Source organism: Telopea speciosissima, unplaced genomic scaffold (assembly GCF_018873765.1).
Source record: "Telopea speciosissima isolate NSW1024214 ecotype Mountain lineage unplaced genomic scaffold, Tspe_v1 Tspe_v1.0162, whole genome shotgun sequence".
Lineage (NCBI taxonomy): Eukaryota > Viridiplantae > Streptophyta > Magnoliopsida > Proteales > Proteaceae > Telopea > Telopea speciosissima.
In genome coordinates, this window is record NW_025317498.1 from 1 (window position 1) to 72,089 (window position 72,089).

At 42.3% G+C, this 72,089-nt stretch overlaps 1 protein-coding gene across 5 annotated transcripts; it reads right to left on the reverse strand.

The window, feature by feature from the left end:
• Window positions 1-13,334: 13,334 nt before the first annotated feature.
• LOC122647792 lies at window positions 13,335-35,062 on the reverse strand. 5 transcript variants are annotated; one of them, XM_043841108.1, is made up of 16 exons: window positions 34,944-35,062; window positions 28,677-29,073; window positions 28,415-28,592; window positions 28,146-28,285; window positions 27,735-28,068; window positions 26,835-27,632; window positions 26,650-26,750; window positions 26,276-26,420; window positions 25,540-25,608; window positions 25,399-25,444; window positions 24,919-25,298; window positions 24,757-24,836; window positions 24,492-24,627; window positions 21,996-22,200; window positions 21,573-21,655; window positions 13,335-13,738 (listed from the first exon to the last, which is right to left on the reverse strand). In XM_043841108.1, exons 1-16 carry the CDS (start codon window positions 35,044-35,046, stop codon window positions 13,604-13,606), a joined length of 3,330 nt encoding a protein of 1,109 aa, XP_043697043.1. In that variant the 5' UTR covers window positions 35,047-35,062; the 3' UTR covers window positions 13,335-13,603. The 5 variants fall into 5 exon arrangements, 3 of the variants coding, with proteins under 3 accessions (XP_043697043.1, XP_043697041.1, XP_043697040.1); XM_043841106.1 differs by having other exon boundaries at window positions 26,835-27,424; window positions 27,455-28,068; XM_043841105.1 differs by having other exon boundaries at window positions 26,835-28,068.
• Window positions 35,063-72,089: the final 37,027 nt, after the last annotated feature.

Here is a 72,089-nt window from a genome sequence, read left to right on the forward strand (position 1 = left end):
ATATTGTGTAATCCCCCAAGTTCTCTATTTCCTCTCTTCTTCTCCCTCTCGATCTCTCTTCTTCTTCTTTTCTTTATTTTATCATTAACAGAATAAAATATGTTACCATATGAATCCTTACTAAGATCAAGTTCTGAAAACAAGGGGGAAAATGTCAGACCATGTCCCTCGAAGCCAAACAATTGCAAGGATCCATCAGCATGACTAGTAAAAGTTATTAAAGAACCAATCTGGAAACAACAAAAATACCAAAATAGTGAGAATAGCAAGAGATACTACAGATGATGAGAACAATCAAGAGACCACGAATGTCAAGAACACCAGAATAGCCAAATTCCATGGCCATATACAATCAAGAGTTAGGGAGGAGAGGCTTCACTTATCTCCATCAAGTATGAACTGCATTTCATCTGTACAAGGTGGGTGACCCAACCAGAAAGAAACCAAAATTCAAATCGGCTGAACCTCGAACCAATTCACATGACCTTCTAGGACCGAGGCTTTATAACTACTATTGAGGAGAAGAGGCCCATTTTAAGCACCCTAAGTACAGCATATAACACAGAAAAAAAACTAAACCATTGCCATTAGTAGGATTTTATAGTCATCATCCAATAAATTTCAATGCCATCGCACCAAGCGAAGACCCTCTAAAACAGATGAAGGTAATTAAACAATAAAAATTAGAAGAGAAGAAGAAGAGAAAATTTTTAGGAGTCACACCTCAAAGCCATAGTTATGCTTGTTATGTTATAAAATATGATGAGATAGAGCCTATAAACATCAGACCAATAGTTGCCTAGAAAGTATCATGAGAAGCTGCAAACCCCAGCCATGTGGTTGATTCTGCTAGACCCCCTGCACAGGGTCCACTTCAAAATGACCCTATTAGATAAGGGACTGGTCCTCATTGTCTTGTCCTCACTCCTCACCTGGTTCTTCTGTAAAATTCAAGCAAGGGCTCTCTGACAATGTGTTTTCTTATTCCCATAATTTTTATTCTACTTGTGAGTTGTGACTTACAACGTAGTCCATTAAGCAATAACTATCTTGTACAGTATGCTTATGTAAAATATTAGGCTTTTTTTTTTTTTGTAAAAAGGTCCTTTATCATTTATTATAATTCTAAACGTTCCAACTGGTAGTCATATGAAGCCCATTTAGGCTGACTTGATCACCTTCACTAGTGCAGTGCATTTTATCACTCTTTGAATGCATAGTATCCTTCATTATTATTTATCCAGTTTCAAGGTCATCATTCTACATATCAGTAGATGTCTACATCATTCAGGATTTAGTATTACCATAACATCTATATTAAAAGAGGGAAGAAGTGAAAACTAACTTCCTGAACATAATAAAAAGAAATTACTGCTTATAACTGAAGTACAAACTCTAAGCTAAATAACCTTACAACTATTATATTTCTATATAATACCTAACAATTGCTATTAAAATTCACTTGTACAATGCAAGTGCACTTTAACTGGTTCACTGTAGGACTATGGTTTTCCCAAACAATGTCTCCATAAAAAGTGAATTCAAACACCAGATTGACCTATAACTGCTATTAGTTAGGGTAAAATAGGATTGTAACTGCTCAGTTTCAGCAAACCACTTGACTTGTCAATAACTATGAAAAAGAATATAGAAAGCTTCTAGACTATCTAACCTGCAACAAGCCAAACTTGTGACCACTCTCTACTTTTAGAATTTATGCCTAAACCAGCCAAACTTTGACTCAAATTACAATTTTAGCAACTCCAGTGAGTGCTTCATAAACAAAAAAGAAGCTTGAAAATAGAACTAGAGTTTTAACTCCTAAGTACATAAAAAGTACCCAAAATTGATACTCTGCAAAGTAGATGGACAGCTTATCAGTAAATTGGCCATAACTAACCCAAAATCATTCAAAGTCACATGATCTTGGACTAGTCTAACAAGTAAACTTTTAAACCTAAGCAATTCACACTAAAAGGTTAAGTTTGGCCGTCTAAAATAACATCCAAGAAAGTGATGGAAGTAACATATATAAATATAATGACTTCAAAAAAATTACAGAGGCATATTCACACAGGGACAACATCCATTGAATCGAAAATGGAATTCAAAAAGAAGAAACACCATTATTTGAACCTTAAGATGCTCCCGCATCATTGTGCATATACAGTATTGATATATTACACCACCCGATCTCATTTCAACCATCTAGTTTTGACCTGCAACACTATTGGTTTTACCCAGCCAGTCCCCTTCCAGTTCAAGCCCCCTCTCACATTCACTAACTATCACTTAAAAGGATAGTATGGAGTAGGGCTGCAAGTTTGGCCCTGTCGGCCCGAACCTGCCCGAGCCTGCCCTGAGCCCGAACAGGGCCTGGGCTAAGATTTCTGGCCTGGAGGGCGGGTTAGGGCCAGAAATTCCTGGCCCTGAGTCAAGGTCGGGTCGGGTCAAGGTTGAGACCTCGGGCTCAGCCCGACCCTGATTTTGACCCTGATTTTTTACCCTGATTTTGGCACTAAAGAAATTTCTTTATTTATTAAAAAATAGAAGCTATTACTTACATAAACAAGTGCTTGGCGCACTTGGTAGTTTGCGTTGTGAAAAATCCAATTGCTACCACAAGGTCTTGGGTTCAAGCCTCCTCTCTCACATCTTCTCTAGACTTGTTATTTTAATTTAATTATTGCAGGGCCAGGGCCATTAGGCCAAGCCCGACCCAATCAGGGCCAATTAGGGCGGGCTTGGGCTGGGCTTGGCCCGTTAGGGTCAAGGTATTTAGGCCCTGAGTCAGGGTCAGGGCGGGCCTGGGCCCAGCTAAGGGGACTCAAGGTTGGGCTAAGGTTTTAAAAAGCCCGGCCCAATCCAACCCTGTTGTAGCCCTAGTATGGAGTATGGACCCACCTTTCAATCCAACTTTCTATAATAATGCCATCATTCTTTAGCAAGTGTTCCTTAGCTCATATGCAGGATGAATTTTAGTTAGTCTCAATTGGTAGCAAGATGGTATCTTGGGCTGTAATTCTTGTTGGAAGTATACTAGAAATCTAGTACTAGAATATCTTAATAGGATGTGGAATCTGTTAGAATAATGTACTCCAGAATACCGTGGGGGTATTCTGGTCTTTTTGGGGTATTATTTATGTTATTTAGTGTATTAAGCTTATATCGGCTATGTGGGTTTAGTCCCACATCGCCTAGCTTAATCTTATTTGTAACTTCCCTCTATTATAAATAGAGGGGCCTTTCTATCATTAATACAAGTCATTCTAAGCCTTTCTTTTATTTTATTTCTTCTCTCTAGCCCACGATTCTGCCAACATGGTATCAAAGCTGGTCTGATCTAGGTTAGAGAGAAGGAAAAACCCTATTTTACCCCTTCTTCTCCTCCAATCGATCTCTCCTTCTTCTCCTTTTCCGGGCTTTTCTTTTTTTTGTTTTTCTTTTTCTTAAACCTTGTTTAGGGGCAGCACTAATGAGGTAACTACAGAATATCGATGATTTAGTTGCTGCCCCCCTTTCTCTTCTATCGATTTTTATTAAAAAACCCTGCTGGAGTCCTTCTCTGCGATATTGGAGCTGTCCATAATTTTTTGGAGAACTGATCTTCCACCATTGGAGCTCCCTATGCACCCTTCTCCAGCCCCTTTCTACCCTATTCTATTACTCTAACTTCCTTTTTTCTTTCTCTCCATCTTTTATTGAGTATTTCAGCCCCAACCCTGATTTTTATCGATTTTAGGGTTTCCCTTTTCTGATGTAGCTGAATTTTTGGGGGTGATTCCCTACTACTACAAGCCCTACTCGGCCTAAGTTTGGACCCATTCTGATGGCTGGATTTGTTTCTACAGCAAAATCTCCTTAACCTTCTAATTTGGTTACCTACCCAAAACCCTGACTCCAATCGAATTGAAGGTTACAGGACTTAGCTTTTGCTGATTTTTGGAGGGCTGATTACTCCCACTTCAAGGACCAATCAACCTCAAGATTGCACCTATCCAACCTTTTTTTGAAGACCCCTACCCCAATCGATCTCAGCTTTTCAGGTTTTTTCAAAACCCTGATAAAAATCGATTAGGGGTAGGGATGTTTGCTGTTGTTCTAGTGCTTTGGAGGTGGTTCTACCATTAAATGAGCACTCTCCTACATCAATACATGGCTTGAAGGAGGTCTATTTTTCCTGCAATGGTTGCTACCCTTTGTTTCTGCGATTTTTTGGAAGCTCTCCCCTTTGAAGATCAAGTCTCAATCTTACTGGAGATTGATTGTTCACCTTGGAGGTTCCAGTCTAGCAGCCTTAATGAGCATCTATTGCAAGTCTACATCAACAATTACAGCCCCATTTTCCTATGTCGATCCCAATTTCAGGGTTTCCCAAAACCCTGACTAAAATCGATTTTAGGGTTAGGGTTGTCCTGTCAAGCTAATTTTTTGAGGAGAGTCTTATACATATCAGAGGAGTATTCAACATGAATTTCAGCATCATTCATCAGCTCTTTTCTGGAAAAAATTCAGGTTCACACTTATGGCTCGATTTCTTCAATTATCAACCTATTTTTTTATTAGTTCCTATGTGGCTGGCTGCTTCAACTACCTATGGATATGCCTGGTTCTTTATCTTCTATTTGATGGTTATTTTGAGCTTCACTACTTACATGGCTGGTGTTATTGATTGGCCTCTGTACGCATGACTGGTTGATGTGTTATTGCTACTTTTATGTGGAATATTGCTACCCTATGATTGTGTCTGTGTTTCCTATTATTGGAGATTGAATTACTTTCGTTATGGAAGACTCGAATCTGCTACCCTGGAGATCAGCTAATTTGGGAGTACTACAATGTGTTCCACGATTATTGGTTGCACCTATGAACCTATTCAGTTATGTGAAGCCTTTCGGGTTCTTATCCAGCTTACTTTGGAGCTTGGTCCTAGCATTGTTCACTATTTAAAGATCTGATCCACCTTTTTGTTGAAGCTTTTTCACTGCATTACTGTTCGGATATCTTCGTCAGTCCTATTTCGCATGTAGGAGTTTATACATTGGAGTTTTGCACACTTGTTCTACCTTGTTTGAAGATTGCTCAAGCCTTGAAGCATGGTGTTTTTTCTTCCTTCACATCAGATCTGTATACTTCTCAGATTTGAATATTAGAGTTAGGAGTTTCTCCCCTGCAGGGGTTTCCATCAAAAGTGTTTGTTTGATCGATGGAAGATGGTTGGAACTATATATGTTGCATAATTTACTCCTACTTCATTATCCCACTGCTGTTTTTTTCCTTCACCACCTCCCAAAACATACCTTTGGCATTCCCCATAACCACCTTGGAAGTTACTGGTATTCTCTACCTTACCATTACTTCTTTTTCCATTACCCTTGGCAGCCATTGCAGAATTCTGGAATGTTAGGTTTTGCCCTATCATCCATGTGCACTATACGTGGGGGGCGGAATATATACAGTATACCTGCAGCCATTGTAGAGAGCAGAACATGCAGGGATACTTGGTGCAAAACATAGAAGGTCAGAAATTTCATCATTGCCAATGGGTATCTACTTAGTTATTGGATTAAAATTTGTCATATGGGGGAGGTTGGCCTTAAAGTTTGAAGATATTCCATATGAGGTTCTACAGTTTGGTTGTTTGTTTGTTTCCGCTGCTTGATCTTTACTGTTGCTTGACTCATTTGCCGGCTACCCTAATTACTTATCTTCAGGATTATAATTCAGAGATTCATCACTGGACAGCAATAGAAGATTGGTGAAAGCTGCCTTTTTGGAAAACATTCCAATCCTGTTTTGCTGATCAAGTCTGTCCAAGTTTGAAGGTCTTTTTTTCAAGTTCTTGAAGATCTATTTGGGAGCTGCATTCATTTTGGAGCTGGATTCTGTTACAATTTATTTTTTCCATTTTATTCAAGTTGGGCATTAGTACCTTGTATGCACCAACTTGAGGGGGAATGTTAGCATTGTTATGGAGAGAGTTTTTCTTTAAGAGTTTTTTTCTTTAGTTCAAGCTGGATCTTCTTCCTTTAGTATTTGTATAATCCAGCTTGAGGGGGAGTGTTAGAAAAATGTACTCCAGAATACCGTGGGGATATTCTGATTTTTTTGGGGTATTATTTATGTTATTTAGTGTATTAAGCTTATATCAGCTATGTGGGTTTAGTCCCACATCGCCTAGCTTAATCTTATTTGTAACTTCCCTCCATTATAAATAGAGGGGCCTTTCTCTCATTAATACAAGTCATTCTAAGCCATTCTTTTATTTTATTTCTTCTCTCTAGCCCACGATTCTACCAACAGAATCCTTTCAATCAAAAGTTATCTTCAGCTTCCTAACTTCTATCATCACTGTTTTTTGTTTTTCTGGGGGTGCAGTGTTAGTACTTGTCATTGTATCTAAAAGCTCAGATGTTGCAGCATATTGTGCAAACACACTTTAACAAGGAGAAAATGGATATTGGCCTTGGAGATCTAAGGTTGAGCTTAAATGTTTACAGAGGATGAAAATTCAAAAATTGATCAGTTAAAAGGATACTGGCAGGATGCAAAGCAACTTTATACTTCATAGTTGCTAAGGATTTGCATGCAGACAACAAAAACATAATTATGTATGGGGAAGATTATCAAAGATGTATAACAGTATAAGCAACAGAAAGTACCTTTCTTCTCTGTAGAAGCTGTCAAATCACTGATATTTTCTATGCTTTTAGTAGAATTTTTTGTTGCAGAAACCATTGGCCACACAGAAAGATCCTGTATTTGTTCATTCGTAGTTTCTCTTGTTGCAACTGCATCTGCAAAGTCTTCCCCACGATGCTCTTTTGAGCTTATTACTTGGGCTGGATTTCTACTAGATATCTCTACTTTGGTTATGTTACCATTAAATGTGTTATCGCAGAAGATAGAGACAATCATGCTTGAAAATGTCAGGATGCCGTTCCTAAATCAATTGATATGACTCAATGTGAATCAAACCAACAGCTCAATTCAATATTTCCCGAGATCATTTAAACAGTTTAAAGATGCAAAAAGAATTGTCTACAAAACTCAGTACAACCTTAGATGCGAAGTGCTGAACTCTACTCTTGAAAACAACTGAATGATGCAACCTAACACAAAACAACATAATAGTTCAAAGAAGTCAAGTCCTGCTGCATCAGAAGCTATGAAATTACCTACTCTGAAAAGGGAGTCTGTTTAGGAAATGGAAACACATTAAAAGGGTATCAAAGTTTTTTAGCTCTTGATTTGCTAGTGAAAGTTAATAAGAATGCTTCAGCAATATTTCACCTTTAAGTACTTTTAGGATGAGCCAATTCATTATAAATCAATTCTATGTCAATTCAACATTCATTACCCAATATATGGTTCAACTACATGAATCTTGTTGCACCATCGAATACTAATTTGAGCTTTGTCTTCTGGAAAGCATTATCCTTGTTCTAGCATCCCCAACAAGAGTAACTTAAATCAGAAATATTAGTCCTGAAGGATTAAATGCCATAATTGTGAGGCCTCATGTTCAATAGTATTGCACCGGAAGAAAAAAAAAATTGTTCAATAGTAATTTTAAGGGGTAAAGAAAAGAACAGATTTTTTGTTCCTCCAAAGTTTTTCAAGAGAGCGATGTTTCAAGGAATATTCTTTTTTTTTTTTTTTTTTGTGGGGGGAGGGGGGGTGTGTATGGAGGCTACCATAGGCATATAAGGAAGAGAGATTTGGTACTCAAATATGAAAAATTCTTTTGGCTCAGTTGACACATGGGAGCTTAGAAGTTCAACTTTACCACTAACTTCTTGAAGAATGCTAGTCCAACAAAATGGACAAGATACCGTCATACTGGTAATAAAAAGAAATAATACTAAAATTCAGCTGGGACAAAGCAGAATCTACACCCTTTCTTTGGAAACATTATTTTCTCCACCCCTACCCTTTCAATCATAGGGGAACACAAACCTTTTAAATACCTAAGGCTCTTAGGTTCTCAGATGCATGAACCACATTACTTGATTGCACATCAGCATTAGCATATTCTATCACATTTCATAAACTTCTCTCAGGCCACAGCCCAAACAATAAGTTTGTAGGTAATCAAAGTATCCTGTAAACTCCACTTCCTAATTTGTATATCACCTCCTCTTCATTTAATATATTCTTATCACTTAGCCCAAGGGAACATTGAACTGGAAGAATAAAAGAAAATGGAAGTACCAACATAGAATGCCTGAATCAAAATTTCATGTGAAAAATGCAGATAAGTAAAAGCAATATATGAGAACCAATGAATTATTTTCTGATATTGTTCCTGATATGTGGATCCACTACATCATCATTGTCAATAGCTAATGCATAAAAATCAGAATCATCAAAATCATCCTGGAAAGACAAACTGCTGTAGGTCCTGCAAAATGAAATTCGAGGTGAAGTGTTGGATGATAACTCTGCTCCAGACAGATTCAAAGCCTCGCCTTTTCCAAAAGAGTACATCTTCATAAGATTGAAGGCATGTTTCAATAAAGAAAAAAAAAGAAGCTAAGAAAGCTAGAAAATAGTCTGTTGAGAATTTTTTGAGCTCACTTCGTCAATAGTAGCATTAAGAAGAGTGATCAACACAATACCTTCTAAATGGTAATGCTGCCTTGAACCTATTCGAATTTCAATGGAGTTCTAGCGGTACCAACTTGAGAAGAACAAATCTTGTGCTTTAGGGGAAAAAGATAGAGGCAAGATGTGGCTGTTGGATACTACTTGGCTCCTACCAAGCTTAGCTGTAGGTATGCTGGCCGGAGCACTTTCAGAGTGCAAATTGCTCCGAGAAGAAGGCATAATTCTCACCAGGGAAACACTCTCATCACTGCAAACCCAGATAAGATTGAAGCTTTTAAAGATAAGACAATTAAAACCCTGGAGAATTACGAATTACACAGAACAAATTTGAACTTAGAAACAGCAATAAATTATTTCAAGCTGAAGGGAGAATCAAAACAAGCGATTCTCATCAAATTCAACAAAAAAAAATTCAGTAACTAACTCCAAAATGAGAGTGAAGGAAAATATGAAAACCAGAGCATTCACTCACTGTTCTACTTTTCCTGCTGCTATTTTGCGATCTTCAATGAGGGTGAAGGAAAAGGAACGGATTTCTTTTCTGAACGTCCAAAATCCAAAACAACATGAAGAATGCTGCCACAGAGTTCTTCGTAGTACTCGCCGGCCACTTCAAGGGACAGCTCCGTCGGAAACAACAGAAAGTGGTTGGGTTGGATCATGGTCGGGGAGTGAGACGAGAGAGATGTTGGGTTGATGTTTTAGAGAAGATGGTTGCCCAATTACATATTAATCCTTTGATAAAAAATCTAATTACAATTTTTTGTTTTTTTGGATTTTATAACGGTGAATGTGATTTCACTCAACTACCATCGTAATTTCATTTCCAAGTCTCCTAAAGTGTAGTTTTAAGAGGGTACTTCATGTCTTGTTATGTTCAGATAAATAACAGACCCTTGTTATGTTAATAATTCTCCATAAATAAATTATTATTATTTTTAAGTTCACTGACTTACCATTTTGATTCTTTGCAAAAAGCACACAACCTTAGTTTGGTCTCTCTGTTTGAAGCTGAGATAACTTGGAAAGAACTGATGTTTTGGTACACCTATTATTGTCAAATGGCCACTTGAGGCCAAGGCTCTAATACCCGAATTTTTATCACCTCCAATTCGCTTGCCACTCCAATTCCCTCCAATCCCTCACATAGGAGCAGAAATGACCACCCTACCCCACCTTGGGCAGTGTGTTCGGGCAGTGGGTAAGGTGGTCATTTCTGCTCCTATGTGAGGGATTGGAGGGAATTGGAGCGGGCAGGAATTGGAGGTGATAACGATTGTCTAATACCCCTTCCCCTCTCCCCCTTTGCATGCTTCTTTCTAACTTTTAAGTGTTTTTATCGAGTCAAAGAATGACCCCACCTCTGCTATGGATTTGGATTCTCTACTTCCAAGCTGCCCCTACTTCTGTGTGCCCCACATACAGCAAGGCAGAAAAGACTGCCTTAATCCAGCTCGAGCAAGGTGTTTGGGCGCACACGGTAGTACAGGCAGCTCGGCAATAGAGGAGCCCAACGCCCTCTATTGCCGAGTTGCCCTAACTTACCTATTGCTCAGACACAGTAGGGTGTGAAATGACCGCCTTACCCCCATTCGGGCAAGGCACTTGGGCAGGCGGCCATTGCATGCTTTACTGTATCTGTGCGGATCCGACTCCTCTACTTCCACCTATCTGGTACTGTCGTGCGCCCCCACACACAAGCGTGGTGGAAAGTATCGCCTTACCTCCGCTCGGGCAGGGGTAAGGTGGTACATTCTGCCTTGCTTGTGTGGGGGGGCGCACGGCAGTATCGGGCAGGTGGAAATAGAGGAGTCAAATTGGTGTTTGCACAATAGGACACAGTATGGGCAACTCGGCAGTAGAAGGACCCGGCCCCATAAGGAATACCATCTCTCCCATCACATTTGTTTAATCAACCCTCTTTATTTTTAAACTAACACCATTGAAAGTAGTGGAGGCAATGGAGGAGATGAAACAACAGACCATGAACAAGTTAACCATAGACGATATGTTAAGTTAGTGAAAAATCATCCTCATCTCCTTGGTAATAGAGGGAATAAGCAGTCACCATTTAGATCATGGTGGACGACTCATAAATTTACGTTGGCTTTAATGAAAGGGTGTCAAAATGGAATTGAAACTGAAATCGATTGTTTACGATTGAATCGAACCGTATTATAGATAACTCTACTATAGATACTGATTCGGTTTTGATTTAATAGGTCTCCCCGGTTTGATTTTGATTTGCATTGTAAAATAGATGGTTTTAAAGCGAGTAGAGATTGGAAAACACAATTAGAAAATGGTACCTTTCACTTGAATATTAACCCACGCATCAGTTGGGTTAATAAAATAATGATTATTAATATAAAATAAGTAAAATATCTTAGGATCAAGGGAGAGGGATGGGTATGCTAGCAGAATACTGAATGCTACCACCTTATGTCTCTCTCTTCCGGTTCCCCCCTCCCTCTCCCTTACCCCTCAAAGGGAGGAAGAGAGGCATGGTGCTAACATATGGTATACCACTAGCATACCAAGCCTTTTCCCTATGATTAATTATAGAATATATAGAACAAAACTAGCTCAACCTTTGAGTTCCACCTCCACTCCTGCTGTCCAGAGATTTTCCATTACATTTCCCTGTTGATGGTGTCTATGTTTTCGAAGTTCACTAATAGTACAAGGGAAAATGATATACACGCGAGTTTTGTGTAATCAATCTTCCCATGTTGGTGTTTGTTGATCGTCTAATGGGATGATCATTATCCTCTCCTGTTCCCTACCTGGTACAGTTGTCCGGTTCCTCTCATAGGGGGTGAAAATGATGACCTAACCCCTACCTAAACACACTGCCCCGAGTGTGGGTAAGTTGTCATTTCCACCCCCCTATCAGAGGAACCAAACAGCCAGATGGGGCAGGGAACCTGACAGGAAAAAAATTCAAAGGCATTTCAATTGTTCAATCCTTCGCTGCGGCATCACTCGCGATTACGACTTATGATTGAAAGACAATTTAACAATTATGGACTTATGACCAAACAAGGGCATACATAGTCCCTAGTGTATTCAAACCTCTATCTTTTCTTTCTTTTTTCCTTTTATTTCCGCAAGTTTCTTATCCATTTTTATTTGATCACGGCAGGAAAGCAAGTCAAAATTCAAAAACTTACATTGGGTTTAGGGACAGTCAGGCTCGAACTAATGACTTCCACCATGTCAAGGTGACACTACCACTGAGTTATACCCCTTTCCGGCCCCCCATCGAAAAATAGAACTGACTAATCCTAAGGCAAAGGGTGGAGAAACTCAACGCCACTATTCTTGAACAACTTGGAGCTGAGCATTCATTTCTCACTATTACGGATACAAAAATAATGGAAAAAATGGGATTCAAGTGTCAATTGTTCCTATCGGAAATCGGATTGACTATCGCTTGCACACAATTAATGATTTTTAGTTTGGGGAAATTCAGTCCAGTTTCGTAAGTTCGGGCTAGAATTTGACTGTTAGAAACTCCTTGGGTTTTGTGAAACCTTAAATCAATTTCATATAATGACTACAACAAGATAGAATTAAGAAAAAGGGTAAAATGGTGTGTACCTTGCACCCAGGTATGTTGGAGAAGATCTAGTAGAATTTCCCGCAAAGAACCCAAATAAAAACCTTGGTTTGGGTCTTCTCCTTGTTTCACGTGTACCTCTCAAATTCTTGGTGGGAAGAACAGAGAATGAGATCAAATGACTACAGGGACCTCAACCTTGTATTTATAATACAAAACCTTAATCTTTGTCCACCATCACAATGAAAAGGACTAGTATACCCCCATTAACCTTAAAATGGTACCAAACTGGGTTTTATGTCCATGGACATACACCAATAGTTAGGATATAATTAACTAAGCCCACATGAAATCTAACATTGACAGCCCTATGTTTAAATATATAAGCACCAAAATTTCATTTTCTAGGAGTAAATCAAACTACCAACCAAAATGAATTTGCTACTTAATTATTAAGATGACCTTCGAGACTTGGAATCCAACTGACCACTCTTAATAATCCACAATGGCTCAAGGTGCCAATTGACGAAGCTGGTAAGGGCAGTGGTTAATTTTTGCCATGTTTTGAGCTAAAATCTCACCTTCAATACGGGTGGTGCAAGGTTTAGGGGCTAGGGAAAGAGGAGTAACATTTCAATAATGGTTCCAATATTGTATGAAAAAACTGGATTTCTTTTATAGATTTTTTTTCCCGCCGGGTAAAAATACACAAATTTTGCAGTTCTCTCGCATATGTTATTACCTCTGGCAAACAACCACTAGCTCGGTTGGTTGGTGGTTTGCTAGTTGAGTGCATGCCCCCCCTGCGATGTCAAGGGATCACCTCTCCTAGATTGATACTGTTCCAAAAACACAACCTGAACCCCCTCTAGCGGTAGTCGTAGATTGTTGGCTTGTCTTAGCTTTCTCCCTTTAACTTGTTAGCCTATGGACCCTTCAGTAAGATAGAACCCTCCACACCCAACCGCGCCCCCCCAAAAATAAAAAAATTATCTCTGCGTTCACATGGCCAAGGGGCTCTTGGATGTAAAAGGGATTAATGAAAGAAAAATACCATCAAACCTCACGACATCTACTGTAACAAACCAAGTGATTTCTATACATTTCCTTCTTTTTTTTTTTCCTTCCTTTCTTGAAATAGAGTGGAATAACACAATTTTCATTTCTCAGCCAGAAACTCTCTTGGTTAGCCTGATACAGTCAGTCCAAACCAAGGAGGAAAAAATGATTGGTAATTACAGGAAGCATGTAAAGATGCAACACAGAAACTCCTTCCAAAGCAAACCGTGAACCTGGAAAGACTATGTACAATGGGAACTATAAACTGTGTCTTGATTAGCATGAGGAGCCTGCCTTGAGAACCTCCATCCACACCTTAGTGCAACCAAATACACTAGTAAAAATCAAGTGGCCATACTAAAAATATTCCATCTAGTTCATATTGAGCTGTCCAAACTTTTGCTTATCTTCGTGCAACTGCTTAATGGCACCATCAAGCTCTGGAAATGTCGATAACAGCAGCAGTTCAAGAAGGTCAAATGCCAACTGCTTCAGACAAACTGTTGACTGCAAACAAGAAAACAAAAAAAGGGAAAATAAGACAACAGTAAGAAAATTCAAACGAGAAATGAACAAGAGAACATAGAGTTGTGCCAGTTGCATGAGAAATAAATACCGGCAACCAAAAGCAGAATTCAGAGATAATCATTAACATACCAACTAAAATATGGTAAATCTTGCCATATTTGGGCTGAGGTACATACTCTGAACTGAGGCATCGGCAGAAAGAATCAACTCAACAAAGCTATATCCCAACCACGCAGGAACAAAGCACAAATTTCCCCAAAAAGAATTCAAAAAACAAATAGTGGACATATAAATGGCGTCTAAACCATCCATAGCCTAACAATGATCATGATCGAGCGCCATGGATTTTGAGGTAGGATAAAATGTAACCATTCGCCCCATCCTCACCTATTTCTTCCCCGGAAATAGTCAAGAACAGGACAGTCAGGATCCTTTCTATTTATGGAACATGACCCCTGCCAGCTACTCCCAGGTAGTACAACAACTACCAGCGGCAATTGCTCCATCTTCTTTTGGTCAGTCTGTGACAAACACAACTGATTTCTTTCATCATGATGGCATACCTACCAAGTGGTACCATCAGATAAACACCTTGGGGAAGACGCAGGTTGCCGGACAGAAAAAACCGTTCCGCACCGCCCCCACGCCCAAAAAAAAAAAAAAAAAAAAGAAGAAAAGGAAACAAATATATCTAAAGCAGATGATTTGGTTGGTCCATAAAATGCTAGTTCCCATGAATAAAACTGCATGTGCAAGTATTTGAATGATAAACATCCTTAAAGCTACACTCCACTCCCAAAGAAGAAGAAAAGGAAAGGAATTCCTTGACCTCCATCTGGTTGGATGTAAAGTTGAAATGAAAACGGAAACATTCCAACTAACACCAACAATGATTGCATAACTAACTCAAAAACTTACTAAATATGGTAACCAAAAAATTCAACCAAATTACTCAAATTTTTGTCAAGTATGACAAAGTAATATTTCACTTCAATTTTCAACTACTACCTAAGATTTTACTATTTTCTGTTATGCTATTAACTTTCTTCTTAAATTTAAATTGCAAAATTTTACATTCAACCAGATGGATGTTAGAGTTTATGAAATACAACAACAACAAACTCAGCCTTATCCCAATAAAAATGAAGAAATGAGATGAGAAAAGTGAGAAATGGAAAAGGAAAGATGAAAGAGGAAAGAGAATAGCCCAGGAAATCAGGATAATCTTAGCTACATGGTGTCGACAACGTGGATCTTTGCCCTCCAATAGGCTCTATCTGAGGTCATACTTGGCACAAGACCCAAAATATGCATGTCATTCTTCACAACCTCATCTATTGTCATTTTAGGCCTGCCCCCAGCTCTTTTAACTCATTCAATCAGAATCAGATCACTCCTCCTTACTAGGGCGTCCCCAGGCCTCTGTTGCACATGGTCAAACCACCTCAGACGACATTCTCAGAGCTTGTCATTGATCGGGGGCCTCGGGGCAACTCCCACATCAGCTCTAATACGTTCGTTCCTCACTTTATCCTTCCTAGTTTTTCCGCACATCCATCTTAACATCCTCATCTCTGCAACACAAAACTTCGCTATACGGCACTTCGTAACTACCCAACATTCCGCCCCATACATCATAGCAGGTCGGACATCAGTCCGGTAGAACTTTCCTTTAAGCTTTAGGAGAATGTATCGATCACACGGTACTCCAGTCGCACCTTTCCATTTCATCCATCCCACTTTAATTCTTTGAGAAACATCATCATCTATGTCACCTTCTTTGTGCATGATAGACCCCAAATATCTGAAATAGTCACTTGGCGGTATTTCTCTCTCATCAATTTTCACCATTTCATCATCCCGCATTGTGTGACTAAAGTTACACATCATATACTCCGTCTTTGATCTACTAAACTTAAATCCTCTTGTTTCGAAGGTCAATCTCCATAACTCTAACTTAGCGTTCATCCTTGCTTTTGTCTCATCCACCAAAACGATATCATTGGCAAAGAGCATACACCACGGTACCTCGTCTTGGATGTTCTTGGTTGACTCATCCATGATAAACGCAAACAAATAAGGACTTAGGGCTGATCCTTGATGTAACACAACCGTAATTGGAAATTCCTCGCCCTGGCCTCCCATAGATCTCACACCAATCACCACACCCTCATACATATCTTTAATTACCTCTATATAAATACTCAACACCCCTCTTCACAAGATCATGCCGGATTAGATCTCTAGGGACTTTGTCATAGGCTTTATCTAGGTCAATAAAGACCACATGGAGATCCTTCTTCCTAGCTCTACATCTTTCCATAAGCCTCCTCAGTAGGTAGATAACTTCTGTCGTGGATCTATCTGGCATAAAACCAAAATGATTCTTCGAGATATGAGTCTCTCTTCTCAGACGGGCTTCAATAACCTTCTCCCAGAGTTCATTGTGTTGTTAGAGTTCATGTAATAATATGTAATAAGGGTACTTTGGGTACTGGAATATATTATGTTGTATTGTCCTTTTAGTGCCCGCTTGATAACCTTACGGGTGTTTCTGTTCTGGTCATTGTTGTCACGGCGTCACGGCGATCCAAGTCGATGGAGGGGTGTCACGTCGATATATCGACATGTCGCCCGCCATGACGTTGCCATGGCGAGCATGTCGACCATGTTTTATTTTCTCTATTTTTAATGTGTTAATAGATGTATACTCAAGCCATGTTTTATTTTTTCTCTATTGTTTCTCAAGTTTTAAGGATGGCAATCTTGTAATTAAGCAGAATCTAAGAAAGGGCATACAAGGGTTTTGATTTAATGACTAAGGGTCAACTTGGAGGGATGTGTAAAGTATGGACAAAGGGGAATAAAAGAAGAGAAGGGTACTTTAGGAAAAAGGCAAAAATAAGGGTTTGTAATAACCCACGATCGGATTATGGATTTATGGTTGTCTTCAACCTTACGACTTCAGCCTGGGACGGAAAACAGCGCAGTACAAAGGAGATAACTCCTTCAACTCTTCTCAGTCCAGTCTAAACCTTCAGGTGAAGCATCGCCACATCATGTTCTATCAATTCCAGCAAGAACTCATCACAGAAATCAACTAAACAAGGAGTATTTAATTCCTGGAATCAGATCTAGCGACTTCTTAGTTGCAAAACAGAGACAGGAAGAAGAAATCGAAGAGGGAAAGAGAAACAGGAAGAAGAAATCGAAGAGGGATGCCATGGCGTAGGTCACCATGCATGCTTCTCCAGCGCCAGGACGCCATGGCGGCGCCATGGCGACGCCATGACAACTATGGTTCTGGTTATGTGCTAAGAAACAGCAAAACAGTTTTTTCATTTTCTGTGCTAAGAAACCATTTTTGACCTGCTTGGTAAACCTGTTCTGGAAACGTTTCCAGAAGACAATTGGAACACCATTGGTGCTTGATAAAATCTGTTTCTGGGAACATGTAATGTGACCAATTTTAATAATATTTGTAGCCTATTAAAGGCTATATATTTACAAAGGAGATTTTTAAGTAGCAGCACAATCAGATCTCAGAATGGACCCAAACCTGGGTCTAGTTCTTCTCCTGGGTTACTCTCCTAAACCACAAAAGATGGGCTGAATCTGAATAACAAATCAGCCTGCAGTTACAGATGGTTCTTACTAATAAGAAGCCTTATTATCAGGCAACAATCTTAGCATAAGTTGCTGCATGTACCACTCGTATTGATATTCGAGTCAATACGCATGGCCTTTTGTCATCAGCCAAGGCCAACATCTTTCTCCATATAAATTTTTTAAAAAAATCCACCATAAAACTGCATTTTTTAGATCTAATAATATCTTAACAAGAACAAACCTAATATATTGTAAAGTGTGAAAGCATTGAATGCTCTCTCTTCAAAGCTTTTAAATAGATTAAAATGCTACAATACAGAATTAAAGTAACAATAAGATATCCAAAAGTATAAAGCCATCTTGTCCAATAAAAGCATCTCTCATCCTTTCATCCTTCATTTCAGTTAAAATAATTAAGGAACAGATTCTCTCTCTCTGTGAGGACCCCATGCCATCATCAAATATGCCATATGGGGAAAGGAATTGTGTCAAATCATGGAATGGAAAACCCCAAATTCAAATATGCCATAAGGTATACAGTACACAGCTTCAATGTCTAACCAGTAATGGGTTTAACAAAGTATGACTGCACATGATGAGTACAGGACCCATCATATGAGTCCTACTAACATAGAGCACATCACAAGAAAAAAGGAAAAAGGTTTTGTGGCTTGGGCTAGCTGTTAGAATCATTCAAATGGAATGCTTTCCTGATGGGACCAAAAGCTTTTTCCATTATGTAAATGAAAATATGGCTTGTTCTAATATTTATTCATGAAGTTGCAGACTAAAGATTACTTACTGCTGTACTTCTCATATGCACATCACACCTAATCTTTATCCATAATCAATGGGAACTCTTCAAGCCAAATTGGTTGGTTCACATTCAAAACCTACTTACCAAGGAAGACTCCAACAGCTGAGATATTTATTGCATCCCATTCAAAACCTACTTACCAAGTAAGATCTAATAATATCTTAACAGAAAGTTCAGTGATCTTATAATAGCAGTACTAATGGTCTGAGCTGACAAGTGAATAATAATATATCCTGTGTTTGCAGTACTACAACTCTTTTTGTTGGTGACTAGAATAATGACATAAGAAAGTTGTATTTCTAGAACCAGCTCATGATTTAGAACTGTATTAATCATCTTTGTCTTCAATTTAGCTTCTGTACTCCTAACCAGCCATTACTGTATTCATCATCTTAAATTTCAGACAGCACTTAAGAAAATGATTGTCCAATAACTCGAATCATTAACTTGGCTACAATAGGATATCACTAATTTTCAGACATGAAAATAGTAATTTAAGTACTGTAATTAGGATTCAGAGGTTGAAGATAGGTTGCAGAGTTTCAGACATGAAAATAACCTATAAACAGTAGCTTAATAGGTTCGGCAAATCACAAATTGAATCAGCTATGAAAACAGGGTTTTAACACTAATAGAGTTCTAATAGAGCCACAACAGTAGCTTAAGATATACTTACGATATAACCTAATCCAGTACAATAGATTTTCCTAATTAATGAACCTGTCTCAAGCTAACTCAGTGGGTACTAAGGCTGCTGAGGAGAATATGAAATGCTGAATAAAAACTAAAGTAGGCCTACAAAGATACTGGTACTCAATTTCAATTTCTCAGAAGGATTTAGTGCATGGATTTATACCCCAATTGAAATCTTTCCAACTCTCATTCCTCCTCTTGGATCCCATAAAAAGAAACTAATGGGGGAGAAGGGGAGCGTGGCTGTCTTCTTTTCACTTTCAGATAGTGCCATTGCTTGCATCCTCCATTCAAGGACTGGAGATCACAAAAGGGTCATATGTTCAATCATCAAAGAAAAATTCAAATCTTTCATATTATTCTCTTTCTTTCTTCTTCTTTCCTGTCATAATCAATTATATAATACCAAATCCATACACTATTAATGCCAATTGCTTAAAACTGTTAAAGAACTCATTTATGGATTTCAAGAAGAGTGAGGAACCCTCTTAATTAAAGTAGTATCAGATTTTCTAAGCTGATCTATTCCCTGTTGGGAAGATAAGAGAACAGGTAGGACCCCAAGAAAAGGGAGTGCTACTAAGCCGAAAGTTTAGAAGCCTAGTTACACACACACACACACACACCTTACTGCCCTACAACTGAGCACACCCCCCTTTGCTGCCCAATACCTGAGCATACACCCCCCTTGCTGCCCTACACCTGAGCACACACCCCCCCCCCCTTGCTGCCCAATACCTGAGCACACACCTGAACTGCCTTTGTTAGTATCCTATTCTACTTTTCAAACATACAAAATCCCCCAAATCTCATCAAGGAAGCTCTTGATGGGGGTTTTAGTAATCCAACTTGGATCTCCTTGTGGAGGGAAGCAGCTCTTCATTCTCTCCCTTCTTTTGGCTTTGAAAAAGAAGTTCATTTTCAGGCAACTTGGTTTAATAATCCTCAGTTTCATGAGTTTCTAGTTTCTAAATGGTAAGGTCTTGCTAACCAAAATTTGATTGTTCAGCTAAATGGAGTAGTTATGATGTACTTTAAGCAGTGGAATAGAGAAGTGTTTGGAATTTTATTTCCTCTAAAAGAATCTCTCTATAAGAAATATCAGGAATTGGAACACAAGGAGCCTTTCCCTGATTCTGCAATTAAGCTAACAGAGATTTCCAATAACAGATGCATGTGAACCAAATAGGCAATCACTCAAGAGATGTGCTACAGATCCGAATTTCCCACAAATCTAAGAAACTGTGAGATACTGCAGTACTGAATCAAATAGGAAATTAATTAGCAATTTGTCCACATAGCAATAATATAGTATTGAAATCCCATGAGGATCCTGTAACATCAAAGCCTGCCCTACTAATTTATATTCCTTTCACAGCCAGAGTCAGTGATGCTTCCACTATCCAAACATTAATCCCTTTCCTAATTGCTTCATCATAACTCTTGTTTTTTGCATTACTTAACATTAATTATCCTCCATTAGACCTCAATTTCTAAGCATAATCTTCAAGCTTAAAAAAAAACCCAATGCAGTGGCCTTCAGAGCTCGTGAACAGGGTATGTTCAAGCTTAAAAAAAAACCCAGATCCAATCAGACAAAGCCAGAGAGAGCGAGAGAGCAAGAGAGAGAGAGAGAGACAGAGACTCATTGAGAGAGCGAGAGAGAAAGAGCGAGAAAACCAGAGACAGCGAGAGAGCGAGAGAGAAAGTCAGGAGAGATAGAGAGTACCTGAGGTCATTGAGAGAGCAAGAGAGAAAGAGCGAGAAAACCAGAGACAGCAAGAGAGCGAGAGAGAAAGTCAGGAGAGATAGAGGGTACCTGAGGTCGTCGATCGATCTACCAAGCTTGCCGCCGTTAGGATTTTCTTCTCAGACCCTGTGAAGAGGACAACCTTGTAAGAGCTGGGTAAGTGGTTAGGTATGGATTTCAATTTTATCGGGAACAACTTTGCAATTTTGTGCTAAGAAACGACAGAATAGGTTGGACATGTTCTGTCAAAAGTCTTCTAGGGAGAATAAATTTTGATTTTTGTTTCCAAAAACAGTCACAAAAAACACTTCATTATCAAGCGGTTTTTGGGTGTTTTTCCGTTTCTCAGAATGGAAAAACACCAGAAACTGTTTCTCGTAAGGTTATCAAGCGAGCTCTTACTTTTTTACTTTTCTACCTCCCTCAGCTCCTTACATAAACATGGGTGGTAGGCATGTAATTTCCCTTTTACTATTTGTCTTAGTGAATTAATATAGGGGTGAGTAGCCCAATACTCTCTCACATACTTCTACCGCTAACCTCTCCTCATCTTCTTCTCCTCCATTCTTCCTTCTCTTATCTTCTTCATTTTTGCTTGTTCCCTTACAAACCTTTGATTTACAACTATGGAGCCTAAGTCCAATCTAGCAGGAAGTCTGAATGATCATCTAAAGAGCTCACAAGAACCGAACCAATAAAAATGGTTTTATTTAGAGATGCCACTGATGCAATTATTATAGCCGCAGCTGCTGCCAGCGTGGAAGGTTACAGGAGCAGAAGCAATGTCATCGAAGTGGATGGACATACACACACACACACACTCCTACACACTCACATGGAAATTATAATCTACATATAGTTTTGCATATGAGAATTAAGAAACCTGATTCTGAAAGCAAAAAAGAAGACCACAAAAGTTGTATGCCCCCAATAACAAGAAATACCTGAAGAAAGAAATAAAGATCCTTAGCACACTGCTCATACTCCTTACGACCAACAAGACCTACGAGAGCAGCTGGTGCCTTATCTGGATGCAAAGGAAGGGAGAGTTTAGAAAGCTGAATAATAAAAGAATATGCATGGCATCTCCAAATTTGAACAGGCATTAGATCACAGCAAATCAATCATAAATTCCAGAGACAGAATTAGGAATAGAGAACACTATGCCACCAGAGGCATTTGCATGCAAGAACAAAAGTAATAATCAGCACATCAAAATCAAATATGGAGGTAGTAATTGATGGCTATGTCTTCGTGGCAAACCTATAATACCAACATCACACAAAGTAATTCTTAATGCAAGTATAAAGCATTGCCAGTTAGAAACAGGTAAATAGCAGGAATCTGAGTTGGACCATTGATCTTACCTATCATCAGTTCATAAACAAACTTAGCACGTCGAGCAGCTTCTTGTTGTTTCTGTTCATCCGTCAGCACACCCTCTTTCTTAGAGGAAGATATCTGAGTTGGCTGACTGTCATGATGTGCACCCTGGGACTGAGTTACAGATGGCGGTGGTGGTCTTCGATGCTTGGGATGTTTAGTTATGAAGATACCATCAGGCCAAAGGAGCTGCCCAAATATAAGAGATCAAGGTAAGATGAGATCAAGATGTGCAGTATAACAAATATGAGAGATAAAATCAGGGTCAAATTATCCACTATGTTGTATTGACCTTGGCCAGTGGACCAATATTATACATTGGGAAACACATAAAACCTCCATTAATATTTTAGAATGTGCTGCTAAAAATGTTGTCTTACTCTGAACTCCTAATACCATGATATCTGGACACCACAAAATGACAGTGTACTCAAGACATCACATTTTAGTGCAAAATGCAAAATAAGCCAATCTCTGTCATAACCAAGTGGCACTGTGTATAAAATATTTTATTGGCTGAAAAAAAAAGTTCAATAATCCTTTACAGGCACCGAAGTACAGTTCAGTAAGAGCAATGTTATGGTGTTCCTATTCTCAGTCTCACAATAGGTCATCACAGTTGATTGCAATGACTATAATGTTGTTTTTATTTCATTTTGAATAATTTTCCAGACTGGTACTTTTTTTTTGGGGGGGGGGAGTACTTCTAGACTATTACTCAAGATTACATTTTTCAAGCTTGAAATAATACTCTTATCTTATGAACATATGATTGCCTAAATTTTCATATTTTTAGTTACATTCTGATTAGTTACAAAGCTCTCATGTTGATACGGCTCAACACATAACATAGAATGCCATGTGACTGAAACTCATCTAAAAGCAAAAATCACCTAACATGAGCACAAAAAGACAGTGGGATTTAGAATAATTTAAAATATCTGGAGAATGAAATGTTGATTGAACTTATTTGAGAAAAGGAGATGAAAATTTCTTCTTTATTTTTGTCAACTGCCTAACCTAGACAACCATGAAGCAAATCAGTAAGGATAAATTAAAGCACTTAAGTACAAGAAATTGGAAGTGTATCAAAAAGTGAGACTACTATACGATGTTCATCCTAGAGGTGGGATTCATAGGGTGCAAAACTGGTTTAACCCGGTTGGATCCCATCTCCCATTAGCACGCCCAAGTCCAGATTCAGATTGGATTTGTAAACTTGGATCCATAATCAACCCAAAATCTTAATGGATCCTAAATATGAAATAGATTTTTGGTTAGATCTGCATACTTCCACTTAAATCTTGCCATACACGTACACATCTAAGCCTTGGGGTTCATAGGATCTGGATCTGGATACAAAAAATCCAACCGAGACCCAATCCAAATTATAGATGGATCCAAAAGCAAGACAGGGTACGAGAGAATTTTGGGTCTGACCCACTGCATTGTATGACTCACACAGTCAAGAATGGGAAGATGAATAACACCACAGATACAGTTCTCTTTCAGCAAAAGGGAAACCAAGAAATGAAAATGAAAAATAAAAAAAAAGAGCAATATATCACGAAGACAAACAAAAAAAAGACCTATACATCACAAGACACACATACCAACTTTTTGCTCAAGTCTGATTTTACTATCACACTATTGAGGACAATAGTTCTGCTAGATCAGAAGCATTTGTTGCCACTGATAAAAAAGGCTTTTCTTCCCTAATTCTACTTAAAGTTAGTTTCACCTAATACTTGACTTATTAATGCCTGGAACTTGTATTGTATATGTACATATTTATGTGTATATGTATGTGATGTGTACCATTTTCACCACAGCCACTAGGCACATGACACGTGGTGTCACCACATGTAGATGCAAATGTTCAACCCACGTGATCAATAAGGACTCCCCACAAACAGAAATAAATCAACAAGATAGGCCTCTACCGTTATGCCCTTACCACATTCCTATTATATCTCACACGAATATTTAAAATACCGGGAAGGAGGTAAACCCCTCGAATCAGGGATTCCATCCCAATCTGGGCTCATGCCATCTCTGGGTTACTTGGCCACCAAGGGGATCCGTTGAACCAACTCTATATATCTCTCAGTCAGGGAAAAAGGTGGGGGATCTTGAATAACTCTTCTGTTTCCCAATACTCTTAAAATTCAGCATACTGACTTAATCATCGGAGAGTCCCCTCGGAGACCAACTCCAACCCCTTATTCTCTGGTTTCAGGTACCAGGAACGCTAGTGAGGAAGAAGATAGTTTCCACCACAAACAGTATGTATACACACACACACACACAGCATCGTGTCAGATCTGGAAGTGAAACTGCGAAAAGCACAGAAACATTCATCATTCCAAATCATTGATAAGAGGAGAAACATATTGAGCTATGGTACATGTTATCTTCAAGTACTTGAATCTGCCGTTGTTCCAGAGATTTTTTTTTTTTTTTTTTTTTTTTCAAGTCACCTGCTCAACCCGCTTGATTACTGAAGCAATCACTGATCCCCTTCGCAGAAGCTGGATTTTTTCAATTAGCCAATCATCAAAAGCATCACCCATCCCCAGCTGCAATACTTGTTTGACTACCCACAAAGCCTGCCTCCTGTAGTGTGAATGCAACTACAGTCAGGAAGAATAATCAACTCAATGATATTATATGGAGATGCCTGAAAACAAAAATCAACAATACAGAACAAACAGTCTCTATTTCTATTTTCATCCACAGTGATACCTGATCCACCCACCTTCATGAAGCTGAAAGATGACATCCACCAAATCTAATATTGGGACGCTCAGATTTGGTGGTATCCACTGCATTTAGAAAGATACACTAAAAAATCAATTTAAGCCCATAGAAATAGAAAGATCATTCAAACAACTGATCAGTGCATACCTCTGTAGGAAGTGTTGGATAGGTAGCAGCATCAAGAAGTACCTCAGACGGCCCCTGTGGATTATCACTTCCTCTTTCTTTTAGAGCCATTTCAGGTTTTCTGACATAACGATCACTTCTTTGCAACCTATCATCTGAGTCACTCCCTGAATCTTTCATAGGATGTTCATGTTCTTTACCGGGGATTTTAACTGGCAAACATGATATGCTTCTTCTTCTCAATCCTGGATTGTCTGCTACAAGGTTCCGCTTTATCTGCAACGCGGTTTCCTTTCTGTTGGTGTTTAAGTGCTCCCCTCTGTACAATGAGGGATCATTTGCAACACCAACCAAATTCTGAACCTTGGTACTCTTTTCATCCGACTTATTGTCAAGGTTAACTTCAAGATTCATGGACAAAAAATATCATTAAAATGAACCAAGAGAAACTTAGTATAGCAGCAGAATAAGACAAGGTTTCACAACTCTACCTAGACTCACCTGATAACGTTTCAATGATCGAAAGAGAATTTGAGAACATATACATCTGCATTATAATAGTCCAAAAGTAGTCGGGAGATTACTTCAGAATGACAACAGATAACCAAAATTGAATGAAAAATTAAGAAAAAGAGATAAGACCTGAGAATCAACGCTAAGAAAATCCCAAACCTCTATCGAACCTGATATCGTTGGAAGCTGTAGTAGCCTCTGAAAAACAGCACAACATAGAAGAGTTACGGAATGACAGGAAGCATATGGGAATGAAATTACAACTAACATAAAAAAGAACAACGAATAAATATTATGGCATGCAGGGCACACCCCCAAACACCCCCCCTTTAAAAAAAGCACGGTTATTTTTTAGGTCTCTAAGAAACAGCTCATGTAAGAGTTATGGATTGCCTGGAAGCATATGGCAATGGCATTCTAAACTAACACAAAGAAGAAGGATGTAGGACTTTTATGGCATGCAAAGCAATAGCACCAAAAAAAATTCAATTTGGATTTCAAGTTTCCAACCCTTGCTAAGTATGCTTAGGTTGCCATCAACTAAATTCCATGATGAAAAATGCACAATTATTATATCAACCTGACTAAATCAGACCTAAGCTGGCCCACAATAAACATAATTTTCTATAGATGTAGATCCCAAAAACACTTAAAGAGTATATTGTGTTGTAGGATACATCATACATCATGATACATGCAAAGCAATGAATTTAGATCACAAAAAATTATAATGAGGCAGAAAATCATCTATTTTTAGTGTGAGTTAAGTATCAAGAATCTCAGACCTCATTATTACATCTAGCTGCTGTGGCACTTTCAAACAACAAGAACCATAAGATAAGAAAACCAAAACTGCATTTATCACCTTTAAATATTTGTCAAGCAGTTTACACCGCTCTTGAACAACAAAGATTTCTAAACCTGTTGATAAAAAATGTTTCGGAGGCAAATTAAGATTATACTGTGGAAACTCTTTCAAACGCCGATGTAGCTCCTCAAAATGACGAAACCTATAGAAACAGCCACATAAATTAATAAAGCTATTCACCCAAAAAAAAAATTAATAAAGCTATTTAAAACGATAGATAGTAGTAAAAACTTGCCTCTAGCAGCAGCATAAAAACATCAAACCCTAACTGGTAATGACATATAAATAAAATGACACAGGGAATGATAAAAATGGACAACACAAAGCACAAATAGTGAAATCAGAAAGTTTTACTGCATAGTATTAAGCACCTTCTTTTGATAGACCAACTATTATTATTTGCATCGGTAACAGAAATGGAATATACAGCAAACGTCTTAGAATCGCTTTTCACAATATTGGCACCCAATACCTGCAATAGCAAATGAATTTACATTCAATTCTATATCAAAACACAAATACTATGATGTACAAACAAATAGGGATATGGCATTACCTCACATCTCAACTTTAAAAATGAGTCTGTCAACAAAGATTTTTCCAGGGAGTTACTAGATGAATTAAAATCTTTGGTTATAGAAATAGATGCAGCAGATGAAGGGGCAGCTACTCCACTGTGAACTCTACCCCAGTTTTCCAGCGCATCATCACTTGAATCCTCAGCTTTTGCATCTTCCTTTGATGAATTTAATATGTCCTGTCCATCTCCCGAACGGAAAGTTGTTCGCTCAACCTCTTGCCAGGTGTTCACCTTCTGATTGCTTAATCTGTACCTTTTCCTGCCTGACTGGATTTTAGATAATCTAGGGTAATGACGACGGCCTTTACGAGTCATATGGCGTCCAGAATTTTCAAGTGGATGGTGTCTGAAAGAACCAGCAGCATTTCTATTGTTTTTACTATCCCAAACTTTAGTCTCAGGAGAATCAAGACCTGTCACCATACCGCTTTCATCTTCTTCAGTATAAGAGCTACTACTCTCTGATTCAACCTCCTCCAAAAGCATCTGATCATGCTCATGTTCATGCTCGTCTTGATGTACTGTGGTTCGAGGATGAATTGCTGTGGTTCCATCAGTACGGGCATGTAAATGTTCCGCCACAGATCGATTATCATGTGGAGAGAGACTGGTGTTCCTCTGGGAAATATCAAACTTGGTAGTTCCATCCTTTAACTGGTGTTTAGATGTCAGCTTTGAGTGATCAACTGTACCAGGAATCCCTGCAGGAAAATTTTCTGTCATGTGTTTAGCCAACTGATTTGCACCCTCTTTCTTTTTGTAATTCTGTACTTCAGTCCACATATTTTCAAAATGCTCTGGAGTTTGAATCTTTCTGCAGGGCATCACGTCTAACATCTCACCCCGTTCTCCCCCAGATTTGTGCCATTGGATGTCCTTTCTATCATTGCTTAGGAAATCTGAGGGTAAAGAACTCAAAGAGTGGGAAGATTGAGTATCAATAGATAGCAATGGATCCTTCGAATGAGATGTTCCATTCATTTTTTCTTTCACAGAATCACCAGAGGCAGTTATAGAGTGCTCACGCTTAAGCTGCACAAGTTCAACACCTGTAACAGATCGATCTTGGAATCGTGAAAAATGATCAGAAGAAGTTTTTGAAGCCCCATTTGGCTTGGACTGGGATGCATCCTGTGCCGATGTAGTCACTCCTTTATCAGCCTTATTTTTAATAGAAAGAACCAAAGATTCAATTCTCTCGTTAATAAACCTGCCAGAAGAATTAAAGAGAAAAAATGGGTAAAGCAATCGAACGCCAAGAATTTACACAAACATAAAGAACACTACCTTGGACTAGCCAAGTTCAAGACTGGCCTCATCACTGAACAAGCAAGAAGCTCTCTGGCAATATAACGGAAGAAAGAGCACTGCAGATCTTCAGGCTTGAAACTAAATGACACGAGTCCATCCATCAAATACTGCAAAACCTATGTAAAGATAGAATATGAACATCACCGCAAAAAGGGTCGTCAATATCAGATGAAATCATTTTATCCTTGTGGAGGCATACTTAATCATAAATTCATAACAAGTAGGAAATAAATTAAGAAGAAAACCTTATGCTCAGCTTCTGCAGAAAATAAGGCAGGATGCAACTTGTTTTCAGCAGCCAGAACTTGCTTTAGTTCCAGATCCCGATGATCAATTGTTTGCTCTTCCAACTGTTGCCTGACAATCTTGGCTTGACTTGCACGAAAAAGCTTTAAGTGAGTGCAAATAAGATTGATAACATCCCTGCATCATACCAGACTATAAGGCTCCTCATAAATTCAATTCTGGGGTGAAATGAGATCAAGATTTAAGGAGCATGAAAATAACCTGATAAGAAGATCGATGAGATTTATATCCCTAACACGACATGAAACTTCTCCAAGGACACCATTTATTATTTGCACCAGCTCTTCTGGACCATCTCTGTCGGGTGTCAAGCGAGAGTACCAGAGATCTGTCACCCACTCAGAAACTAGATGTCTAGTGAATTGATCTATTGCTGCTTCAACAACAGGGGAATTCACCTTCCTTCTCCAGTTAGACTTTTGAAGGGAAACCTTTGGAACTTCAGGAGGCTTCTTCTGAAAAAAATGATCGGCTGAGGATAGTTTATCACTGTGTGCTGTAGCTTTTCTTCTCATCTCAATGTCAATTGATATATAGCCAAGGAGTACAATTAAGGATGCAGCAGCAGGCATATTGACCCACACAGAAGAGCTGGTCACTGAAAATAAAATGGAAACACATAAATTGCAATTCATAACTCCAAAGACCCAGGTTTCGTTTTTTTTTACTTTTGTGGGGAGGGGGAGGGAAGAGGAACAAGAAAACAGACCCATTTCTCACAATTAGTATTAACAACAAGAGAAATGCTAGGGCTACACCCTGTACAGGCTAATAGGTTCTCTCAACATCCGAGGCACATCCATATATTTATGGGGCTGTAGCACTAGCATTCCTCTCCTCTAACAACAAACACCAGGTCCACAGCACACATTATACATAGAAAGAAACATTACTCTACCATTGTCCATCATGATTTGTTAGAGCCTTAGAGGGCGGGCCTTGGTGCAACAGTAAGGTTGCTCCATTGTGACCAAGTGATCACAGCTTCAAGTCTGGAAACAGCCTCTCTGCGAAAGCACAGGCAAGGCTGCATACATTATGACCCTCCCCAGACCCCGCAGTGGCGGGATCCTCGTGCACTGAGTACACCCTTTTTTTTTGTCTATCATGATTTGTGGAGAATGAAAAATCACCATGTTACAACATTTTTACCTTGAAATACTGTTTTATCAAAGATATTAACATCTAATCAAGCATAATTGATGATAAGGAGGAGACTAGAAAATATAAGTTTCATGATCTTTGAAATGATGAACCCCTCTCTAAGGTGCAAATAATATGAACCATGTAGAAGCTTAATTGGCACTCAGCTTATGTGGGTATGTTGTTCATGCCAGCATCTATTCATGTGGTATCATCATCCTAGATGCCCCTAGCCACGTACATCTAAAAAGTTCTGCTGATTCAAAAGTAAACCTTTTGATAAGAATATACAAGGAAACAGTCCAAATGGTGGACAATCTAGATGAAGTGGGCTAATTTTTAACATGTAGATAATTCAGATACTACCCCATGTCCCCATCTATCCAACAGTCAGATTGGCCCACATCACCCTTCCACATGTCTCAAACCATAAGAGTGGCTAAGGAAAGTGCTCCTTGACAAGCCAAAGGGACATTTTCCCATATTTATAACTGATGTTTAGCAAACCATGATAGACTTAAATGGAAATGGTAATCTTCCAGATGCAGATGCAAATGCAAATCTGTATTTGGTTACAGATTCCTAGCTTACACCAGTGATTGTTGATGGAACTTCAAAGGTATTGCATCCTACACAAGACCTATTTGTAGAATCTGTAAAAGAATTCTATCGTTATGCATGTTCCTTTTATTGGACCCTATGAAATAGATATTGATGACATTCACTTGGGGAATAAGAGGGAGGGGATACAAGGGAGAGGGGAAGGTGAAGACAGGTGTTGGAACTAGAAGATCCCATTTATATATTATGGGTTTTGGATAAGAACACCATTGTATGGTGTGTGTTTTGCGTATACTAATATGTGTGCTAAATGTGCTAAGCGATAGATGTTACCCAAGCTACTGAAGAGGAATAGTCGAAGAAAAAAAAAAAGGCATGTTAATTGAAAGAAGAACTGTTGAAGACGGTCTTCCACGTGCTTGAAGAATCAAGGAGTTGAATGCTACATCAGATACAAGATTCCTTCAAGAAAAATTTCATTAGGATTTGATTCAATTGGAATATCTATATAATCCTAACGTAAATGATCAACAAGATGTGAAAAGCTCAAAAATGACATATGATGGGGAAATATCATCCCCCTCCCCTCTAAGTTTCCTTAATATCAACCCAATCCCCAAGTTTTGAAAAATGATAATGCCCCCCCCCTACTTTTTAAAGATTCTATCAACCGTACCCTAAGTGACTAACTCTGTTAAAACAGCATATGAAAAGACAGTATTACCCTCGTCTCTAACCTCAATTCTTTCTTTTTTCTTCATTCCTCTTCTTTCTTCATCCAATAGACACGGTCACCACCACGGCTGTATCCACCACCACTACCGCCACTACGGCTGTATCCACCACCGTCGCCGCCCTCACAATGTTCATAACCACTGCCGCCCTCCCATCAGAATAAGCAACAAAAGCCATAGATTCATCAAAATCCAGCCCAGATTGAGAATAAGCAACAAGAGCTTGAGATAGGCATTGGGTTTGTGGAAGAAGCTCGTCATCTTGAAGCGCAAAGTCAAACCAAGCCGCAGGAGCTGACCAGAGATTCTCTCTCTCTCTCTCTCTCTCTCTCTCTCTCTCTCTCTCTCTCTCTCTCTCTCTGTGTGACAATTGAAGGATTGCATTTTTTTTAGCGGAGAGAGAAACCTTCCGAAGCTGAAGCAATTTACGAATTAAAGGAAAAACACAGCAAAGATGTAAAGAAAAGGACCCTCAGAGAAAGTTTATAAGGATGAAGAGGAGGAGTGCAGCGATGAATGAGTACTTAACAGCTGCTACCAAGATAGCAAGGGAGATGAAGAAGAGCTGCCAGAGGACTTGAACGCTTGCCCAAGTGAGGAGGCCCATCAGTCCCACGGCCAAGAAGTTCTCCAGGTCTGGATCCAACATATCCCTCCATCTGAAATTCAAAGTGGGCCGTTCACTGTTTCTCGAATTTCCCTGACCGTTGAACCCATTATCTCTTTCCTCAGACTCTGGTTCTTTGCTCAGCCCATTACCATTCTCAGCGAAAACTACAAATCTTCTCAATCTTTCTGACTTCCGAGTTAAGGTTCTGGTAAAGAAGTAAGGAATGGTTCCCAAAGTTCTAAAAATTGCAGGTCTTGGTTTCGAAATTGATAAGACCGGTTGAAGAACTACTGTGCCATTAGAAATCCCTAATAACATGTTTCTTCCAACGAGTTCGGATTTCAGTTCAGAGACTTCACAGAAAACAGAGGAGTGAAAGGACAACAGCAACTGCTTAAACCTAATTCTAAGAACCACTCGCACTGATGAGCGTGGCCACCATGCATGGCTGCAATCTCTTTGATCTCTTTTTCAGCTTTTCCCTTTGATGGGCTTGTCTTTATTAAAGGTTCTCCTTTAATCAGATTCTCTCCAGCTGAGAAACGATGGACCTACTACTGATAAGAAAGCAGAAGGGGTCCTTTCTTAAAACTCTAATGGTATGAACCTTAACCTTCCTTTCTGTTCTGCAACCTTTTTTCCTTTTTTTTTTGTGTGTGTGATTCTTATCTGATCAAAATTCTATCCCAACCTGAAATTGATTGGATTAACTGATTTTTCCTCACTGGGTATGAATTGCCTATGCGATAGGAGGCAGCAGTGGTGGCTGGTGGTGCTGGCGGAAGAAGAAGAGGAGGAAGAAATGCAGAGATGAAGAGGAGAAAAAGGGGTTTTGGGGAAAAAAAGATGAAAGAGGGGTTATTGGAATGGAAAGGGTAAAATTGGAATTAAATTATATTAAGGGTAATTTGGGGTTTTAGAAAAATTGGACATGCCCACATCATCACTTAATGGCATTTTTTAATGGTTAGGGTACGGTTGATAGAATCTTTAAAAAGTAGGGGAGGGCATTATCATTTTTCAAAACTTGGGGATTGGGTTGATATTAAGGAAACTTAGAGGGGAGGGGGATGATATTTCCCCTAAAAAAAAATACTTAAATGGAAAAACCAAGAAACTAGGTGGTTTGACTTAAAAGGAATTCTAAGTCTGGTGTCCACGATCTTCTGTGAACAGGGACGGACAACCTAGGTTAATTGGCAGATCCAAAATATTCTAAGTCTAAACTAACGAACGACCAAGGTTTTAATGCTAAGTTTCCATGGATGACCACTGCGGTCTTCTGTGTGATCTTCCATGAATGTTCGAGAGTTTATGAGATAAAGTCATCTTAGACGGATGATGTCACGGTCTTCCGTGACCATCTTTGTGCATGTCTGAGAGTGGCCATCTCAAGTCTGCAGCCACGGTCTTCTGTGTGATAGTGTTCAATGCTATGTGATCAAGAAGTTAGAATATCTTTGACTAATCATTTATGAACACTTGGACTATAACCACTTGAGTGGAACTCTTAAACATCGTCACTAATGTTGAGGAGCTCCAACGGCTAGTTTTTCCTTAGAAATCTTAAGTTTAATATTGGAGACTAAAATGGATTAAATGCTTCCAACTAATTTGAAGTTTTAGTGGTTTTCCAACAGCTAATTTCTCTTGGAAATGAAAATGGAATTCAAATGTTCAAAAAGAGAAGTTTAGCTTAACTCTAATGACTAATTTAATGGCTTGCCTATAAACGGATTGAGTCACTTAATGTCAAATAACAACATATCAATCACAAGCAACAACAGTAAGTGCAAGAGCTTAATTGGAACATCTTATTGAGAAGAGCTGTTGAGCTTCATTGTAAAGATCATCTTGAGAAAGTGCTGTTGTTGAGAATGAGCTTAAGTCAAATCATCTTCAGAAGGGCTAATACAAGTTCTAACATGTAAAGTTTGAAAGCAAAAGCATCTTGTAATTGATCAATATTGAGTTTAATTGGTTACAGACTTACAGTTAGCATGCTTGAAAGAAGAAGCCATTTCTGCTGTAAAGGAAGTCTGTGTGGCTTAAAGAGAAATCCTTGGTTTGTGCGACTTGGGTGGAAATCCTTGGCCAGGTGGTATGGGTGCTTCGCCTGAAAATTTGGTTAAATTTGAAGGGTTTGGTTCTTGCCTAGGAAAAGATCGGATAATGGAGAAATTCTTGGTCCGTAATCAAGGTAGTGGACGTAAGACAAGTTGGTCCAAACCACTCTAAATCTTGTGTGCATTGGTGTGCGTTGTCTCTCTCCCTCTCTTGCATCTACAAGTAGTCTACATCAAGCAAACTGAAAATATCCTCCATGGCACTACTGATGCTTGTTGCTTATTTGTTTTCTATTTATGCTATTGTGTGATGCTGCTAGGATTAGTTTTGGGTTTGTGTTTAATTAGTTATATTTTGTTTTAGGGAGAAAGAATGCCACCCGGTTGTGCCAGACATGCCGTCCCTGTGCCCTGATACAAGGGCGTGTGCCCCTGTGTTAGGGCGAAGGGGCGGCGTCCACTGCACGACCAGGTGGCGTTCTCTTTCCCTTTGTTTTATTTTACCACAACCCAATTCAACCTCCCTCTTGAGTTGCACTCGATCCTACAGTAGGATGCAATCCCAGGTCTATGCTACCACAAGCTTTATGCTTTACCAGCTAAGCCACCGGGCACCTTCAATTAATGTATGAGGAATTTGCTATCCCTGCACTTATCAATCCAAATCTTTGCTGATACTCCTGTAGCATGTCATTTGGATGTTGTGGAAAGGTTTCAGTAATTAGAAGAAACTACAATGGGCCATGCTGTTGACCACTACTACAGGACCTCTTCGCGTTCTTCTGTTCATTGATGGAATCAAAAAAACTTAAGACCTTTTGCTGCTTTCAGAATCTTATACTGTGTCCCCAATAGTAATGTGAAAGCATAAGGACAAGTTTTCACTGCCAAACAAATGTTATATGTGTGAAAATACAAGATGGATCTTGACAGAGTAAAATACGATATCATCAGATAGAAAAATATTACTAGGAGTTCTGTATTCAACCACAAAAGCCAAAGTGCACGGCCACGTATGAAGCTTAAACCAAAACATGAAAGTAAACGCATCTTTATAGATAGATTAACACAGATATGTAAAGGAAGTGACAAGGAACTCACAATCTGCAGAATCAAAATTCAGAAGAATACAGATATAATCATCATCAATTGACACAAGTGGACTCGAGTTGAAATTCTACATCAATTGAAAAAACATAACTAAAGTAAACTCAGTTCCTCAGTGTTGCCCACTTGCCGCATTCCAAATAATCAGCAATAGCAAATAATTATTCAGCTATTGTGTATAAAAACTGAAATTTAAGCACAATTCTTCAACATAAAAATCAAAACCGTCCAAAAAGCCAACACTTACAGGACATAAGATAAGACAGCCCAATCACGCATATGACTAGCAATAAGGTCCGTTTCTTGGCTTCCTCAATGAGGTCCCGAACTGTCTGCCTCCCAGTATTCATCTCCGCAACTCAATCAAACATCGAATTGAATATTCCTTTCTTCTTCTTTACATAGACGATCATATCACTGGTAAAACCAGGCACGTCGTATCATCATTCTCATCTCCATAGCTCGATTCGATCAACCATAAAACTGGTCTCGATAATCGCTAGGGTGAATCTAATCAACGACAAACGACTGGCAATCAATTAAAGGCTTATCAAAAAACGCGATCAGTCTCCGTGAAATCAAAAGAACGAAACTATCGAAAGCTAGTGTAGAATTTGTCCTTCAACGCGCAGACTGTTAGGTTTCAGGTCTCCAGCTGCCCTCTATGGCTATGAAGTTTTTAACTGCTAAGTATTGGTGCCTGTTTCTGCCGTTTTCCGGGCTCCTGTTTGTGTTTGAGGCGACCCGGGTGAGTGAGCTAACGTCACCTCCATTTATTTGGCAGCACGAGTCTAGTATGCGCTCCCTTCTTAATCGGGAATCGGTCCAATCCAACTGAAAATACAAAAGAAAATGATTAGAAATCAACCTATCCGGCATTCCGGATCAGATGGAAATAGTGTCGGTGTCGGCCGATTCACCGACCCAATTCCTAAATCTTGAAACGATGTTCGTGAAGACTTGTACAAGGGGAAAAGGTTCAGGAAGGTCTAACTATCTTGTATTGATGCTCATCCCTTTCTTTTGGGAGAAGTATTGATGCTTATCCCATCACCAAAATGACTCACCCATTTCATGGTGGGTAAGGGGAAACACGGTCCCAAAGGGGCTTAAAGGATGTGACTTTATATAAAAAAGTCTACATGGATGAGGTTATTTACCACCTCACATTTTTGGTCCCGAAGGGGCATGGCCGTTAAATTAAAGTCGGTGAGAGTTCTTGCCTTCTTATGAGGAAGGTTATAATAGGCATAGGAAGGAAAAGGTATAATAAATCCGAATTTCAAGTTTTTTTTTTTTTTTTTATGAAAATAGAAAGATATATTCTATTAAAAAGTCAGAAAGGTTTGTACATCGTACAAGAAACACTTCGAGGGAGAGTTAGGTCCGGTTTGGTAACACTTCCGTTTTGGAAGAATGTTCTTTTCATAGAAGTGTTCTTTTTCGATTCCTTGCTGTGAGAATACTCTCGTGGAAGAGAAACAGCGTTTGGTAAAATTGTTCCAAAAGTGCTCCACGAACAGAAAAAGAATAGAAACAGTGTTTGACAAATATTTTACAAAATCACTTCTTTTGTACAAAAAAAAATTACATAAATGCCATTATGTTCATTATTAATCCATAATAATTATGATTATATTACTTGTGGATATGCTTGTGCCACTTGCGCACATGACATAAAATATGGAATATGCAAGCAACCTCACAATAATGAAATATGGCTGTTAAGAGTGAAAATTTTCAATATAAATTTGTTAATACACTAGTACCGCATTCAATTTCAGAGTAATGGGTATCACAAAATACATTGCAATAAACAAAACCACACCTCAAGTGTTGAAATAAAAAACAGATAACAATCATAATCTAGGGTAACCGTTTAGTCTTGCCATCTGATTCGCAATTTGTTTCCTTAGGTCATCATTCCCTGCACGATCCCGCTGACTACCATGAGAGCTAAATGTAGAAGGACCAACAACATCCTCAACAACAGATTGTAAAGAACGGTTATGATATTCATCATTTCCATAGAATTCAAACAATGCGTCTGCATCTTGTTCCTCTCGAATATAGTTATGAATCCCACAACAAGCTATGACTATCATTGTTTGGTACCTAAGAGAGAATTGAGGCATCGAGCGAAGAATAGAGAATCTGCCTTTTAACACTCCAAAGCTACGCTCAATCACAGTTCTTAAAGAGAAATGTCGATAATTGAACAATTCTTTGGTAGTTTTAGGTCGTCTGCTCCCTCCGTCAGAATCTGGCAAATGATATCTATCTCCTTTGAGAAGTGTCAAATAGCCTTTAATTGACATTGGGTAACCTGAATCTACCAAACAATACTTACCTATAAATTAATGAGGGAATGCAAAATATTAGAATGTGAATTTCATGCAAAATAACCTGAATCTACAAAATAATAGATTAACAATTGTTGAGTGATATATCTTCGGGTGGATGAGGAAATGCCAAAGTTGTGTCTTCCAAAGCTCTAGCAAAAACACGACAGTCATTCGCACTGCCTTCCCAACCCGCATAAACGAATGTGAATTTCATGTCAAACGAACATGCACACATTACATTTTGGGTTGTTATCCCTTTTCAACCTCAATATGGAATCTGCTTGCCCTTAGGGACTATAGTTGTGATATGGGTACCATCTATGGCACCAATGCAATCCTAGTATATTCAACAGAAATACATGTGTTAAATAATATGAAAACTTTTCTTAATATCACAACACTTGTGACCTTAAAAGAGAAGTCAAGTGTTGATGTTACCTTAAAGTAAGGGTTGTATTTGGGGTTGGAAATTATCTCGATGGGGATTTTGTTGAAAGATGGTGGCTTGATATATTATTTAGCCAATTTAAGCATAGCTTTCAACACTATGCCAAAGTAACGACTGACTATCTCTCCAAAATGTTGAAATCTCTCTTCCACATCTCTATTGTTAGGTCCCCCTCCTGATATTCTGAACATGAACATCGCTAACTGTTCATCTACTCTTATGGATGGACTATCTTGTAGCCAACCACGATGACGCATTAGTAGGCACAAGTTTAGGAACACATGTCGTTCCATGGCAAATTCTTGGTAACATCGGTTTGCATGTCCAATAAGGATCTCATGTACCCACATTGCTCCTGTGAATACACTATCTCTACACGGCTCTCTAATGTTGATACTTCGTGAAATGCACTTCTCACATTTCAATCTTATTTCCAAGAAACTGCATAACAAGGTGCATATTTGTTTTGGACACTTTCAATCCCCCGTTTGACTCTTCTTTTCCATGAAACCAACCAATGTTGTCAAGGTTAAGCTTAAGCAATTAGGCTTTCACGGGAGGCTAGGCAACACTAGCTGAGGCAATGTAATGCAGAGCAAGTCCACTATTGCAGGCTTCACAACAACTGCAGCATTTTTTTTAAGTTCTTTATGGGGTTCACACAAGGTGTCTTTCAAGGTTCAAGACTTATGTCACTAAATATGGCTCAATTGTTCAATTCAATTAGCATACACGGATATAACAATTTGATTACAGGCCATGCAAATAAGAAATTATAGTTTTGTCAAAGTTAATTTGGTATTGTAGTAGTTGGAAGTCTTACATCAAATTCAGGTATCCCATGGTTGTCCAACACCAATATGAGTTTATATGTATACTGCCAGTCTCCTGCCTTGGTCGCCTAGTAGGGAGTTTTAGCCGCCTTGTTGGTGTAGCCTTGGGTCCAGGCCCCTTTCAACGCCTTGGTTTGCCTAGACGCCATGAGAACTATGGTGCAGCTTTGATGCACACACAGCTCCAACAGTGTGTCCTCCATTCACCCACAATATGATTGCATCCCCACATAGAATAAACCAGCCAACAGTATGGTTGAAAATAGCATATGTTAAGAGGTCAAAGCATATAATTTCTCTATGTTCGACAGATTTTTTTTTCTTTTCATGACTAAAAAATTAGCTCCCATATTTTCTCAGATATCTTTGCTGCTCATCACATCAAAATTTGTGAAAAATAGTCAAGCACCTCCTTTCCTTGATTATTCCAAGGAAGAAACAATAGTTAGTTTCCTAGTCGATTTTAGTTTCCTATTTGGAGTCGGTTTCTAATTTTTAGGAATTTTATTTCTTATACTCTCTCTCTCTCTCTCTCTCTCTCTCTCGTCCTTGTCCTTCCCCTACTCTGTTTCCAGAGGTATACTTGACCAGTCGCTTCTGGTCTGTGACTCCCCCTTCCTTCTTGTTCATCATTCTTTCCCTCCCTTCACCATCAGTATACGTGACCAGTTGCTTCTGGTTTGTGACTCCCCCCTTCCTTCATGTTCGTCATTCTTTCCTTCCCTTCCGCATCACTCCTCTCCTTTACTCCTTCCCTCCTTTAATCTTCTGTTTAATCTAACTACTAAATCAAAGGGCACTTGCTGCCTGCTGCTCTTCCAACTTCGAATACAAATTCCCAAATTCAAAACACATGTTCATAAACAGAACGGATTGTTTACCAAAAAATAAAACGGAACGGATTCAAATGTCTTCTAACGAATCTCAAGCCTAAACAGTTAAATCTATAGAATACGAGATGCAGATCATATTTTCATTATTCTTTCCTTTGCACTCTAAAATTTAGTGGACTAGTAAACAAACAATCCACAAGTTAAAAAATAAAATCCATTAAGTTCAAGGGATTTGTAGGTTTTTCTCGCTGTTGTTCGTTTCAGAGAGAGAGAAGAGGGGTAAAGGGAGGGTGAAGAGAAAAGGGGATCGAAGCTACCTTATGGAGGAATCGATGGAGTTACAGATCGAGCTTCAGAGGATTCGCCACACTTGCAATGGAGTTACACTACAGAGGAGAGAGTAGTTGCAAGGGTTTTAGGCGGACAAGGGTTTGGCAGAAGGTTTGAGAGAGAAGGGTTTTGGGTTTTGGTTTTGCGTTTTGCGTTTTGCGTTTTGCGTTTTGCGAGAGAAGAGTTTTGGGTTTTTGGATTTTGAGTTTTCATCGGGAATGCATTTCACTTTTCATCTTTCTTTTGAGCCAAAGAATAGGGAAGCTTCAAATTCGTGTTTCTCAATTCCTGATCTTTTCATGTTTTTTGAACCGGTCTAGTCCGTGAGAACAAAAAATTGGAACATGTATGCCAAACGCATTTCTATTCTGTATGCACTCCCATAGAGCAAAAGAACACCAGAAGTACTCTCCAGAAGTGTTACCAAATGGGACCTTAGTCCTGATGGTAGCCAAAATATGGGAGCGTAGAGCAGCAGTCCATTGGTTGTGTTATAGGGAGATTGGGGTAATAGTGAAATTAGCGGTAAGTTCTGCTATTTCTACAAAAGGAGAGATCATTGTCCAAGGTACAGGTAGTTGGGAATCAGGGTGCAAAAAACCACTAAGACTTTAGTTAGAAATCCATATCTCCGTTGGCTTGATTCCATTCCTGAGCACGTGTTTCCATCCCTGCAAGAGTCCTGTTAGCTCAGCCTCCCTTGGGTTGGATGAACGTGAAATTCCTGCAGACATTAAAACACTGTCGCCATCTAACAAAAAGCAATACCCCCAGCCGGTTAGGCCCATGGACGATTCAGAAAGGCATGCGCAGCACATAATAGGGAATTGTATATCGTTATTAGGCAGTGGGTTATAAGTGGTGATGCAATTTATATCTTGAGGGGGGGGGGAATCTTGGCTCTCTTTCTACCATAGTTGGAAAATCAGGTTTTTTGACTCGACTCGTCTTCTTCAAAACCTGGTGACGTAGATGAGTCAGACCTGGTCAGACCGAGTCTTGTTTTTTCTAAATTTTTAATGTTGTCTTCTTCTACGAATTGTCCTTAGCTGCCCCTTGATTTAACATTGCTTTCCCGAACCTATTTTTAAAAATAAAAAAAAAAACATTGCTTTCCCTAAATACTATTGACTGTACAACAGGAATAGGGTTTCATTGTTTTGATGTGAAAGGGGTAGAGGTGGTGTCGTGCCTCCCTCGTGCAAATGGCTGGAATAGGTGGTGCCACTACCTAGAAATCCATTATTTTTCCATGAGTGAAAACCTCCATCGAACCCATACTTCTCGATTCTTCTAGTTGTTTTACTTAAGAGCTCTTCCATCGAAACCCTATGTGTGCTGGTGTTTTGGTGATGGATAATAGGAGGGTATAGAAACATAAATAAACAGAAAATGGGTGGGAAATAATGAAGCAGATCCAGATTGCAAAAGGGGATGGATTTCAATCAAATGAGTTTTCATTTTTTGTGTTTCTGGGAACTTGGGAAGGTATGGCAATAGTAGTGGAATCAATTTTGTTAATCTCTTCTTCCCCCCCCCCCTCTCTCTCTCCCCCCCCCCTTTTTTCCCTTATTTTTTTTATCTTTCTTTATGTTGCCGCCGGAATGTTGCTGGATGACGTGGAAACCTACACAAGGAAAAGGACATAGAAGAGGCCCAGAGCGGACTCCGAGGGGGGACTCTCCAATGCCAAAGTCAGTCCGGCAGAATAGTAAGAGAAGGGTACTGGAAGAGTCAGAGTTAGAAAAGTGATTGTACCTCTTTGTGGTCCCCCTCCCTCTGTATATAGGGTTTGCGGTTACCGAGGTGGTGATGATTCCTATTTTCGTACGTCTTTCACTTGATCGTTTGATTGGGTTTCGTGTCTCCCAACTTATGGGATTGTTTCCCTATAGCGTCGCGTCAATAATTTGAGTCCAACTAGGAGTGTGGAGCATACTGTTGGGAGTCGTGCGACCCAAGTTTCCCTCCACGTGTTGCCTTCTTGTTAGTGAACCGTTATTTGGTATAATACTGTACATCCTCCGATCCTTCGCTTAGTCCTCTGCAACAAGTAATGGCTACTGTCATGTTGTTAGTTTTCGAAAATCAACTAGGGCATGTTTGATTCGCGAGTTAGGTATGATCCACTTTGATTATAAACTGCTCTGATTGATTCTCTATGGTTCGTACGCTCCTCCTCTTGTTCTTGTGAATCTTGTGAACCACTGAAGATGGTGAGTTCTTCATGTTAACAGTAAGAGAGAGTTATTGTGAGAGGAGGAGTAGACCAGTAGGGTTCATAGACTTGCCATACTCGGGCGAGTTCCACTGTACTCGGTAAAAACACCGAGTTATTTGTGACTCAGATAAACTCAGTCCGAGTCTGGTCTTTTTTAATACCTGGCAAGTCTACACGACTCTTGACCAGATTTTGCCTTTTTTTTACTCGACTCAGGTGATTCGCCCAAGTCAAAACCTGGTTTTCCAACCATGCTTTCAATCCACACAAAAAAGGCAATCTTGGCTCTTCGTTTCCTTAGATTCTTTGCGTAACTTTCCTTTTGCTCTCCCCTCAGTGTCTTTACCTCTTCTTTTCTCCTTCTCTCTCTCGGGTTTCGAGCTTGGTAGGTGCCCCTACACCTTCCTCAGCTTAATGGTTCCAGGTGTGCGATAGGACCTCTTGGAATTCCCTCTCCCTTTATCTTGACCCCTTCCGTGTTACTTTTCACTTTTCCTCCTTTCGTCTTATCCGACCAGTACTTCTCTCATTTTTTCTTTCTTTTTGGGTTCGTTGCTAAAGTTGGTTTTTTTTTACCACTGTTTTTCATTACTTCTGGCAACAAAGTTTCCCCAGAAAAGGTTGCTTTGTCCCAGTTGCTCTAGCTGGTGTGGACGTACCTCCTTCTCTCAGTTACTCTATGGAGAGTTGACCCTTCTGTGGGATCCTCTACCTCAGTTGCTTTGCTTGTTTTTTCTTTATCTTTATTGCCTTTCTGTCGCTTTCTTTCCCTTTTCTACTTGGTTTGCTTTGTTTGTTCCCTTTGTCTTTCCTGGTTCTTTCTAATGTCTCAGTTATGCTCTTCCTCGAACCGCTCTCCCTCTGGCTCTCACAATCGTGGACGAATCGCTCGTTGCTCTGGGCCTGGAGGGCTTGACTTATCTAGTCGTCGCTCACCCTCTGTAATTTGGAGATCCGCCGCTGTTTCACCTAACTCTTCGAGTAACTTTGCTCAGGGGAAGAAGCCTCTCTTTTCCTCGAAGATTCTGTATGGCTATACTTTGGGTTACCCTTGGCCTGCCAAGGACACCCTTTGCAACAAGCTCATGAATATTTGGGAGCCGCTAGGTGATGTTTATCTGTGGTGCTATGAAAGGGGGGTTTATGGTGGAGTTCAGTTCGTGCTTGGAGAGGGATAAGGTTCTTACCCTTTCACCTTGGTGGTGTGACAGACTAACAGGTCGATGATCCATCTTGTACAGCATGCCCTCGACGACGATCTGTTCGCATATGAAAGAGGAGCCTTCCCTATCGGGGTCCAGGTTAACCTAATACCCTCAGATGCCTTCTCTTTTGAGGCCATTAAGTATGTTGATTCTTGCATCGGCCAAGTCTTGGATATGCATTTGAACCCCCTGGAGGTGAGGCTTCCTCTGGATGTGGCAAGGGTGAAGGTTCTCTTCAAGCTTAAAAAACCTGTTTGCTTGCACTCGAAGATCTGCAACCCTAAAGGCGAGTCTCTTCATGTGTCCATCAAGTATGAGTCCTTCAAGATCTGTTTCAAGTGTGGCAGATTCTTCCATATTGTTGACTACTTTTCGTACTCTATGACTTCTTCTTCTTGGCGACCACGCAGAGGCTCCTTTGAGGGCGTTGTAGCCCATCCTTTGCGTATTAATGACTCGGGACCCCATTCTTCTGCTTCCATGGACATTGCGATGTTGGAGGCTGATTTGTCCTCATTTGACGAACTACCTTCTCAGGATTTGCTGTATGGGCCCTCTTTTTTGATGGATTGCGATATCCCTATTGTCACAAGCCTTCCTTCTACCTCCTCGAAACCCCAGCTTCTGCCTCCTGATAATGTCTGGGAACCCCCTCCTTCATCAGTTGTTGTACACTCCGAACTTGCAGCTATCCCAACTACTCATAGCTCGCCTTTTAGCTAAGAATCTTTCATTTCTTCACTCTTTGTGGATCTGCAACCTTTGTCCATGGTTGATGATATTTTTGCTGAGAACGTGTTTGTGGAAGTGTCGGCACATCTCCCATTCAAGATCCATGCTGAGCTCACTGGTTCAGGTCCCTTGGGTTCGGATGAGGTTTTTGTTTTTGTAGAGTGAGTAAGTTCTGATTTTGCTGGGTTAGTTAGAGGAAAAGCAGTTTTCATTGGCTCCTCGGTTCTGTCCCTCCTGTGCAAATAAAGAAAGTTGGTCGTCCCCGATGTCTCACCCTCCCTTACCTCACAGTTCTCCAATTTTCGTGCTTTCCTGGAATCCTCCCTTGCTGCTTCCTCGGACCTGGAATCCTTGCTCTCTTTGGTCAAGGAATGGGTGGGGGAAATGTCTCCAAAGTCCGCTCAAGAGCCCAACGATATCATCTCTAAGCGCACCTACCTAAACTTTGATGTCGGAAAAGGCGTAGGAACACAAACACCAAACTCGGAACCTTTTTTATCTATTTCTCTGATTTTTCTATTATTTCTTGGTTTTCTTTACCATTATGCTGAGCCTTTCCTTATGCATTATTGAAATGAATAGACATGCTCATTTACGCTCCTGTGTTCCTTGTCGATGGACTTCTTCCTAATCTTTTACCTCCCTCTACTTGTTTTGTTTCTTTTTCTTTTCTTTTTTTTCCTATGATTTTTCTGTCATGGAACGTTAGGTGGTTAAATAACCCTTTTACTAAGAAATGGCTTGCTTTTTCTGTTCGAAAATATCTTCCTGATCTAATCTTCCTCTGTGAAATGAAGTGCCAAGATCACTCATTTTTAAAATTTCATGCATCTGTCAAGGACTTCAAATTGATAGCAATCTCGAACAGCCCCAAAGAGAGGAAAGGTAAAGGGGACCTTTGTGTTCTGACTAGGCCCTCCTTGGTGATTTTGGATACAATGACTTCCCCCTATTTTTGTGGCTTCAGAATCTCGGATAGGGTTTCAAGGATTTTTTGGTTATTTTGTATTTATTCCCCCCCCCCCCCCCATTCAGCTCAAAGATCTTCCTTCTGGATGGAGTTATCTGAATCCTTAGTACTCTTACGGATCCTCTGTGCTTGGTAGGAGACTTTAACGAGGTTCTTCTCCATTATGAGAAATTGGGTGGGCCCCCTTACCAACCATCACCCTCTGTTTCTCCTTTTAAGGCTTTATTAAGCTCTCCTTCCTTGGATGAAATCCACTTGCATTGTTCGTGTTTCACATGGTCCAATCGGCAAAAACCTCCCAATCTTATCAAGAAATGTTTGGGTCGGGCTTTTGGTTCGCTCCCTTGGCTTAATCTTTTCCCTTTGGCATTCCTCTCCAAACTCCCTTCTGTTGGATCAAACCATAACCCATTTGTTGGAATCATCATTGTGAAGTTGGGTTCGAGCTGATCATCGTGACACGTGTCTCCATACCAATGGTGAGGCACTTAGTAGGTGTATCATATGCCCCCCCACTCACCTAGTCCATTCATGGTCTGGGTGAGTAGCTTAGCATATATTGTTATTGCTTCGCTCTTTTGACCGAACCGCCCTTTGGCGAGCCGTGCTTCGACATTTTTTATTTTCACTAATGGCCTCGAGCTTAGTGCCAGTTGTCAGCCATGTGTTAAGGAGCTATAATGGTGGCTCGGGTAGTTAGATCGCCGCGCAATCGCTTTCGTCCATTTCGTGGTTTTTCGACCGTTGGATCCCCGCTTCTCCAGGCTATAAATAGGAGAACAGTGAATGCCAATTTTCATCTGCTATTCGTTATTGAAGGTCGCGTTGCTCCTTTGCTCGGGAAATTTCATAAGATCAAGGCATCATCTTTCTTTTGACGAAGCATTTTCAAATCGCGTCGGCTACAAGTAAGTTCCTTCCTCACTCAAGGCTTATAGCGGTAGCGATTATAAATTGCCCGAGGTAAGTCCCTCCATTAAAGGCTATAGTCAGGGTTCCGACCCTGGAACCTCTAGTTCTCTAAACCTTGAGGACATCCTTAGCCCAATTTTTAAGGACCTCGACGTCGTTCGGCCTGACCAGAATGCTACAGTCGAGCCCGATCGTGAGATCGCTAATACTTTACCCTCGCACCCTGATATCAGGGGGCATATTCAATCAGCCGCGCTGGCCACGATGGCCAAGGAAGAGGCAGAGGTAGAAATCTTAGCCATGGAGAGTCAAGGCTCAGTTGACCATGGAGTTCAGCATGAGATTATTCCCGAAGATCGGGTCGGTTCGGGAGAGAAGGATGAGAAGAGCAGTAATTCTGAAGACGAAGAGGGGGATGACGATGATGATAACGACGATAGTAGCGATGAAACCGTGTTAGACGAATCGGAGCAAAGTGTGCACAATATTGCCGGCGTCCTATACCAGGCCGACCTGACCCGGATTAGGAAGCAATATTCCATTCCTGATGAGGTTGCCCTAAGGCTTCCCTCAAAGGAGGAGATGGCATGTTATACCCAAACCCCATGGGTCAGCCTGTACGAGATGTCTTTTCATAATGGGTTGAGGCTTCCCACTCTGGGCCTTGTAAAGGAAATTTTTTACCACTGGCTCCTTACCCCTTGCCAGCTGGTTCCGAATTCGTGGAGGATCATCCTCGGATTTTATGTGTTCTTTAAACGGATCGGCTGCGAGCCGACCTTATCTCTTTTTTCAAATTACTTTACGCTTAAAAAATGTAATTTGGACTGGTGGTATTACTTTACCCGTTGTAACCTAGGGAAGAATAAAAAAGGGGTGTGCCTCTTTGTAGCTATGCCTTCCTCTGTAAAAAATTGGAAAGATCGGTTCTTTTTTGCCGACATTCCCGGGTCACCCTTCAGGTCAGAATGGCTCAAAGTTAAGTTACGAGTCGTGAAACGATCCCTTCCCTTAAGCAAGGAAGAAGAGGGGGCTATGACCCGAGCCACGAAGGCCAAAAAATTTGATATTCGGAAGCTGAACTCTGACGACTTTCTTCAGGCGATGCATTTAGGTGAGTTTAAATTAGATCGGCTTGTGCCACGCCCTTTGTTCTTTTGTTCTCGTGCTGATGCATCTTATTGTTTTTGCAGTGACCTTCAAGCTTGACACGGAGAAGCTTGCCCACGTGGCCCTTGAGAAGAAGAGGAAAACTTCTACCGATGGAAAGGATAAAGGGAAGGGAGCCCCCCATAATAAAGAAAAAGGGAAGGTCATGGATAATGCTCCCCCATGACCGCCCAAAGGTGATCCAAAAGCACCTCCTCCTGGAGGCATCGTTGTCGTCGACCTAGAAGGTATCCCTGGCAAGGGCGACTGTAGGGACGAAAGAGGAAAAGGAACGAACCCCCCTCCCCTTCGAAGGCGAACAAAGGGAAGTCCTCCTCGTCCCCTACCGACAAGGGTAAAAGCGAAAAGCTGAGAGATAAGGATGTCGAGCCAAACTATTCCATTCGATGGAATTTGAAAACTGTCGATTCCGTCATAGATGACGGTGCCATTGCTCGCGAGTGGGTATCTAAGTGCCATCTTCCCCGCGATAGAGACGAGCTAAGAAGTCTCTCGCATGGTGCCTTTTCGGATAATTTTTTCAAAGTTTTGAGTATGGTACGTTAGTATGTATATATACATATATTATTCTTCTTCTTCTTCCTCCCTTTTTTTTGTTATAATCGGTATTGCTGACCTGGTCTCTAAACCCCCTTTTCTTTCCCTTTTTCTGTCTTTTTTTTTTTTTTAGGGGTTTATGTATGCGGCCGAGGCTGGTTTTCGAGTTGAAAACCTTTCCCATAAGCAGTGGGAGACCAGCCTCAAGCTTAGCACAACCTTAGGTGAAAAAAAGGCACTTGCAAAGCAAAAGGATGCCGCGGATGCTGAGCTTCAGGATAAGCTTGCCACCATGTCCGTCCAAACCACTCACCTTACCGAAGAGCGAGATTGTTATCATAATCAAAAAGTTAATTTAGAGAAGTTTCTAGCAGATGCCCGTGCCGAGCTTCGAGAGACCGCGAAGATGGCCGATGAGGATCGGCTTTCAGTGAAAATGTCAGTTATTGATGATTTCAAGAGTTCTAAGGCTTTTGGCAAAATTATTACATCTTTTAACGCCAATGCTTTCGAGACGGGTACGAATCATGCTTTTCGTCACATTCTGTCCAAAATGTCGACCTTCAATTTTTCTGATTACGACTATTATACTCCTACTGGCGAGACCATAGTCGTCGATGGAGTTGATGGTCAGGTCGAGCCGGGTTTGGAGGTTGAACAAAATGTCCAGGGCAGCTGGGACGATATGATCAAGCGTGATGGCCTTATGGACGCAAAGGAGGATGGGGAGTTGTAGTGGCTTTTGTCTTTTGTTCTGGCCCCATGTTTTGTTGTTGTTTTTTTTTGTAGAGACTCTGAAAGACATAGTTTGTAAATGAGTGTTGGATGATGTCATTTTTCTTTCCTTTGCTTTAATGAAAGTTCTGTATAACAAGTTCTTATACCAACCCGGAGGTCGGCCTCGTCTACTCACGGATGAGGATGATCTTCGTAGATGCCTCTGATTCGAGGTCTTTACCAACCCGAAGGTCGGCCTCTTCTACTCACGGATGAGGACGATCTTCGTAGATGCCTCTAATTTGAGGTCTTTACCAACCCGGAGGTCGGCCTCGTCTATTCTTGGATGAGGACGATCTTCGTAGATGCCTCTGATTCGAGGTCTTTACCAACCCGGAGGTTGGCCTCGTATACTCACGGATGAGGACGATCTTCGTAGATGTCTCTGATTCAAGGTCTTTACCAACCAGGAGGTCGGCCTCGTCTACTCATGGATGAGGATGATCTTCATAGATGCCTCTTATTCGAGGTCTTTACCAACCCGGAGGTCAACCTCGTCTACTCACGGATGAGGACGATCTTCGTAGATGCCTCTGATTCGAGGTCTTTACCAACCCGGAGGTCGGCCTCGTCTACTCACGGATGAAGACGATCTTCGTAGAACCCACAACTTATGTTCGGCTATATGGTGCGGTATCCCTGGCATATCAGCAGCCGACCATGCAAATACATCGGCATTCGCTTTAAGAAAATCGACCATCTCTTTCCGCTATTGGGAATTTAGCTAGCTGCCGATGTGAACAACCTTGTCAGGGCTCATCGCCAGTTTCACCGCGACGAGTTCCTCCACTGGTTCCCCTCTTCACTCGTCCTTCTCATCCGTTTGATCGGGCACCTCAATGCCATAAGCCATCGCTCGATAGTTGCCTTTCGTCATCTTTACAAAAGCCGCATAACATTCTCTTAATTTCTTCTGGTCAGCTCGACATACACCTATACCATTCTCGATCGGGAATTTTATCGTCAAGTGTTTAATGGAGACTATACAGCCCCTAGAGGGTTTAAGGCCGGTCTGCCAAGGATCACATTGAAAGTTGAGATGACCTTCACCACCATAAAATTCACCCTGATTGTCTTCGTATTCGGGTATGTCCTAGCTGTCAGGGTCATCTCGATCGTCCCCTCAATGGTTGCTGATGCCCCAAAAAATCCATATAAATTAGTACCATCTAGCTTAAGGTCAGTGTCGGTAAGGCCGAACTGTCAAAATGCTTCATAAGACATCATATCGACCGACGCGCCTATGTCCACCAGAATCTGGTGGACTGGTCTATTGTCAATTACTGCCTAGATGACCACTGCATCATCATGGGGCCAACTGATATTCTCCATATCATCATCAGAAAAGCTAATGACAGGTTCTTTCCTAGCCTCCTTGTTTGTCGCTTCCGCGACCCCTACGAACCAAGCATAGGCCTTCACCTTTCTGACAGACTCTAGTCCAGGTCCCCCCAAAATAGTGAGTATAGGGGCGTCGAGCGCCACTTGACCTATTTCTGCTTCCTTTCGGTTATCAGAGTGTTGGCCCCCAGTTTGGGTCGGCTCCCTATCTGTTCTTCGCTCTTTTCTATCTCCCTACCGATCTTCATTCCCTCTGTTTCTCCGATTCTCTCTTCTATCACCCCCGTGGTGGGGTTGATTTATCCTCCTTTCTACCTTTGCTCTGTCTACATACCGCGTGAGGTGGCCTTCGCTAATTAACTTTTCTATCTCCCTCTTCAACTGTCTGCAATCATCGGTGTCATGCCCGGTGTCCTTTTGGAACCGACAATACTTGTTGGGATTCCTGTCCTTTGCATCAGTAAACATCGGATCCGGCCAATTGAGTAACCCTCAATTTTGGATTTATAATAATATCTCCAAGCGCCTTGTATTAAGCAGAGTATAATCCGGGCTAGGTGCACTGTCTCTCCGATTCGACCTTGCCCTTTTGTCATCCCTCCTAGATTGGTGGTCCTCTCTCCGATCTTTTTGATCTTCTCTGTCCCCGCCTTTCTTTTTGTCTGAGGCCACGTAAGCCTCACCCCGCACCGTTAACACCTCGACCATGTTAGCGTATTGGTTGCAACGTTCCACCAGCTCATGCATAGCGGATACCTGATTCAAGACCAGGGACTTGACTAGCTCTTCGTCTGTGACCCCATTGTGCAAAGAATTGAATGCCATTGTTTCATCCAAGTCTTCCACATCCAAAGACTCGTTCATGAACCGAGTTAAAAATTCTTGAATCGGTTTGCCCTTCCGTTGTATCAACGCAAATAGGTTAGCCACCATCTTCTTCTGTCTAATGCTGCTCTAGAAACGTGCCACGAAGGCCTTGGCCAATTCCTTCCAGCGACTGATTACTCCAATTTTAGCTTTGAGAACTATAGTGTAGCCGCCCCTTTCAGCGAGGCCAAAAAAGCTCGACATAACACCTCATCCATCCCACCATATATCATCATGACCAAAATGTAGTAGCTGACGTGATCTATAGGGTTGGTCTTTCCCTCATACATGACGAAGTTAGGTAGCTTGAAGCCTCGAGGCAGGTCAGCGCTTAGAATTTCATAGGTGAATGGGTGGTGCTGAGCCAGAGCGTGTATGTCGTTCCCTTTTTTGTCTAAGCTTTTTACTCGGTCATCTAACTCTTACAGACACTTCTCCCAAGCGTGGTTGGGATCAGGCTCAACATTCTTTCCTTTCGAATCGCCGACCTCGACCTGTCCGCATGCCTTGTTCTTCTCGGCTCGTGGGCTCTCCGATCCGATGCATTTTTCTAGCTCCTTATTTCCCCGACGAGCATTTCCTTGGTGTACTCGTGTCCCCTCCTGAGCGTAATGTCCAGCTTCAGAATCCCAGGGACTCATCGATTGCCGGGCCAAATTTCTTACCGGTGATGGGATAAGAATATGCTCAGGTCGACCCTGCCGTGCTATAGTATCCAGTCGCTCCAGGCATGTTTGGAACAACGTCTGATTTTCTAGAACCTAGAGTTACAACTGTTGGACTTGTGCATTGGTGGCTGGTGCATTCGGGTCTAATCCAGCGAGTTCGGGTAGCATAGGCTATAGGGGCGGGAGAAAAGTTCCCAGATCTCCTTGTGCTGCTGGGAGGATACTTGGCTCTCCTTGTTTACCATCCCGTGCTGAGCTTCTATGTGCGGCAGCTATGCCTCCTTTGAAATTTGTCGGGTGATGGGTCATCCTCCCCGAGACGTCTCTGTCCTCTCAGTGACCATGACTTTTAATCTGGGTTTCCCACAGACGGCGCCAATCTGTTGGAATCATCATTGCGAAGTTGGGTCCGAGCCGATCATCGTGACATGTGTCTCCATGCCAATGGTGAGGCACTTAGTAGGTGTATCACCATTAATCTTCAATACTTTTCCCAAAAGACCTTCCTTCAAAAAGCTTTTTCATTACCAACATACTTGGTCCCACCATCTTGACTTCTATAATTTTTGCCTTTCATTCTGGACTACCAAATCAAATGATCAATTCAATTGACGTCTCTCTCAATTTACCAACAAACTAAAGAATTGGAGTAAATATGTTTTTGGTCATATTAATTGCCTAAAAAACACTCTGTTCTCCTATTATGACCACCTGGAAAACCAATCTTTCCCTCCTCTTGATTCCATTTCTTCTATCTCTTATAAGCTCAAGTGCATTTTTTAAGCTGAAGAAGCTTTCTGGCTTCAAAAGTCGAAACATTTGTACATAAAGGATGGGGACCAAAATACGAGATTTTATCACTCTGTGGCCAATTCTAACCTAAGAAAAAGATGAATTTATTCTATCTCCCTGGAGAATGGTGAGATGTTTACCAACCCCAAAGATATTGCTTTGGCCTTTGCATAATACGTGAGTAACATCTTCACCTCTTCAAAACCCATGAATGCTAATTTTGTGGAATGCTTATTTAATCCTATTATTTCTAATGATGATTGTAGTTATCTTTGTAGGTCCCCCTCCCTTGATGAGATTAAGTGTGTGGTCTTCTCTATGGGCCCTTTCAAAGCTCTTAGAATGGATGGTTTCCAAGCCTGTGTTTTTCCAATTTGGGATTTGATTCAGGATGATCTGCTTTCCTTTGTTTCTAATTTTTTTCTAACTAGTTTTTTACCTGATGGGGTTAACCACACCCTTATCTGTTTTATCCCTAAAATTGACCAAGCTTCAAAGCTTGGGGATTTTCATCTTATTAGTCTTTGTAATGTTATTTATACGATCACATTGCTAAAGTTGTTGCTACCAGGCTAAAAGTTTTCCTTCCTTCTTACATTTCCCCTACCCAGGTTGCTTTTGTATCGGGAATACAGATCTCTGATAACATTGTGATAGCACAAGAAATTTTCCATTTTTTAACCATAGGAAAGGAAAGGTAGGTTTTGTGGCGATTAACATTGATATGTCTAAAGCTTTTGACAGGATTGAGTGGTCTTTCCTCACCTCCATCTTCAAATTTTTAGGTTTTGGGGACCAATGGTGTCACCTTCTTTCTGCCCATATGATCTCTTCTTCCTTTTCTATTAAAATGATTGGAAGTCCCTTCGGTTATTTTAAAGGTTCTCGTGGTATTTGACAAGGATGCACCTTAAGCCCTTACCTGTTTATCACTAGCATGGAGGTTCTGTCTAGGCTCTTGCAACCCTATCGTGAGTTGAATCTCTTCAGAGGAATTAAGGTGGCAAGATTTGCCCTTGAAATTTTCCATTTATTGTTTGCTGATAATATTTTTATTTTTTGTAGAGCCACGTCTGATGATCTTTTGACAATCAAGGCCATCCTTGACCTTTTCTCTGACCTTTTTGGTTAAGAGATTAACTTCTCTAAGAGCAACATTCATTTTAGTAAAAATGTCTATCCTTTTAAGAGAACCAAACTTAGCTCTGTCCTGGGCTTTCTGAGATGTCTCATGATGCGATTTACTTGGGAACTAAATTGTTTCCTTGTAGTCCAAATCTAAATGTTTACTTCAGATTGTAAATAGGATCAATAACCGTTTGAATTCTTGGAAAGCTAATCTCCTCTCTTATGTAGATCGCCTAGTGTTAATCCAATCGGTATTAGCTTTTTTTCCTTCTTACCTTATGAATTGCTTTTCTTTCCCTTTAAATGTTTATAGAAAAATTGATTCTATTTGTTTGAACTTTTGGAATGGTGGCTCGATGAGTAAGAGGAAGACCTCCCTTATCTCTTGGAACACTCTGTGTCTTCCCTCTTCAAAGGGAGGTTTAGGATTTAGGAAAGCCAGAATTCATAATGAGGCTTTGCTTCTTAAATTGGGGTGGAGACTCTTATCTGATGATAAGACTTTATGGGCTCAGCTTCTTAAAGCTCACTAGTTTCCCAACACCTCCCTGTTTGATCCAAAAAAACTCTCTTCAGAAGGGATCTTGGACTTGGAATAGCATTGTTAGCATCATACCTTCTTTAAAATCTTTTAGCCTCAGAAAAATTGACAACAGTCAGGATACTTTCTTTTGGACTGATCACTAGTGTTGTGTCAAGAAATCGTCGAGCAATCCTGCGAGTGCCGTCACCTGCAAGTGGACCAAGGGGTCAACAGAGAGAACCGGTGTGGTTCCGGCCTAGGGCTCTCCGATGCCAAAGTTAGATCTCCTGAGCAAATAGATGAATAGTGATTATTCAATATGAGTTTAGACGTCCCCCAATGGGGTTGTGTACCTTACCTTTTATAGTAGTGTATGGCGGAATGGAGAGTCCCAGTTTGATGGTGATTGTGCCGTTAAGTGGATAGAGGCCCTGGGTAACGGGGCTCTATCCTGATTGGCCATCTCCCCACGGGAGGGCGTGTCCTGGTGGTATCAAGATCCTTGGTGGATAGATACCCGCGTGTGGTGATAATGTCATTGGTGCCTGAATCCGTCTGGGTGACGTGACTTCTAAGCGGTGGCCTAGAGTCCTAGTGGTGACATGAGTCTGTAGTGACACGATTGGGTACAAGTGACCCCGATGTCCGCGTCTGCGTCCATGATGCCGCGCCTGGGTGCAAACCGCCCCTGGGTGAGAGGCCGTGCTTGGGTGCAGGCCGCGCCTGGGTGTGGCTGCGCCTAGGTGAGGCCGCGCCTGAGTGCAGGCCGCGCCTGGGTGCAGGCCGCGCCCGGGTGGGACCCTCGGTTGGTTCTCCTTGGTTCTGGAGTGGGTCGCTCGATGACACATGGCAGCCGCTGATTGGTCCGATGAATCTTGGATGTATCATTTGCCCCCACTCTCTTGAAATAGGATGTCCAAGAGAGTAGATGCCTTTACATAGTGAGGGGTCCGCTACGAATAAACTTTCTTTGCGGGGCTTGCCTATAAATCTATTAGTGAGGTAGGAGAGGTTGGGGGTTCAAACCTTTCCTCCTGCACATTTTCTTCTTTTGTTTTTTGTAGATATATGTTCCTCTCCTTCACTTTCTCTTCTTTCACGTCTCATTTCTCTTTCTTACTTTTTGTCTCCCATTTTGCTCTTCTTTAATTTCTCCTTTGCATTCCACTTTTTGTCTTTTGTCCTCTTTTTGGTGCCCACCATGTGCTTGCCTTTGGGTCACCTAGACTAGTATCCATTTTGCTTGATTTTGGGTCCTTGTGTTTGCTTTGTGCTCACTTGGTGCCTTGTTTACTTGGAGGGTTTGAGTGGTGCTTGGCTTGAGTGCCTTGCCTCTGGTGGTCTCTATCACTTGATCGTGCTAGTGGTGTGGCAGCGTCGTCGTGTGCCTGCCTCCCCGTGCGATCGCCTTCCCCCTAAGGTAAGTTTGACCCCTTCTCTTTCTTTTTCTTTTTTTTATTTTTTTATTTCTTATGCAAGGCTGCGCCTAGGTGAGGCCACGCCTGCAGGTGAGGCCGCGCCTGCAGGTGTGGCCACGCCTAGAGTGGTCACGCCTACGGGCGCGAGGCCACACCTGTGGGGCTTGAGGCTACGCCTGCTGGCACGAGGCCGCGCCTGGGTGGCCGGGCCTGCTGGAGTGAGGCCGCTGGGTTGTCGCGCCTGCGTGAGGCCACACCTAGGTGGCCACCTCCTGCGGGTGTGAGGCCGCGCCTGGGATGGCTGTGCCTGTGGGTGTGAGGCCGTGCCTATGGTGGCCGCGGCGTGGGTGTGATGGACGCTCATGCTTCTCCACTTTTCTTCTTCTTGTCTATGATGGATCTGTTGTTTATACTTTGCAGGTGGCCTTCATTTCATTTTTCTTGCTAGCTTCTCGTCTGGGAGATCGCTTTCTCGAGTAAGTAGTCCATTCCTCTCTTGTCATTCATGTCGTTTCTGGGTGACCTTGGCCCTACTTCAGTCGGGGTTGGATCTTCAGAGGAGCGTTCCCCAGGATCGCCTTCTTCTGTGGGTACTCCATCCTCTATACCCTCCCCTAGTGCTATTGAGGGAGGTGTGAGACCTTCTAGTGTCTCTGGTCCCGATAGGGATCGTAGGCCCTCTGGGGCGGCGTCCTCAGTCGCCGGTCCTGCTGATAGGTTGGGCCATGTTGCTAATATCTTGTCCCCTTCTGACTTGGTCTCCCTCCGTGAGGAGTTCCATATTCCCGCTGACGTCGTGTTGTGTACTCCTGGACCTGGCGAGTATGCCTTCTCTCACCGTGTGGATGAGATCTATCTCTACCGTTTCTTTTTTCTCCAGGGCCTTCGCCTTCCTATCCCTCGCTTTGTCGAGTTGGTGTTAGAGCATTGGCACCTCACCCTAGGGCAGATGTTGCCAAATTCTTGGAGGGTGATCTTGGGTTTCTATGTCTTTTTTGCCCGCCTAGGGCATGCCGCCACTATTCCCCTGTTCTCCTACTTTTATCTGTTGAAGAAAGGGAATCATGGATGTTATCACTTTGCTCGCCGCGTGCTCAAGGGGCCCTATGCCTCTGTGGAGCTTCCCACGGGGATCACTAGCAACATGAAGTATTGGAGGGATCGCTTCTTTTTTGCCATGGTCCCCCGATGCTCACTATGGACTGTTAAGGAAGTCATTGACCTCAAGAGGGTCAACCAGGGGCTTGAGCTGAGTGATTTTGAGGGTGACTCCCTCAAGCTGTGCCTGGGTCGCGATCCGTTCCATGTCCAGGAGTTGGACTCGGAGGCCTTCCTGTCCCTTTGGAAGCTAAGTCCTGGTAAGAGCATTGTCTTTTGTACTTGACTGGCATGTTTGTATTTGAATATATATGTCATCTGACTGGTTGGGCAGTTTATGCAGTGGATATGCGTCCGGACTTCAGTTTGCTCCGTGGTAATCTGCGGAGGAAGGCCGCTTCTCAAGGTGGTCCATCTGCTGGAGTGGCAGATGTTGGTAGTCCTTCTGTGCCTGTGGCTGTTGGAACGAAGCGAAAGGGTGGTCCAGGACATGCCCATGTGATGAGCTCTGGTGTGCGTGTCCTCCTTCCTCGTACTTCTCCTGTTGATGATGGTGTTTCGGGCTCTATGCCTCTGCCTCCATCTATCGCCCCTTCTGGGTCTTTTGAATTGCCCCTCTCCAAGGGGAAAGGGGTGAGTTCCTCTGGTGGTATTGCCACTGATCTTCCCATGATGGATGAGTCCCTGGTGATTACCTTAGGCGTGCCGGAGGGTTCGACCTTGGTTGGAGCCGGTGAGTCACGAGAATGGGTGGACAGGGGTAGGCTCCCTACTGCGAGGTTGGCCTTGCAGAGGCTTAGCAATTCGTGTCTGGCCCAGACTCTCTACCATGATATGGCTTCGATGAGTCATCCCTTTTTTGTCTTGTCATGTTCGCTGCTCCACTTATACTTAGAGTATTTTATCGCTTGCCATGTTGATTGTAGGTCCATCACCGTGTTGTTGAGGCGGTGCTTCGATTGGAGAGTCACGCTTCTCGCGAGGTGCAGATACAATGCACCCTACGTGATGTGGAGAGGGAGCTCCAGGGACAGATTGATGCCAGTGAGAGGGCCGAGGCCGACGCACAGAGGGCGTCAGAGGAGCTCGAGGTGACGTCCGGGAAGCTCCTGGAGGTGTCTAAGGACCTTCGTGTGATCTTTGCTGGTGCGGCCGAGAGCTTGGCCAGGTTTCTTGCCTTGGAGGAGGAGCTTCATTCGTTGAGGGGGAGTCATGAGGCGGAGCTGGCATCTGCAAGCGAGTGAGCTGTGGCTGAGTTTCAGGCGTCCTCGGTGTTCTCGACGCTGTATCAGGCGCAGCTTCAGCCTACCTATGAGGGAGGGGTCTGGGACTTAGCAGCTTATGTCCTGGAAGTGACCCCCGATTATGACTTCTCTGTCTTGGGGTTCTCTGAGTTTGCTGTGGCGCTTCCTGGTGTGGCGGTGGTGGAGAGCGTTCCAGTGTCAGAGGTGGAGGCTGCCCTGCCTGAGGGGGGTGCTGCTGCATGCCTTCTCGAGGTGGACATGATGTCTCCTGCTGGGTCGGAGGTGACCCACCCCTCTGTGGTCCCTTGACCCTATGGCCGTACCGATCTTGTAGACGTTTTGAACTTTTTCCTTTTTGAACTTGAGTTGTAACTATTATGACTTCTCTATGTAATCACTGTTGCTTTTCTTTGATTGCATTGTCTCTTGGAGGTTGATTGCACATTGGTGCCCTATGACCCTTGATAGTCGTGGGATTTTGGTAGTGGCGTTGCGCCTTGGTGGTCATTGGACCTTGGTGGCCTTGTGCCTGGGCGGTCATCGGACCTTGGTGGTATGACGCCTTAGGCGTAGAGCCTCAGTGGTGGCATGACGCCTTAGGCATGAAGCCTCGGTGGTGGCATGACGCCTTAGGCATAAAGCCTCCGTGGTGGTATGACGCCTTAGGCATGAAGCCTCAATGGTGGCATAACGCCTTAGGCATGAAGCCTCAATGGTGGCATAGCGCCTTAGGCATAAAGCCTCAGTGGTGGCCTAACGCCTTAGGCATGAAGCTTCAGTGGTGGTATAACGCCTTAGGCATGAAGCCTCAGTGGTGGCATAGCGCCTTGGGCATAAAGCCTCGATGGTGGCATGATGCCTTAGGCATAAAGCCTCAGTGGTGGCATGCTGCCTTAGGCATAAAGCCTCGATGGTGGCATGACGCCTTAGGCATAAAGCCTCGATGGTGGTATGACGCCTTAGGCATAAAGCCTCAGTGGTGGCATGACGCCATAGGCATAAAGCCTCAGTGGTGGCATGTTGCCTTAGGCATAAAGCCTCAGTGGTGGCATGACGCCTTAGGCATAAAGCCTCAGTGGTGACATGTTGCCTTAGGCATAAAGCCTCAATGGTGGCATGTTGCCTTAGGCATAAAGCCTCCGTGGTGGCGTGACGCCTTGGTGTAGTGGCAGTGATTCAATTGAGTAGTAGAAGAAGACAAGTATTCCTGAAACACCTCTTTCTTTTGAATGAAAATTTTCAAATTGCCCTTGAAACAGTGATGTCGTCTACTACTACTGCTGCTGCTACTACTGTTGTTACCACTACCACTACTGCTACTACTTGACTACTACTATTGATGGAGCTATTTGCTTCTACTGGTAATACTTCTTCAGGTGTTCTGAGTTCCAAGTACGGTCTACCTTCTTGCCCCCCGGAGTCTTCAAGCGGTAGGTCCCTGGACGTATCTGCTTGGAGACTATGTAGGGTCCTTCCCAGTTGGCTGACAGCTTCCCTGCCTTCCGTGGCTGTGATGCACTTGCCCTCCGTAGGACTAGATCTCCCTGGTGGAATAGCCTTTCCTTGACCCTGGCATTATAGTACCTGGCAGTACGTTGCTGGTAGGCGACATTCCTTAGTAGTGCTCTCTCACGGACCTCATCTATAAAGTCTAGGTTCGCCCGTAGTCCGTCGATATAGGTATGTTCGTTGAAGTACAGAACCCTATGGGACATGGCGCAAACCTCTACTGGCGCCAATGCTTCAGTGCCATATGCTAGGCGGAATGGGCTCTCTCCTGTGGGTGTCCGTACTGTAGTTCGGTATGCCCACAGGACGCTTGGTAGCTCTTCGACCCATTTTCCTTTGGCTCCCTCTAGCCTTTTCTTGACTCCTTCCAGTAGTGTTCTGTTGGTGACCTCCACCTGACCATTGGCCTGTGGGTATGCTACCGATACAGGCCGATAGTCGATGTTGTAGCTGTCACAGAATGCTTGGAATTTGGGATTGTTGAATTGTTTGTCGTTGTCTGAGACGAGGATCTGTGGTACCCCAAACCTGTAGATGACGTCATCGCGAACAAACTTCTCCATCTCTGTCTCTATTATCTTGGCCAAGGGTTTAGCTTCGACCCACTTGGTGAAGTAGTCAATCGCGATGACCAGGTACTTTCTGTTTCTCGATGTTGCAGTGAAGTTGCCTAAGATGTCCAGTCCCCACATGGTAAAAGGTATGGGGTTGAGGATTGATGTCAACTTGGTGGCGGGTAGATGGGGTACTGGGGCGAACAACTGACATTGCTCGCACTTCTTGGCATATTGGATGGCCTCCTCTTGCATTCATGGCCAGTATAGTCCCTGGCGGAGGATTTTGTAGGCTAGGGCTCGTCCCCCCATGTGGCTTCCACATATCTCCTCATAGACTTCTGATAGGGTGTACTCTGCCCCCTTGGGTCCTAGGCACCGGAGTAGTGGTGTTGTTGCCCCTCGCTTGTACAGTACCCCATCTAAGACGGTGTACTTTGCCGCTCTCGTCCTGATCTTCCTTGCCTCTGCCTTGTCTTCTGGTAAGACGTCGTTTTGGAGGTAGTTGAGTAGAGGGTCCATCCAGCTAGGTCCCTCCCCGGTTTCGTTAACCTGCTTTTCCTTATACGTTGGCTCATGCAGGATCTCAACATAGACTGCGCTAGCTAAATTTCAGAGTTCCTCATTGGCTAGCCTGGATAGGGCGGCGGCGTTCTCGTCCCTGGGAACTCGAACCATCTCGAACTTCATGAAACCCTCGATCAATGCTTGAGCACATGCTAGGTATGATGCCATCCTATCATCTTTCACCTCGTACTCTCCATTCACCTAATTCACCACGAGCTAGGAGTCGCTCCGGGTGGATAGGTGTGTGACTTGGATGACTCTGGCCACCCGGAGTCCAGCTAGTAGTGCTTCATATTCTGCTTCATTATTGGATGCTTGGAAGGTGAATCGGAGAGCATATTGGATATGTAATCCTTCGGGGCTGGTTAATATGAGGCCAGCGCCGCTTCCCACCGCATTACTCGACCCATCCACGAACATGTCCCACGATCTGTGATCCTTCTCCTTAGGCTCCCCTATCTCTGGTTCGATCTCAGACAGGGTACACTCTGCAATAAATCTGTAAGAGTCTGGCCTTTGATGGCTGTCCTTGGTTGGAACCTGATGTCATGCTCACTTAACTCCACCGCCCAGGCTATTAATCGTCCGGAGACGTCTGGCTTGTGGAGTATCTTCTTCAGAGGCAAGTCTGTGAGGACCGTGATGGTATGGGCTTGGAAGTATGGTCATAGCTTCCTAGCTGCGATTACCAATGCATAGGCTACCTTCTCGATCCTAGTGTACCTAGTCTCTACATCGATCAGAACATGGCAGACGTAGTAGATAGGCCTCTGGACTTTGTCTTCTTCCTTCAGCAGTACTGCGCTGACTGCGACAGGGGTGGTGACCAGGTAGAGCTGTAACTCTTTGTTAGGTTTTGGTCTCCCAAGCAGTGGTGGGCTCTCTAGGTACTCCTTCAATTCTTCGAACGCCTTCTGCCACTCTTCTATCCATGTGAAATCTTTAAGGCTTCAGAGGTTCTTCAATGTTTTAAAGAATGGTAAGCACTTATCACCTGATCGTGACACGAACCTGGAAAGGGCGGCGATCCTTCCATTCAACCTCTGCACTTCCCTGACCATCCGAGGAGGTGCCATCTCTTGGATGGCCTTGATCTTGGATGGGTTGGCTTCTATTCCGCTTACTGAGACCATAAACCCCAGGAATTTTCCTGACGTTACACCGAAGGCGCACTTTGCAGGGTTTAGCTTCATCTGGTTCCTCCTCAGTATTGTGAATGCTTCCTCTAAGTCGGTCAGGTTTTGGTTAGCGTGGATGCTTTTCATGAGCATGTCATCCACATATACCTCCATGCTGCGCCCGATCTGCTCCTCGAACATCTTGTTGATCATCCTCTGATAGGTGGCCCCTGCATTCTTCAACCCGAACGGTATGACGTTGTAGCAGTAGTTCTCTTTGTTCGTCCGAAATGCGGTGTAGGACTCATCACCCTCATGCATGAGGATCTGGTTGTACCCAGAGTAGGCATCCATGAAACTCAGCATCTCATGGCCGGTGGTGGCGTCAATCAGTAGGTTGATCCTGGGCAATGGGTACTCATCTTTTGGGCATGCCTTGTTCAAGTCAGTGGGTACACACATCCTCCACTTCCCACTTGGCTTTGGTACCATGACCACGTTTGCGAGCTAGGTTGGGAACTTCTCCTATCTGATGAACCCTGATTGGCTTAACTTCTTGACCTCTTCCTTGATTGCTGCTTGTCGATCGAGGGCAAAGTTACGCCGCTTCTGTTGAATGGGCTTCCTGGTTGGGTTGACATGTAGTCGGTGCTCTGCTATAAAACGTGGTATTCCTGGCATGTCGGAGGTCAACCATGCAAAGACATCTATGTTCGCTTGGAGGAGGTGTCCAAGCCCTTCTTTCTGTTCCTTGCTTAGTAGCGAGCCAACCTGTACGACCTTGGAGGGGTCATCCCGACTGAGGGGCCATAGGATGAGGTCTTCCACTAGTCTTCCGCTTCTCTCTGTCAGTTCATCTCTCTGGTCACTGACCATGTTCTCTAGGCAGAGTGTCATTCCACAGGTGTTACCATTGTTCTTTTTCATGAAGGTGGCGTAGCACTCCTTTGCTTTCTTCTAATCTCCTCAGACTTTGCCTACCCCATTCTCGGTGGGGAACTTCATCTTCAGGTAAAGTGGCTATATGACTCCTCTAAGGGTTGTCAGAGATGGTCGCCCTAGGAGGCCATTGAAGGACACCACGGACTTAACGACTATGAAATTCACTATGATGGTCACTTGTCAAGGGTGTACCCCTAAGGTGACGGGTAGTTCTATGGTACCTCTGATGGAGGCGGTGGCACCTGAGAATCCATGGAGATAAGTGGGCTCTGGCTTGAACTGATCGTCCCCGAACCCGAACTGTCGATAGGCATCCAAGGAGAGTACGTCAACAGACGCCCCCATGTCTATCAGTACCCTGTGTACAGGTTGGTTGGCTACCTCCACCTGTACTACCAGGGCATCCTCATGTGGGAAGTTTAGTCCTTCCAGGTCTTCATTCGATAAGGAGATCACCGCCTCGGTCTTGGCTATCTTGCTTGGCTTCTCTGCCACTCCCACGAACCTGGCATGGGCTTTAGCTTTTCTGGTGGACTCTTGCCCAGTCCTCCAAGTATGGTGAGGATAGGCAGTCCCTTGGTGCCACTAGGTTCTGTTGCATCTCTCCGTTCTTCTGGGTGGTCTCTCTCTCAATTTGTTCTTCTTTCTTCTCGTCTCGGTTCCACTCTGTCTCCGTCGCGACCTTGGTCTCCTTAGCCTGAGCGGTTGTCACGTCTCCCCTTCACATACTTGTTCAAGCTTCCTGCTCTTTCAAGTTGTTCTATCTCTCTCTTCAATTGATAACACTCCTCTGTGTCGTGCCCATTCTCTTTATGGAAGAAATAGTACTTGTTAGGGTTTTGCTTCTCTAGTCCGGCTAGCATGGGCCGTGGCCAATGGAGTAGGTCACGGTCTTGGATCTGTATGAGTATCTGGGACCTGGTGGTGTTCAGCAGTGTGAACTCAGAGGTGCTTGCCCTCTCACTTCTCTCTGGGCAACGGTCTGTCCTCCTAGATGGGCGGTCGCCCTTCTCTTGTCGACACTCTATCCTCGACCTCTTACCTTCTTTGCAGTCATCAGGTGCTGACCTCTTGTTGTCCTGCGGCTTGGCCTCGATTATTTTTGTTTTGGCTTGTAGTACCTCAGCCATATTTGCAAACTCGTTGCACTGCTTCAGGAGCTCTTTCATAGTCATGGTCTCATGACGTGCCAGGTCCTTGATCAAGTCCAGGTCCCTGATACCTCCTGCTAGGGCTACATGCTGTGTCTAGTCGTCCAAGTCTCTAACCTCCAGGGACTCCTTGGTGAACCTGCTAACGTACTCCCTGAGAGATTCCTCAGGGTTCTGTACCACATTCAGTAGATTGACGGTGATCTTCTTCTACTTGACACTGCTTTGGAAGCGGGTGACGAACTGTTCGCATAGCTCTATGAACGAGCATATAGATCTCGGTCGTAGCCTGGAGAACCATGATGTGCCTGCTCCCTTGAGGGATGCAGGGAATGCCCGACAGGAGACCACGTTCGTCCCACCATACAGTGTCATCATGCCATTAAAGTAGTTGATGTGGTCATTAGGGTCAGTGGTACCGCTGTAAAGTTCAAAGGTGGGTAGTCAGAACCTTGAAGGTAGCATGGCTGACATGATCTCTGCCAAGATTGGGTGTTGTCCAGGTATGGAATGTGTCTCACCTTTGGTCTGCTTCTTCAACCCTTCCAGCTTCTCATCCAGGTCGTGGATTCTTCGATCGAGCTCCTCGTCCCGTGTCTGTCCCTCACGCCTGGACAAACATTCGCTGCGACCCCGTTCACGCTCTCTCCTAGATGTCCCCTCTCGCCTTGAGTGTTGGCGGGATGGTGAATGGTCACACCGTGATGAACCCTGTCGTGAAGGTGAGGGGCTTTACTCTCTGTAGGTCCGGCTTCGTCGTGGTATGTGACCTTCTTCAAGTCATCCGTCGAACACAGACCTTCGGACCGATCTCTGCGGGCTAGGCACCCTCGCCCTGGGTGTTGGCGTCCTCCCACGTTCTAACCATGGCGAGAGGTCTCTTGTTCTCCTGGGACGCTGGGAAGGCTCCCTCCGCTGCTGAGTGGGGGTTGCCTGTTGCACAAGTCTCTCTGATCCCACGCCCCTGGGAGATGATCTCCTAGGGTTCGGCTCTTGTCGAGGTACGGACTCCACCCTTGCTGATGGCGACGTCCTTCGGCGGTGAGACGTTGCACGCTGTGTCAAATATTCTAGAAAGAGTCATTGTTCATCGAGGATCTATCGTTGCAGGTCATTGATCTGACCCACAGTGGCTGGAGCATTGGGGTCAAGTATCATCTCCACCACCACATCGTCTGCCTCATCATTGTTGGGCTCGTCGATCATAAACTGGTCATTAAGGGGGATCTCTTCCTCCAGAGGGACATGGTCTTGGTCATTGGCTCTGCGGCGAGAGCACTCTGGGGGTGGTGATCCATTCCTTGCTCCGTTGTTGGTGGTGGTAGTCTTCCTTCATGCCATTGAATGAATATGGAAGCGAGCTAGTAGCTGTAATGGCTAGCGTCGTTCCCACAGACGGCGCCAATCTGTTGCGTCAAAAAATCATCGAGCAGTCCTGCGAGTGTCGTCACCTACAAGTGGACCAAGGGGTCAACAGAGAGAACCGGTGTGGTTCCGGCCTAGGGCTCTCCGATGCCAAAGTTAGATCTCCTAAGCAAATAGATGAATAGTAATTATTCAATATGAGTTTAGATGTCCCCCAATGGGGTTGTGTACCTTGCCTTTTATAGTAGTGTATGGTGGTATGGAGAGTCCCAGTTTGATGGCGATTGTGCCGTTAAGTGGATAAAGGCCCTGGGTAACGGGGCTCTATCCTGATTGGCCATCTCCCCGCGGGAGGGAGTGTCCTGGTGGTATCAAGATCCTTGGTGGATAGATACCCGCGTGTGGTGATAACGTCATTGGTGCTTGAATCCGTCTAGGTGACGTGACTTCTAAGCGGTGGCCTAGAGTCCTGGTGGTGACATGAGTCTGTAGTGACACGATTGGGTACGAGTGGCCCCGATGTCCACGTCTGTGTCCAGGATGCCGCGCCTGGGTGCAGGCCATGCCTGGGTGCAGACCGCTCCTGGGTGAGAGGCCGCACCTGGGTGCAGGTCGTGCCTGAGTGAGAGGCCGCGCCTGGGTGCTGGCCGCTCCCAGGTGGGACCCTCGGTTGGTTCTCCTTGGTTCTAGAGCGGGTCGCTCGGTGACACGTGGCAGCCGCTGATTGGTCCGATGAATCTTGGATCTATCAACTAGATTCCATTAATTCATGGTTTCTCCATTCTCTCATCTTCTTCTCCTAGAGTGTTCCCGGAGAAGGTCTATTTATTTTCTAACTCTTCCAATTGGAATTTTGATTTGCTTAATAAATCGGCTCCGTTGTTTTTTCCTAACATTGTGAATATTCCTCTCTCTGATTCTAAAGATTCTTTGTGGTGCACTTTAACCAAAGATGGTAGATTTTGTACTAAGATGGTGGCTAAATTTCATCAGTCTTTATCCTTTGATCATGATTTGCCTCTTTCCTCTTGGTGGAAGTTTTTTTGTAAAGTTAACTTACATCCTAAATTTAAAATTTTTTTCTAGAGTGTATTACATGCAGAGCTTCCAATTAAGGATACAGTTTTTGACATGGGCTCAGATCGATGCCACTTATGCCCTCTGTGGCATTTGTGTCGAGACCCACTAGCATATCTTCCTCTCCTGTGATTGGGTTAAACATATTTGGGCAGCTGGTCCTTTGGGTCTAAGAACTAAGTTTATATCCAATTCTTCTTTGGAACAATTCTGCATTTCCACCTTGATGAATCACAAGCTTGACAAGCCTTCTGTAATCTATTTTTGGTTTTTTTTTCAATTTTGATTTTAATTTGTTATTTTATCTGGGACACTAGGAATTGTATTTCTTTTAATTCGGCTAAGCCTGATCCTCTTTTGGTGTTAAGGAAGGTTGAACAATGGAGAGATCTCCATATCTCCCCCCCCCCCCCCGAATTTCATCCCTGGTTGTAACTAATGACGAGATCATCTCTTTTACTCAATTGTCTGTTTTACCTATTCTGGATTTTCTATGTTGGTATGTGCAGGACTCCAATCTAAAGACATAGGATCAGTAGGGTGGACCTCTTGCATTTTGTTAAAGGGCAAATTGGTTTTGGTCGTTGCAGGGATGATTTCTCCAAAGCATGATTTGGAACCAAAACTTTTTGGTCTTCTCACAGGATTAGAGCATGCTGAGAAACTGAGTTTGGAGATGAAAGAAGTTTGGTTCTCTCATAAAATGTTGCCCGGTCTTCCATCTCCATCCCAATCTCTGTGGCTTTTAGCGATTCTAACCCTCGTTTTGCAGATTGTGGATATCTCTAGAGAAGCTTCTTTTTTATATTGTCAGAATGATAATTTATTATCTTTCCACAGGTTTTGGACCCTTAAATTCCATGACTCTAACTCTCATTTTGTCTATGCCCTTGATGTAAAGTTGCCCTTGGAGTAATTAATATATATATATATTTCTGTTTCTTATAAAAAAAAAAAAGGGAAACACGGTCCCTTATCTACATTCACCCAAAAAAAAAAAAAGGAGGTAAACTACACCAAAGGTGTCCAATCTTTGTAAAAAAGGCATTTTGGGTGCTCAATCTTTGAATAGTAATGTTTGAGGTGCCTTTTGGTTTAGTCATACTTTAAAATGATTAAAATTTTAAGTTTACCCTTCTCATGTCTCAACTCTCACTCCACCTTCACTTCCATCTAGTCTTGACCCCAACCAAATAATACTAAGGGTAAATTACAGGTGCGGGTGCGGTGGGGGTGGTGTAGAGGGCGAGGATAAGGGTTTTGGGATAAGGTTTCCCTCTAATCTTCTCCACGTCCCTTCACTCTCAGAACAAATCGTGTGGCTAAGAAACTTGAACATTGGCTCTGCTTGCTTGCAGAAGCCAGAGTGAGATGGAGAAAAGTAATTCAAAGTTTATTCATCACTAACCCTATCTATTTCTCTAAGACCTTTGTGGAGAAGACAAAACTCCAGTATCCAGCATGACAGCTCTACAAGCTTCTCTTCTTTGCTGAGCTTCATGTTTGCATTTCTATTATCCAAAACGTCCTCACCTATCTACTATTAATTTCCATGACTCTATTTCTTCGACTTCTCTTTCATTTTCCTCGTCTAAATCCCGTAACTAGAAATCTCAATTTCATCGGCACCGTCCTTTAATTCTTCATTCATTGCAGCCGAAAAATGCAAATTTAAGTTCCAGATCGGACTTATCCAGGAACGACTATATTCTAGATAGCGAAAATTTTCAGAATGGAGATTTATCAAAGAAAGTTGGCGGTGAAGACTCAAGAATGAAGCACGAGGTTTCAATCATAGAAGACAAGATAGCTGGGAAAATTAGCACTAAAGTGGAAATAGAACCAAAGTCTAGCAGTCCTTTAGAGAAAGAAAAAATGAATTTGCAAATTTTCATTAATAGCGGTCCTAGTTGGAGCATGATGCCATGATGCAGGTGTGGGTGTGGTGGAGTGGCGGAGAGGGTAGCGCGAGTTGCGAGGAAGGACGGTGAAGCAGGGTTGGTGTGGGCAGGGCTGTGAGGGGTGGGGTTGTAGGGGGCGAGGCTGTTGACGGTGGCGGTGGTGGTTAGGATCAGGACTGGTTGGAAGTGAAGGTGGAGTTGAGACTTGAGACTCGAGAGGAGTAACTTTGGAAATTTAATCATTTTAGAGTATGACTAATCCAAAAGGCACTCTAAACGTTACTTTTCAAAGATTGGGCACCTAAACTATCTTTTTTTACAAAGATTGGGCACCTTTGATGTAATTTACCCCAAAAAAAATGAGGGGCAATTACTATCACTCTCTTGTACTTAGCTTATATTTACTGATACTCTCCTGTCTTAAACGTTGTTTCAGATACTCCCTACATTTAGACTTTCACCTCTTCTTTTCTCCTGAGATTTTTCATTACACAAAGGGTAGGTCGTCATTTTGCACGCTCATGTGTCTAAGCACAGGAGCTATGTGGCCAGGTAGCTTTATTTTTCCCTATTTTTTTATTCAATCCAATTTTTTCATTCAACTTCATTAGGGTTGCAACAGGGTCGGGTTGGGCCAGGCTTTTTAAAACCCTAGCCCAACCCTGAGTCCCCTTAGCTGGGCCTAAGCCCGCCCTGACCCTGACTTAGGGCCTAAATACCTTGACCCTAACCCTGACCCTGACGGGCCAAGCCCAGCCCAAGCCCGCCCTAGCCCTGCAATAATTAAATTAAAATAACAAATTCTAGAGAAGATGTGAGAGAGGAAACTTTAACCCATGACCTTTTGATAGCAATTGGTTTTTTCACAGTACAAACTGCCAAGTGCACTAAGCACTTATTTATATTAGTAGTAGCTTCTATTTTTTAATAAATAAAGAAATTTCTTCAGTGCCAAAATCAAGGTAAAAAATCAGGATCAAAATCAGGGTCGGGCTGAGCCCGAGGTCTCAACCCTGACCCCGAGGTCTCAACCCTCAACCCTAACTCAGGGCTAGGGATTTTTGGCCCTAACCCGCCCTCAGGGCCAGAAATCTTAGCCCAGGCCCTGTTCGGGCTTAGGGCGGGTTCGGGCCGACAGGGCCAAACTTGCAGCCCTAAACTTTATGCTCTCCTTCTCCTTTTTCTTTTTCTTTTTCTTCTTCTTTTGCGAATAGAAAAAGCAACCCATCCCCTCCCTTGTCTATAAGCCCGCCCACCCCCCTTTCCTCCCTCCCCAACCTCCTCAACCCCGACCCACCCTCACCTACCTATTGGATATTGTCCTTCAAACTCATAATTTATATCTAATATTAATTTCATTTAACTTGCATAATCATTATTTAGCTATGTTTTCACCTAAAATATATTCAACAAAGGACCTGTCTGGACATCTTGTTTATATGGTCGGCACATCATGTGCTTTTAGGAATGTTGATTCCATGACACATGTGAGTGCACATACGGTGTGTGCATTGTACAGAATCACATCATGTGTTCTTCGGAGATCCCACAGTTCTCGGGTTTGAGTGCACATACGAGAATCTTACATGTGTTACTGCCAATTGATAAGTAGCAAGATTCTTATTTATACAATTTGATTGGTCCCTTGACCTAAGAAGTCCTCATAGTTACAGTTCGCATCATGTATTTGGCACACCAATGGTTGATGCTTTCTAGACTATAAAGTAGTGTATTGGATTCATGGTATTTGATCATGAATAAAAGGGTTGCTCAGCACGGAATCCATTGCCCTTCTAGGGAATATCATGGAGAGAGAAAATCTATGTAGGATTGGACATAAATCCGGATCCAGTGATGTTTTTGTAAAGTTTTGCAAATTGTTTTGAAATTTATACTATTTATTAATAATTTAACAAAATGTTTTCGTCCAATCAAATTTTTTTTTGGTTAAGAGGGAAGTACTGAATAAGATAACCATGTATACAACCTAAAGCTTCAGACGTTCAAAGTCTTGAGAGCCAAGGAATGTAATGCGGTCATTCTGTCCTACCCATGACGGACAATGCCTTCCTAACCAGGGCATCTGCTATACAATTCGTAGCCTTTCGAATACACAAAAAAAAAAAAAAAAAAGGATTGAAAGGATGATAAAAGTGATCTAATATCCTGAAGTACAACTAAAATCTCCAATGGTGGGAGTTTTAAGGGGTCATTGATCAGTTCAATGATCTCCTTGTTGTCTGTTTCGACTTCTAGGTGAGTGAAGTTGGATTTCAATGCTTGATAGATTGCACTTCTAATTGCAAGACATTCCCCTTGGAATGGAGAAGCAAAATGATGCGGCATTGAGATAGCCTGCGCAAGGCGTCCCTCATAGTCTCTAAAAACAAAACCCAATCCTCCCTTTGCCTGGCCCTGTGGAATAGCAGCATCACAATTAACTTTCATAACACCAAAAGAAGGTGTCTTCCAATTGTCACGCGAAACATTAGGTGTAGCTAATGAAGCTAAAACATGATTCACAGCAGTAGAACCACATATAGAGAATTCATTGAAGGCCTTTTCTACTACGGATATTGTTGGCCAAACAACGGTCCAGGGATCAAACCATGGTTCCCTAGGGAGACCAAGATATTTATCCTTAGGGTTTTGCACGCCCCGGGTTAGCCCATGGTGTCCCATGGATGCCCCATTTTAAATTTTAGGGCTTCCCATGGTCGCCTATGGGAACCCTGGTGCATCCTTGTTAGGGTTTCTCCTTCCCTCATGTGTCCCATAAAATTTATTATCACAGTAGGGACGAAGAAACTCATCCTTAGTCCATCACATGGTAAGGGAGATCCATCCCTAACTCGAATGCGCAGCGGAAAAGGTCGATTCGAGTTTCTTTCGCATCCCATAAATATTAATAATCAATGAACAAAAAAAATTAATAAAGAACTGCTAACCTGGTGAGCCTCAAGTGTTGCTCCTCCAATAGACAGTGGTTCTTCCTCCAGCGAGCGCTCCAAGCAAACAGATATGAACCTCCAATGGTGCTACCAAGGTTCTACACGCCAGTCCTAGATGCCCTCAAACTCTTCAGCACAGATCTAGGGTTTCACAAACCCTAACTCTCAAACACAGGTGAGAGAAGCAAGAAGAAGAAGAGAGATCACAAGAGGGAGAGAGAGAAACCAAAAACATAGGAGAGAGAGTGTCTGCTCCAAAAACATGGAGAGCTTCCTCTTCTGCATTTTATGGTCCCCTATTTATAATAATAGGGTTTAATTAAATCCTAGATAGATTTAATAGAGCCCTAGTGAGAGTCTGACTCTCTCTCTCTCAGTCTGGCAGTTCTGTTTAAACTCAAAGTGCTAAATAGGTGAAGAAGCAGAATCTAATAGAGAAAGTATTAATTAGATTCTTTATTTAATTATTAATGGATAATTATAATTAGCACCAAATCCATTAATTAAATAAAGAGCCAATTAAATTAGCAAATTCCAAATAACTCCCTATATGATAACAATTTATCATATACAACCCCCCCACTAATCAACACCATCATTATGGAATCTAGGGCATGTACACATGTACTGCCAAACCCCAATCTATAGTACATGTCCATATAAGAGCACCTGTGCATCCGATCGGGTCCCGCAAAACTCGATAAAACACTTTATTTGAAATAACTATAAATAATGTATCATTTTATGTAAAATAAATTTTGCAAAACCATTTCCAAAACGGTACTGGATCCAGATTCTTATCCGACCATGCACAGACAGTCTCTATCTTGGTGTTCCCCAATCGGGCAGTGGTGACCATGTTGGATAACTCCTTCACTCACAAAGTGTTCACGAATTCCCAGAACACCGGCTTTGACTTTCTTGAGTCTCAGTCATTGATGAACCAAAGAATGCGATCACACTTTACAGTGACAGGGTTCCCTCAGGTACAGGGTATCGGTGACACATGTCTATCTCTTTGTACATCTGGCAGTAATACATGAGGGAATCGACAAAGTAGATTCTTCACCAATGCACACATCAAACGTGTGAGCACTGACGTTTGTACCCTGACATCACATGTCTAGGCATACCCAATGCGACGACCATATGATAAGGGTGCCCAGCCCAAACCCTAGTCGTGACTACCATTTTAAGTATAACTTACGGACACATAATGCTCAAAAAGTTTATATCGCATGTGACAATATTAAACTAAAATGTATAAATGTTCAATACAAAGGTGAACCGGGTTGAACCGGACCAAACTGGGTTTGATGGACACACACTTGTCCAACAATCTCCCACTTGTACATCAAAGCCAATTCCACATACATTTTAAACCCATACCCTCCATGTGTTTCTCAAACACTCCTGGTGACAAACCCTTTGTCATGGCATCAGACACATTTTCAGTTGTATCCACTTTGGAGATACTCACGTCACCCTGCTGGATAATCTCTTTGATGAGGTGATACTTCCGCTGCATGTGCTTGTTCCTCTGATGAGCCCTAAGCTCCTTAGCTTGTGCAATGTCCCCTCTGTTGTCACATAACAGGGGAATAGGGCCCTTGACAAGATCAGGGACTACCTCCAAATCTGATAGGAATTTCCTCAGCCAAACACCTTCTTTTGCTGTATCACAAGCTGCAAGGTATTCTGCTTTGGTAGTAGAATCGGCTGTAGACTTTTATTTCGCACTCCGCCACACAATGGTACCTCCACCCATTAGATATACCATCCCGGACGTGGATTTTCTGTCATCCTTGTTAGTTTGGAAATCCGAATCTATGTATCCCAATACTGACAGCTGATCAGATCCAAAAA

Coding starts and splice junctions, on each gene's coding strand:
- LOC122647792 (XM_043841105.1), bottom strand. CDS start 35,046: ATGAATACTGGGAGGCAGACAGTTCGGGACCTCATTGAGGAAGCCAAG. Junction 25,445..25,539: donor TTCTTAGCGTTGATTCTCAG/GTCTTATCTCTT, acceptor ATTATAATGCAG/ATGTATATGTTCTCAAATTC. Junction 24,628..24,756: donor CATGAAGGTGGGTGGATCAG/GTATCACTGTGG, acceptor TTCACACTACAG/GAGGCAGGCTTTGTGGGTAG.